This window comes from Pseudophryne corroboree, chromosome 1, assembly GCF_028390025.1.
Source record: "Pseudophryne corroboree isolate aPseCor3 chromosome 1, aPseCor3.hap2, whole genome shotgun sequence".
In the NCBI taxonomy this organism is placed as follows: Eukaryota; Metazoa; Chordata; class Amphibia; order Anura; family Myobatrachidae; genus Pseudophryne; species Pseudophryne corroboree.
Window position 1 is genome coordinate 862,355,403 of NC_086444.1, and position 72,089 is coordinate 862,427,491.

The 72,089-nt window shown below is 42.2% G+C and overlaps 1 protein-coding gene and 1 pseudogene across 1 annotated transcript; both read left to right on the forward strand.

The window, feature by feature from the left end:
• Positions 1 to 2,122: 2,122 nt before the first annotated feature.
• Positions 2,123 to 2,227, forward strand: LOC134960811 (U2 spliceosomal RNA; annotated as a pseudogene).
• Positions 2,228 to 10,286: 8,059 nt separating this feature from the next.
• Positions 10,287 to 44,899, forward strand: LPL (lipoprotein lipase). The gene is made up of 10 exons (XM_063919999.1): positions 10,287 to 10,541; positions 21,686 to 21,867; positions 25,880 to 26,059; positions 27,814 to 27,925; positions 29,579 to 29,821; positions 31,403 to 31,645; positions 32,093 to 32,213; positions 35,403 to 35,585; positions 38,836 to 38,943; positions 40,991 to 44,899. Coding segments are annotated over exons 1-10 (1,467 nt in total). The 5' UTR covers positions 10,287 to 10,447; the 3' UTR covers positions 40,992 to 44,899.
• Positions 44,900 to 72,089: the final 27,190 nt, after the last annotated feature.

Consider the following 72,089-nt stretch of genomic DNA (forward strand, 5'->3'; position numbering starts at 1 on the left):
TTGACTCGATGAACTGGCAACAGGGAGCCTGTGTGGCTGGCCTAAGTAGTGAGTACAGGTGCTGCTCACAGCTGTGGTAGCAGCTACTAATCAAGCTGCAGATACAGAGCAGAACTCTGAACACCAGAGCAGAGAGCGCCACCCCAGGCATGGAGGAGAAACTACATGGGATTGTGACACTTATATCACTCCTTTCAGCATTTTAACTATACCAAACACTTCTGTATCACTTTTTAATACATAGCTTTTGTTTCTGATTATTATCTTTATACATTAACAAAATGCAAAGAGAATGAACAGAGGAGAAATCTAAATCAAATCAATATTTGTCATGACCACCTTTTGCCTTCAAAACAGCATCAATTCTTGTTCTTGGTGCACTTGCATACAGGTTTTGAAGGAACTCAGCAGGGAGGCTGTTCCAAACATCTTGGCACTGGCGTATTATTAATGGGTGCAATGTGTGTGGGGAACACGGGCCCCTGAGGTCCAAGGGGCCCCACTCTGCATGCCCTGCACCCATTATTTGTAATACTTACCCCCGGAGTCCCATGGAGAATCAGCAGCGCTGCAGAAATCACTGGTAAAATGGCATGGTACCATTTTCCCAGTGTTTCATGCATGCACAGTAGGAAAATCACTGGGAAAATGGACGCCACACCATTTTCCCGAAGATCTACACATGTGCTCTATACTTTAGGACAGCACTAGTGTCTCCCCAGAGTCACAGCGCTGCCGCCGCCTAGAGAGGGAAGGGGGGCCCTGACGGAGCCTGCACACGGGCCTCCTCCTCTCTAGAGATGCCCTTGCATCTTGGAGAACTAATCACAGATCTTCTGTGAATGTAGGCTTGTTCAAATCCTTCTGTCTCTTCATGTAATCCCAGACAGACTTAATGTTGTTGCGATAAGGGCTCTGTGTGGGCCATATTATTACTTCCAGGACTCCTTGTTCTTCTTTACGCTGGAGATAATACTTAATGACATTGGCTGTATGTTCGGGGTCATTGTCCTGATGCAGAATACATTTGGAGCCAATCAGATGCCTCCTTGATGGTATTGCATGATGGATAAGTACCTGCCTGTATTTCTCAGCATTGAGGACACCATTAATCCTGACCAATTCCACAACTCCATTTGCTGAAATGCAGCTCCAAACTTGCAAGGAACCTACACCATGCTTCACTGTTGCCTGCAAACACTTATTATTGTACTGCTTTCTAGCCCTTAGTCGAACAAACTGCCTTCTGTTACAGACAAATATTTAAAATTGTGCTTCATTAGTCCAGAGCACAAGCTGCCATTTTTCTGCTCCCCATTTCCTGTTTTTGTGCATAGTTAACATACAGCCAATATTATTAAGAATTATCTTCAATGTAAAGAAAAAACAAGGAGTCCTGGAAGTGATGATATGGCCCCCACAGAGCCCTGATCTCAACATCGTTGAGTCTATCTGGGATTACATGAAGAGTAAAACATTTGAGCAAGCCTACATCCACATGAGATCTGTGATAAGTCCTCCAAGATGTCTGGAACAATCTCCCTGCCAAGTTCCTTCAAAAACTGTGTGCAAGTGTACCTAGAAGAATTGATGCTGTTCTGAAGGCAAATATTTATTTGATTTAGATTTCTCTTCTTTTCATTCACTTTGCATTTTGTTAGTTGATAGAAAAAAAAGAAACTATCAACACTTCTGTTTTTGAAAGCTTTCTTACTTCGCAGCATTTAGTGAGGAGATCAAGGTAGGGTGCCCTTTCCTGCGGTGGATGGGCACTTCCAAACACACAACAGCCAGGAAACAGCACACCAGTCCAGGGTTTTCATTCAATCTCGCTGTAGCTAGGTTTATTGTACAAATACAGAAAACATAAAACATCAAAACAAAGTCCTGGATCTAACTAACAAACAGGTTCCCTCTCTCAAAAGATGATAGAACCTAATGCTCTTACCACAAACATAGGCATATGCACAGTACTCACAGTCAGTAAATCACAGCATACTTGCCTACCTGACCCTCTCCATGAGGGAGAAAATGCTCTGTTCCTGGACTTTCCTGGTAATGTATGATTGCCATCACCTGTGGTGAAACACCTTTCTTATCAATGAACTAGCTCACCACAGTGATCGCTTCTCGGCCTTTTGGCTAAGATCAAGTGTAGTATCTGTTCTTATCAGTTCACGCTGACTGACAGTGCTACCTTGTTTCTTGGACCGACAATTGTCCTTCTCAGGGCTAAGCTGCACCCGGGCCGAGAAGCCAGAAAAATCGAAGCCGAGGAGAAGGAGAAGATCGCTTGAAGAGGGAGAAGATTTGCATCGCCCCCCAGCTACAGCAGAGGGTTAGACTTGTTTGCTCTGCCCTCTGGAGAAGATACCCCCCCCCTCCGCCAGCAAGACTGCGTGGAGAAAAGGGACTTCGCCGGAGAAGCTCTGCATCGCCCCCTAGCTGCACTGGAGGGTTAGACTTGCTGGCTCTGCCCTCTGAAGCGACCGACCGCCTCTCCTCCTCTCGACGACAGCGCTGATCCTCCGCCCCGCCTCCTACGCCAAGGGAACGTGAGTATGGCCACCGCTGCCCCAGCCGCCGCTGTTCCAGCCCCCGCTGCTCCAGCCCCAGCTGCTCCAGCCTCTGCCTCCACTCCGGCCACCCTCGCCAGGAAGAGCCAGGCGAAGACGGCGAAGAAAACCGCCAAAGGCCCCACCGGATCGGCCGCATCCAGCGCCACCACCCCGGCAGCGACACCACCAGTGGCACCCACCCAGGTGAGCTCCAAGGACAAACCGTCCCTGGAACACTGGATGAGGTACACCGTGGTGATGAAGCTGAAGGAGGTGGATGGACGGATGCCGGACATGACAGTGGAGACCTTTGGGAAGAAGATGATCCTGGACCAGGGCTTCTCGACCGCTGAAACCCTCAGCATCCAGAACTACCTGAAGGGGATCTTCTACATCACCTTCACCTCCCTTGCCATCTGCAAGAGGTACTGGGAGGCAGTGAAAGCGGCGAGACCCGAATCCCCTTTCTCCTGCTTTGTGGGCAATTGCCCTATTCAAAGAGAGGAAAGGCGGGTGACGGTTTCAATGCGGAACCCACATACGCCCATCAAGGACATCGTCACCTTTCTCAGCCGCTTCTGCACCGTCAAGAAAGACCACAGGTGATGGCAATCATACATTACCAGGAAAGTCCAGGAACAGAGCATTTTCTCCCTCATGGAGAGGGTCAGGTAGGCAAGTATGAATCACAGTGTCTCATAACAATCCTTCTGCCTGTTCCACCAAGTAGTGAGACACTGAGAAACAGAGCTGCCTTCAGAAATGATGGAGCCCGGGACTGACAAAAAGGCAGGAGCCCTCTGGTTGTGAGAGTGAAGGGGCGTAGAGGTGGGTGGAGGTGTGGATAATTTGTGTGGGGCATCAATTGGTGCATAAACCAGTTTAAAAACAATGTCAAACTTTGGGGGTGGGTGTTATTAGAACATGCCAATCATTCATATAATATATTAAACTACAAATACAGGAATCCAGGAAAGAAAATTCACACACACACATACAGAAAACCACAATCTATACTAAATACATGGAGAAAACCACATCAAGTGTAATATATATCAGAAACACGGGACAAACATACTGTATCTCCAGTTTATAACTTTTTGCCAGTCTCTTTTGTCCACAGCTGATATATAGTTCTGCTGTCCACTCCCTACACCATGTGCCACTGAACAAACATTTGCTTTTTAATATGATGCAGCTGACTGAGCACAGCAGACGCCTTACCTACTGTCCACAGTATGTTTTCTCACCTTTATATTTATTATACATTTATACTGTATGCAGTTATGTACTATCATACCTCCCAACATGACCCTCTCCAGGAGGGACAGAATGCTCTGCTCCTGGACTTCCCTCTTAATTTATGATTGCCATCACCTGTACTGAAACTCCTTTCTTATCCATGAACCTGTTCAGCACAGGTGCCAGCAATCATACATTAAAAGAAAAGTCCAGAAGTAGAGCATTGTGTCCCTCCTGGAGAGGGTCATGTTCGGAGGTATGCTGTATTTAGAAATTTCCACCACAATAATAGTCAATATTAATGTCACACAAGAAATTCCATTTATCTAGATATCCTGCACAAAGTGACACATTTATACAGTACCATACACACATAAGAAGCACTCCCATTCATTGCTGACTACATTAAGTCCATCAACAAGTTTTCCATGTAGAGGGAGGAGCTTTTGAGTTGAAGAAGAGTCAGACCAGCTCTCCCCATAGTGCCACTTGCATTAGAGCATATCATAATATCTAAGCCTACAGTGTGATGCAGGCCATGACAGCTATTCTTATATTGGAACAGAATAACACATGCTTTAATGGGATGCGGTTACGATCCCAGCGGTCAGCATACTGACGCCGGGATCCTGGCCGCCTTACTGCCGGCAGGGGGCTCATGGCTATTCCCACTTGTTAGTGTCCACGACACCCATATAGTGGGCATAGAACTTGTGGTGAGTGCAGCAAGCCACCGAGCCCGCAGCATGAATGATTGTGGTTCTCTGAACATCCTCAGCCTGCCCCAGCTCTGTCCCTTCTCTCCCTACCCTTGTAATACTTACCTGTCTTGGAGCACGGTCATTCTCTGCTAGAATGCCCTCTCAGTGCAATGAGTTATGTCACTGACACTCAAATGCCTGTGGGAGAACCTGGGAGGAGCTGCGTGCCGCAGCAGCTCCCTAGGACCATCTTTGTGGCCACAAGAAGCGTGGGGCTCTGAAGGATGCCTAATGAGACAGAGACAAAGGTATCCATCTTACAGAAAAGTACACAACTAACAATTGGTGCAGCTTCAGCGAAGGATCGACCCAGCAGTGGCGCACCCAGGGGGGGGGGTTCCGAGCTGCATAAGTATTATTAATGGCTGTCTAGCGTCCTCTGCAGCCTGCTGTCTTCCTGGTGGCACTTGTAAGTGCTTAATAAAAGTTTTCTTTCTTTTAATTATAGTACATATATATCCATGTGCATACATATAAACACACACACACATACTCACACACATGCACATGTGATATATATACATGTGTATATATACGTGTACTGTATGTATATATATATATATATATATATATATACATGTTTAATATGCTATGTATATATATGTGTATATATATATATATATATATACACAGTATATATATATATATATATATATATATACGGTATGTATATATCCATATATATATACACACACACACACACACACACTAGTTTTACGGACCCAGCATATACTGGGTCACCTCAGTCCCCACCCCCGTGATTGGCTCCACCCAGTTCTGGAAACCCCCCCATGCAAATCCTGCGTTTGCCACTGCCCAGGGGCAATTTCTTTGCACTCAGATAGTCCACGATCGGCACACCATTAAATTCACCAAAAATACCTGTACCAGCCTATGGCAGCTGCAGTGTCTCCATCTGAATATGGGCTCTGTGGAAGTGAGAATGCAGCCTGCTTCCCCTGACATTCTCATAACACACTTACATGGCGGATATTTTTTGCATTCACTTCAGAGCAGAAATGCCCATCGCTTGATTATACCATTTCTGATACCAGCGATCCAGCACGCAGTACCGCTATTGTGCATATAGTTAGAGTAATACATGCAATGTAGGGATTTTTAGAAAATATGCACATGCGCAGTAGCACCCACCTTTGACCTCTGACCTTGGGCCCTATTTTTCTACATTTTAGTACTGAATTCTCTCCTTGCAGTTTCTTGAGAATCATTCCCTCTCCTGGACTGCAACTGGAAACATGTCCTTATATCATGTCAGGGACATCAGAATACTGCTAACCCATCAGACTTCTGGCCACACTCTGGCAGCCATTTCAGCACTTTCCTCAGATTCTCCCTTTGCAGGTCACCAGCAGTCTCCCTCCCATATCTTTGTTACAGTTGCGGGTTTCACCAGCATTGGAGCATATCCCCTCACTCTGGCCATTACCACTGCTCTCCCTATCCCCTCACCAGCCAGCTGGACTCTCCTTGTCCAGTCAGTTACCTCAGACTTAGGTTGGCCATTGACCATCAATGGTTTAGCAACCATCACTGGTTTGAGGCTAATGGTAAGTGTTTCACCATCGACACCCATCCATCAATGGTAAAATATCTTTGACTGATTTTCCGCAATCATTTGTGATTACTGTGCATGTGCAAAACACAAATCATCGATGGCTCACAATTGATGGTTTCTGTCCAATGGTCACCACTACCTCCTATCAACTGTCACTCTTCTTTCCTCACTGCTATTTAAAGCTCCTTCTGGGATGCCATGGTAACCTCACCTCAAATCACCCTACACACAACCTCAAATCACCATACAACACCATACAGCTGCATCAACCTCACTAACATCAGCACAAATGGCAGTGGGAGGTTACACATACAGTAAGTCAAAATCAGAATAGTTGCATGAGGTTATGGGTGGGTGTCAGGGGATGGAGCTTGTGGCATAATAAACCCCAAGGGCTCCCACGTGCAGTGTGCCCCTTCCTCTGATCAGCGGTCCCGCATCTTACCTTGTGCCGGCAAACAAGTGCCAGAGTCTAGGCTTTCATTGTATGAGCCTGTCTGCACTGCACACCCTGCATCCATTATAAATATGCCTATTGTGAGTGAGTGTCTCATACATGGAGTTATGTGATGCTGAAAGGAAGCTTCTCAAAGGGCCACATCTCCAGAACTTTGGGGTCTGTATACACTACAGGAGCACACACTGTACTATTAGGCAGGGGTAAAGTCATAGTATTGTAAAAAAGAAAATCTGTACCTTAAATTTCTGGAGTTCAAGCATTGCATCATATAAGCAAACATTGTGTGAGCACCACTGCTGAATGCATGATGCAAACGATATAGTTACCATAGTAATCAGTGGCATAGTTCCTATGGGGCACCCATCTGGGGGGCACCTCTCTTGTCAGTCCTCCATGTGTATATTGGCCCTCATTCCGAGTTGATCGCTCGCAAGGCGAATTTAGCAGAGTTGCTCACGCTAAGCCTACGCCTACTGGGAGTGTATCTTAGCTTCTTAAAATTGCGACCGATGTATTCGCAATATTGCGATTACAAACTACTTAGCAGTTTCAGAGTAGCTTCAGACTTACTCGGCATCTGCGTTCAGTTCAGTGCTTGTCGTTCCTGGTTTGACGTCATAAACACACCCAGCGTTCGCCCAGACACTCCCCCGTTTCTCCGGCCACTCCTGCGTTTTTTCCGGAAACGGTAGCGTTTTTATCCACACGCCCCGAAAACGCTGTGTTTCCGCCCAGTAACACCCATTTCCTGTCAATCACACTACGTTCGCCAGAGCGAAGAAAAAGCCGTGAGTAAAAATACTGGCCCTCATTCCGAGTTGATCGCTCGCAAGGCGAATTTAGCAGAGTTGCTCACGCTAAGCCTACGCCTACTGGGAGTGTATCTTAGCTTCTTAAAATTGCGACCGATGTATTCGCAATATTGCGATTACAAACTACTTAGCAGTTTCAGAGTAGCTTCAGACTTACTCGGCATCTGCGTTCAGTTCAGTGCTTGTCGTTCCTGGTTTGACGTCATAAACACACCCAGCGTTCGCCCAGACACTCCCCCGTTTCTCCGGCCACTCCTGCGTTTTTTCCGGAAACGGTAGCGTTTTTATCCACACGCCCCGAAAACGCTGTGTTTCCGCCCAGTAACACCCATTTCCTGTCAATCACACTACGTTCGCCAGAGCGAAGAAAAAGCCGTGAGTAAAAATACTATCTTCATTGTAAAATTACTTGGCGCAGTCGCAGTGCGAATATTGCGCATGCGTACTAAGCGGAATTTCACTGCGATGCGAAGAAAATTACCGAGCGATCAACTCGGAATGAGGGCCACTATCTTCATTGTAAAATTACTTGGCGCAGTCGCAGTGCGAATATTGCGCATGCGTACTAAGCGGAATTTCACTGCGATGCGAAGAAAATTACCGAGCGATCAACTCGGAATGAGGGCCATTGTATGTTATTTTTGGGTGTTACATGTGAGTGTTCCAAATCTTGCTATTGTGCCTGCAAATTTCTAGTTGTGCTCCTGTGTGTTACATTTGTTGTACTGCAAATATTTCCTTTTCTGCCACACTAAACATAAAGCTACATTATTTTACAGTTACAATTTCAAAAATATCCTTTCGTCAGAGTGATCTTGACATTCTCTTAATTGCTCAAAAACTCATGAAAACAAGAAGAAATGTAGTAAAAATAGAACTATGATTGATAGCCCCAGCTAATGTATTAGTAATATGATGCCCCCAAAGAATGTGAAAGAAATTAATGTACTTAATCACTTTTTCACATTAACTTAAAGTCTGCAAGAGAAAACTTGAAGTCTATCTAACTGCAATTAAAATCTTAGATAATCCTGTATGACTTTATAGTGATGATTGATTGACATCCTAAAAAGTTATGGCACAGAATGTTTCATTAATGACAAGTTAAATTAAGCATGCTTGCAGCTGCCACATTGTGCCAATCACTTGGATCAAACTGTGTACAGGTTCTTTGTAGACTCCTCTGAAATCTGTTATTTTTTGTACTTTAACTAAAAAAAATAATGGTTTAACCTATAAATAATCATTTGATGATTGTCAGACAAAATGTCTGTCAGAATGACATTTCATTGACAGCCTGACACTGCAGATATTGTGGCCATACACAGGGACAGATGTTCTAGCCTTGGAGAGTGATTAAGTGGAGGGAGGTAAAGTACCAGCCAATTGGCTCCTAACTGTCATTTTAGTCTGTAACATGGCATCTTGGAGCTGATTGGCTGGTACTTTATCTCTATCCATTTTATCACTCTCCGAGGTTTAATACATCTCCACCAGTGTATGGCCACACACTATCTGATTTCCTCTACTGTGAAGGAACAGGGGAGATGTCGGTCAAGGCTGACTTGCAAATCATAAATTAAACAGTGGATCAGTACGATAATTATATAATGTAAGCTCAGCATTACACTGCCAACTAATGTACTTGTTTGTGGAGTAATTATGGTTGTAGTAACTACTGCATCATATGTACTGTAACTGCGATAAAGATGTTTCAGTTAAGTTATTCCTTAAGACTTATAACATGACCTTGTTTCAAACATTCCGTAGGTCACTACCAGTCATTTCTATGTTTAAACTATCTGAAACACATATTGTTCCATTCACAGCAAACACTAAAGACAGACAGTGGGGTAGATGTATTAACAATAAGAAGGCATAAAGAAGTGATAAACCAGTGATAAATGCAAGGTGATAAATACACCAGCCAATCAGCTCCCATATGTAAATTAACAGCTAGGAGCTGATTGGCTGGTGCATTATCACCTTGCACTTAACACTGCTTTATCACTGGTTTATCACTTCCTTATGCCTTCTACAGGTTAATACATCTACCCCAATGGACCTTATACAGTAAAGATTGCAAATTTCGCAATTTGTAATCCGGCTGATTATCGAACAAATGCTCAGCATTCGCATTGCGCATGCAGAAGTAAAATAGCGTCAGAAATTGCATACACATCGTGATCACAATGCAGCCACTGTTTGACTGCCATTTTCTGGGTGTGTCTGAAAAAACGCAGGCGTGCCCAGGTGTTTTTAAGGAGGGCCACTTCCAGCCTCTTGTGTCGCAAAAATTGTGGATGACCTTGCCTGGCGCAGATAGGAAAAATCTTCGATGTTCCGGGAATTGCATATGGTTTTGCGATCAACCCGCATATTACGACGTATTCGCAATTTCTGCAATGGGCGTTTATTCTCTATTTCTTGGGCGGCAACTACAGTATTTGATCGCAGCAACTGCTTTTTAGCAGAACTTGCAATCCTTACTGAATAAGGTCCAATATTTGAATACTGAAACTTTGTACTGATACTAATACATAAATGCAGTATCTGAAACAAGCAAAAAATAAATAAAAATACAATATATATATATATATACATATATATATATACATCTATATGTGTGTGTATATATATATATATATATATATATATATATATATATACATATATATATATATATATATATATATATACATATATATATATATATATATATATATATATATATAAAATCTTACTTAAAATATAAAGGTCTACAGCAGTCTTGCACGTCACTGTTACTTAAATCTATATTTGAAGTGCTGTCCCACCTCCTGGTGGGTTGGTAATGATGGCAGTGATTTGCATATCTCTCATAACATAAGGAGACTCCTGACTGCCAATAGCAATTCAGTCTCCGCCTGCATGTGGGAAACCTTTTCATTCTATGCTCTGTAGTTACTGAATCATCAATCAAACTTCTGTAGTTAGTAGAAAAAAATATCTTTCAGCGAATACGGGTTTTAATATTTCAATTTCAGGTTTTCAAAAACATGAGAAGTAGAGAAGTTATTGCACTGTTTGTATGGATGAACTGTCTGTTCACTTGCTGCAAAGTCATAGCAACTACTGAATCACCTACTACAAGTAAGTCTGACTTCTTATGACATTCTCATTGTGTTCTGTTTTGAGGATATTTTAAGTAACAGTTTGGCAGGAATTACAATAAAATCTGACATATCACATTTAAAAGTAACCTGTATTTTATTCATGTTCATATTATGTTAACTTACAGCTCCAAATCCTGTATACATTGATTTTGGTAAAAAGTGATTTATATTGCATCTTGTTTACAAAAGTACACGTGTAATGTCCTAATATTTGTAATGACAATGACAATGATAAGGTAGTGTCAACTGTTTTTGTAGACAACAGAATGAAAGAAAAGTCTTTTCATTCCCTCCTGTGTGGATTAAACATGAACAGAATGGAATGTGCTTGAATTCTTGGCACACATATGCCAGGATATGCATCCCTGTTACAATCTTTTTCATAGCCATGCAGGGAGGGGAAATCTGCATATTGCGCTGAACTTTCCTTTAGCTGCTAAGCAACATGACAGGTTTTCAGCCGCAGATACCAAAAATGGCTAGGGCAGCTTTGCCCTAAAACAATTTGAATGGCATGGCAATGCATGTATATATCCATATATATCTGTGAAAGCTCTTTGTCATTATGTGTTTCACAGTTTATTCATCATGAGAACAGCGCAGCCTGTGAGGTATCTAACATGTTGGTAGTGAAGGGGTTAAGCAGCATGTCTTTTGTTGGTAAAAAACACAAAAGCCACTTTGTAAACAGCAACAACAGACATGATTTGCACTTCATATTTATGTAATTCTCATTTCAGTTCTACAGTTAATTAATAGCTTGATAATTGCACTTGAGATATATCATTTAGGAATATTTCACAATTCTAATGTTACACAACTCAGTTGGATATACTGTATTATGAATGGGAAGGCTTGAAAAAAATCTCTCTTTAGTTTACAGTCAGTAAGTTATGTTGCCAAACTGGAGCTTAGAACCAGTCTGGTGTTACCTGATCTGTGTTCATAGAGATAACTGGTGTGACATGAGGAATAATGCACCCACTGCAATATTACATATTATACATATTCATATTATTACATTATTATTACAGATAATCGAAATGTCATCTTGTTTGTGACCTATAGATAAGCACTCAGATCGGGTATGGGTCATTAGGTCGACCACACTTAGGTCGACAGTCATTGGTCGACATGCATTAGGTCGACATGTACTAGGTCGACATGGAAAAAGGTCGACATGAGTTTTTTTTACTTTTTTTGGTGTCGTTTTCTTCGTAAAGTGTCGGGGAACCCCAATTAGTGCATCGTATCTCCTCGCATGCACTTTGGGCAAGGTGCCTCGCTCAGCTACCGCTGCGCTTAGCACAGGTTACCGTTCCCAATTGTAGTCCACGTGGATCGTAAAGTATGAAAAAGTAAAAAAAAGTGAAAAACGCTAGTCAACCTTTTTTCATGTCGACCTAGTACATGTCGACCTAGTGATCATGTCGACCTAATGACCGTATCCCCTCAGATCGTAGCATGATAGTTTCCATAAGGGCACTGCTACATTATAATATACCTGTAGTTTGTGGAAGGCAGTGCATTATCTCATAGATAGTCATGTGATCATTATAAAATAATAGCTCATTGTAAGCGCTTTGTTTTCATTTACAAACACACCGTAATGCATGTTGTGACATTCTACCCCTAACTGGCAAATGACACTGCTAATAGGTGAGGATATATCATTTCATTCTAACCAGACTTGCACAAAAGACACATTTTGAAACATTACTGTATTTTGCATATTTTGTGCGCTTATGATTAGTTGTTATTTTAACAGCGATAGAAATCAACACAAGAAACTGCAAATCTTTTTTTAAACCCTTCAGGCTTATTTCTATGCTAATCCGCTGTATTCGTCATGTTTAGGAAACAGAGTGGGGTTCTGGGAGGACTGGCTGTTTGAATGACTGGAAAAAAATGTGACCGATGGTTACCTTACTACAGCTCATTTTTTCAAAAGCTGTGAATCCAATACAAGGTCATTGTGACTCCACCTGGCTTCACACCCCCTTTTCTGAGCCGCTGATTGGCTCACTGAGAGCAGCATGAGTAGGCTAGTCCAAGAATCTCACATCTCACACTGTTCTTGGAAGCAATTGTCTTACTAGAAACTCTTACAAGCTGTTGTGCTTGAAGTGCTCTCTGTTCTACAGCTTGGAGACTGTTTATATTCATTGTTAGCCCTAACACTCGTGCTATTGCTTCAGTCCATATCTATATATTACTGGGTAAGGGAACAACGTCTGCTACTAGAACTATTGTAATTCTTTTTATAGTTTACGGTACTGGAGATTACATGTGCCAAAGTAATAAGGACAGTTAAACTGACACTTTTAATTGTCACGTATTTTGTGAATAAGCAGTTCATCCAGTTGTCTCTATTTATTAGCACAGAATGGCTTACATATAGGGTATGGTATAGAAGGTCTACAGTGTCTAGGTAGATAGTCATTAGGTCGACCCCATATGGTCGACAGGGTCAAAAGGTCGACAGAGACAAAAGGAGACAGGTAAAAGGTAGACAGTGAGTAAGGACCAACATGTATAAAAGGCTGTCAGGGTAAAAAGGTCGACATTACAATAGTCGACACAGTAATGGTCGACACAATTTTAAAAACTTTTTTGGGGTGTAATTTTTTACGTTTCATCATATGTGACCACAATTAGTGGAAACGTTTACCCATTGCGGACTTGCTTCGCTCGCCATGCTTTACTCGCCATGCTTCGGCAAGATGGCTCACTCCGCTACTGCTGCGCTCGCCACAGGCTACTGTTCCCAATCGTAGTCCACATGGGAAGTAAATCAAGCAAAAGTTGCGAAAACATGGTAAAAATACCCAAATATTGTGGTGACCATTTGTGTGTTGACCATTGTCATGTCGACAAAATCCAGCGCTGTAATGACTACTAGCCATCGCATCAAAACCATCTGATGGTATAACCATTCATAGTTATATTGTGTGCATGTGCAGAAGCATTCAGTGCATTGCCTATACACATTCACTGAGCTGCGGACACCACTTGTGGGTGTCCACAACTGCATAGAAGCTGTCAACCATCTAGCAACCACAAGCACTTCAATCGAATCAAGAACTTCGATGGTTGATAACTAACAGCTTCTGATGTCCAACCCTAATCACTTAGTAATCAGCTATAAACTTGACTTTCGCCATGTTCCAATTTTTTAAATGCCTGTGTTTTTCATTTTCATTTTCATTCACACTACTGAAATATATTGAAATGTTCAAACCATATAAATCTTGACTACCTGTGGCATTTTATTGAAGGATGCCTTTGATTAGTGTTAACCACAACCAAGCAAATAGAAGGTTAAGGGGCAAACTCAAATAGAGTGGTAATAAACTTAACTACGAAGCAGCATATTAACACCTCTAAAGCCGATGACAGCTTAACGACTGTTGAACTTTTTTTTACCTAGTTATGACTGTTAAGGCCTAGTAATCAGCTACTATATCATGATTTAATTGCATGGTTTCTATAATTACATGTTTTTATGGTCAAGGAATTTTTTGTGTGATACAAGACAAAAAAACCTTTGTCAATTCTCCCTTAAATATGCTCAGTTAGCATGTGGGGAAGTTTGCCAGTTCTTAGATAGTGTCAACAGTGCTTGATTAATGGAAAACTTTGTGGAAAGAGAGATTCATGAGAACGTTTGCCAAGTCAAATGGTAAGGGCAAGTTTATTTCATGGGGCCATTCAAACATTGCAGCTGTGATTCAAACATTGCCGCTATGTACAATTTGTAGTATTAAGATAAAGTAAAGAGAAATAGTAACACTCAGGCAGGAAAACAACAGACAGATACGGTTAGAGTAAGTCACACTCAGCATTGCAGTAATGTTGAATAAGACCCTCTTCATCTGTTCTGAGGGCACTAATTGTACTAACTTACTGTACTATTATTGTCAGTTCTCAGTAGGCTACAACCAAACACAGGTAGCTTTGGGAAACGTACCCCTATCATGAGCAGGTGATCCCCTGTTTATGAAAGTTGATGCAGTTAGTGGCTGTAGAATTATTGTTGTCTTGAATAATAGATCAAAGCACCTAACTACAGTGTCACAAAGTATAATGTGATATTGGGCCTAATTCAGAGTTGATCGTAGCAGCAAATTTGTTAGCAGTTAGGCGAAACCATGTGCACGGCAGGGGGGGGGGCAGATATAACATGTGCAGAGAGAGTTAGATTTGGGTGGGGCGTGTTCAAACTGAAATCGAAATTGCAGTGTAAAAATAAAGCAGTCAGTATTTACCCTGCACAGAAACAGAATAACCCACCCAAATCTAACTCTCTCTGCACGTTATATCTGCCCCCCAGCAGTACACATGGTTTTACCCAAATGCTAAAAAATTTGCTGCTGCGATCAACTCTGAATTTCCCTCATTGTACCCACCTATGACCTCACAGTCTTTCATTCATTGCCATATTAGCCAGGTAAAATTGAAGCTACACCTAATACACCTACTCTTAACACCTAAATAATGTCTAAGGCCTAATCACCTATAATGGATAATAATGTTTGTTATAATGGGGTGTAGTAGGGTATGCTGGTGGCCGGGCTCCCGGCAACCAGGATACCGGCACCGGAATCCCGACCGCCGGCATACTGACAGCTGGGCGAGCGAAAATTACCCCCTTCTGGGCTCGCTGCGCTCGCCATGCTGCGCTCGCCACACTGCGGGCATGGTGGTGCGCTACGTGCACCGCACTATCTATTCTCTCTCCAGGGGGGTCGCGGACCCCCAAGAGGGAGAAAAGATGTCGGTATGCCGGCGGTCGGGATTCTGGCGCCGGTATGCTGGTCGTCAGGATCCCGGCCGCCGGCAAACAGAAGACCACCCATTATAATGCATGCAGAAGTCATATATTAATTAAATCAATTCAAATTACTTAATTAATACTAATATTAAACCTGATTGTGAATATTGACTTTTATAAATAAATCACTATCAGACATACGTTGTAATTATGATAAGTGATGCTTCTATGTGTTAAGAAATAAAGCAATAAACAGTTGATACTGATGAAAACCTCACAATGAAGGGCTCCTTCGACATTTTATAGTAAAATACAACCCTTCTAGGATATGTTTAATGAAATCTCTTGTATTTAAATGTATGTTTGTATTGAGCACTGAGTGGAAGATGTATGAAAGTTTGGAGAGAGATAAAGTGGAGAGAGATAAAGTACCAACCAATCAACTCCTAAAGCATCGACAGTGACGGGACCTGGCGGGGTAGCCAGCTTCGACAAGTGCATACACACTTGCTGATGCCTGCAGCAACCGAGCAACGGCCATTCTTCATTTAGCAGCATGGTTCTTGCTAATGATGTTCCCTTCAGCCCTACATGTAGGGCTAACAAAGGATGTCGCTGAGGAACCGCGGGAGCACGTATTCTCATAGACATAGTGCGCACACGCTGAACAATATGAACATTTGACGTTCCCATCCATCGGAATTGGACAAATCATTCACAATATCATCTAGTGTGGACCCAGCTTTACTGTCATTTTTTTTAAACACATCCTGTAAATGACTGAAGCTGATTTTATCTCTCTCCATTTTATCTTGAAAGTTTTTATACATCTCCCCCATGAGTGTGATGTAGCCACAGTTGCCTCAACAGGGTCATCATTTTATTTTGAGCCTAAGGGTCATAAAGCATTGCATTGTGGGACACTCATCCTCTAATTGTAGCTTTCTCTACTCCTGCTCAGGGGATATGCTTTAGTCACTTAAGCTGAATCAGCATGAGGAATGTATAAGAGAGACCATGCACTCAATACATGCACTGCATGTGTGCTGCTGAATCAGCTCCTGTAAGTTCATGGGGTCAGAAGATAAGAATAGCAACATCCACAAGATGAAGAAATTCACTTTGACACACAATACACAAAATGCAAAAGTTCAAAGGATGATGAAATAGCTAGCTATGGGCCTTATTCAGCTTCAGTTGCAGTTTTGCTAAAATAGCAAAACTGCAACCGCTACCACTCGCATGCTGTGGCTCTCGCCCAGCACAGGGCAAGGCCGCCCAGCATGCTGATGGTGGACAGCGATGGGATTGGAATTGAATTACATCACTGATTAAGGTATAGCCTCCTGCCTCCGTAGCATGGCAGAGGCCGCATTTGATGTCACATGGCTTCCCCAAACCCGCCCTTATTTTTATCATCACGCCCCCACCATGCAGCGTTGCTACCCCCGCAATGCCACATCGCTACCCCCAAACGCCCCGCGAACACCCCTGCCTGTCAATGCAAATGCAGTGGCCAGCCTGCGCTTGTACAGAATGAGACCTGTGCGTGCGCACTGGGCTGAATATCATAACCAATGCGATGCAAGCCGAAAAGGGACCTATGTTCAGAAAATAACATCACACTAGATCACTCCATATTTCACATACACTGATGCTGTCATGCTTTATAACGCCTAACTACTGTAACTGTAATCTATTTCTGGGTGGAAATGTAAACAGGGAAGGTAAACCTATGTGCTATTAAGGCTTGGCTTTTCTACACATAACATAGAAATGGCTGTCCTCTTAATATTATAAATATGTTCATGAAAGTCAATACTATGAGACAGTACAAACTTAATGTGAGTATCTGAAATTTATATAAAAAATACCTACTATATAAAAAATGCAAACCTGCTGTATTTTATGGGTAATTCTAAAATACAGTGTGATAAATAGAAAAATAAAGAAATGAACAGGCCAAGTGAAAGCAAAGCGGGTGTTTTACTTTGTCATCTTTCAGCAGGCAAGTAAATGGAAGACTGAGAGTAAGCCTTTCACTTTTCCCACATCTATATTACCAGTTATCTACAAGATATAGATTGCTGTGTAAAGCATCTGCAACATATTGCTTTACTTTAGTTACATATTAACTGATTTGCAAGTGCACATGACTTCTGCTTATCAAACATTTTCTAGTGGGTAATGGTGCAACACAAGCTTTCTGTGAATACAATTTCCAAATTCAAAATAGAATTGATTAAATCATTGAGTAAAATCTAGATTACCTCTATAACATGTGCTGTTACTACTGTTGTTCCTTTTGTATGGTGCAAATACTAATCATTCAAAATGTTTTTGTATAATTAGTAAAATGGGCTGCAGTGAGTGATCATGGTGGTTATATGTATACCCAGAGGCGTAATTGTGGGAGGCAATGGAGTAGGCTGCCGCCGGGCTCCTGCTCTAAAGGGGGCCACCTCTGCTCCAGTTTCAGGTGTTCAGGGACACCATTCAATTAAGTTAATTGACAGCCGCCACTATTGCTTCCATGTCTGGCTTCCCTCCCCCACTAGTCTCTGCACCTTAGAAGTCACACCCTCTTTATTTTCGATGCACATTTTACAAGTGTCATGCTTAGGATTAGAACCCATGACCTATTACACTGGAAGCAGACACCTTACTGATGGAGCCATTTGCTCCTGTATGGGAAGCGTGAGAATTCTAACTATATGAAGTTACTGCATATAGCTCTATCGGTAAGGGGCCTGCTTCCAGTGTAATAGGTTGTGGGTTCTCGTCCTGGGTATGACACTTGCAAAATAATTGTCAGAGAAATAGCATTGTGAGTGACTGAGCAGATCTATGTAGTATGTGACTGCACAGTGCACACTACATAGATCTGCATAGAGGCAAGAGTTTTGAACTAACAATTCTAACTAGTAGCTACATATAGTTAGAATCTGCAGGCTTGCTCTGTAATGTGTCAGCCTTCAGTGTAACAGCCAGGTTATGGGTTCTAATCCTGGATATGACTGCTCAGAAAAGTGTGACTTAAAATAAATGACAATGAAAAAAAAAAAGTATATATATATATTTTTTTTTTTGTTTGTTTCAGAACACTCCATACACATTATATATATTTATCTATGCATGGGGGGGCCCAATGTTTATCTTGCCTCCGGGCAACTGGGACAAACTTACGCCACTGTGTATAATAATTGATCTGTGCTGGTTATGTAGCAATAGGGTGAATTCAATTTAACATTCTATTGTTTAGCGCTGAGAATAAGTGCCTGGAGCTATTCAATTAGCCACATCGCGCCCCACACTTGTTGTAAATCAGGAGAGGCAGGTTAATGCTCCTAAATAATGCCGTTTAGTCATGGTAAATGGCATTCTCTGATTTGAAGTGTCAGGTGTGATGCTGTTAACACTGGCAGTAAGTCCACAACTCACATCGTGGCACTGGCTTTGTCAGATTCTGCTTGCACTTTTGGAGGGTGTGGCTAATTGAATAGCGTGAATCAGCCAGTGAATGAACACTACCAATGAATAAATATTTATAGGTTTAAAGTATTAAAGCAAGATTGAATCTTCTCAAATAATCATAACAAGCATCTAATGTTATACTTTGAAGCCTTCTTATGTTAGTTAGACACTGATTTGATCCTGAACTCACAAAACTTGGTTGCAAATGGATTTCTGTTTCTGGTTTGAATGAGTCTGAACTGCTTTTCCCTCAAAATAATGAGGTAATGTACAATATACAGTACAGTGTTTATACCTCAATACATATGGGTAAAGGCTTTTAAAGGGTTCAGATTTGATACTCTGAGGTGTGGATTGTCTTGAATAAAGTAAGAGGGGGGGGGGGGGGGTGTTCATTTACTGGATGACATCATCAGATTTTTTTTCAGTAAATGAACAAATTGTTCTCTTATTGGGATTTTACAGATTATTGGGGGTAATTCTGAGTTGATCGCAGCAGGAACTTTGTTAGCAGTTGGGCAAAACCATGTGCACTGCAGGGGAGGCAGATATAACATGTGCAGAGAGAGTTAGATTTGGGTGTGGTGTGTTCAATCTGCAATCTAAATTGCAGTGTAAAAATAAAGCAGCCAGTATTTACCCTGCACAGAAACAATATAACCCACCCAAATCTAACTCTCTCTGCACATGTTATATCTGCCTCCCCTGCAGTGCACATGGTTTTGCCCAACTGCTATCAAAATTCCTGCTGCGATCAACTCAGAATTACCCCCTTTGTTGGTTGCTTCTAAAAATCAAAGTTAATTTAAATTAATTTAAACTAATTGGAATAAAAATAACTAAAAACACAATATTGAATGTAGCCAGTAAATGAACAACTTTTTCATTGTGTTCAATGACTGGTTGATATCTGTTCGTTTACTCGGTTGTATTTTCCCAGTTGTTTTAAATTGTAATATGCCTATTCCTTTTTTATAAACAGATGGATTTTGGGGAGTAATATTTGGCCCAAGTTTACAAGTAGTTTAGGTACATCAAAGAAGCAGTGTCTGCTGCTTTGGAAGCTGCTCGCCACCACTCTACAGAGCAGAGAGTGAACAGCCAATAGACAATATTATAAACTATGTGCTTCAAATGAGGTACAGCTCAATTCCTGGTGTTCGCCTGAAGACACCTTCAATGAATCTAAAAAAAGAATATTTTGAATAAAGAGCAACCCCTATTGAGGGTAGGTTTGGGGTTACCAATATAAATCCTTACACCTTACTTGTAGTCTGTCAATACAAAATAGTCGAGAAAAAGTTTTTTTTCTTAGTTACAGAGGTAGAACGCCAAAATAGACTCCTGCAATCTCCAAAAAATCACAAGCAGCCCATAAATTCCATGCCAGTCAGTCACTTGAATAAATCCAGCTATGCTGTATATTTTTGTTTTGTCTTGTCTCTCTTGTGGTCATTTTTCATACACCCATATATGCAGAGAGAGACAAAAAATTCCAATATAGTATAGCACTGTTTATTCAAGAAAAGTAATTAAAAACTAGAGGCTGTGCAGCGTACCAGATATAGCGGTGTTTATTGCACACCTATACACGTTCAACATGGAACCCACATACACTTTAGGATCTTAGACTTAGGAAAAATCAGGTCATTCCAATCTGATCATAGCTGTGCTAAATTTAGCACAGCTACAATCATCTTCCCTGACATGCGGGGGGACGCCCAGCACAGGGCTAGTCTGCCCTGCATGTCAGGCCGCCCCCCACCCCCCAACACAAGTACAAAAGCATCGCACAGCGGCGATGCTTCTGTACTTGTAAAGTAACTCCCAGCCAGCGCAGCTCCTGCAGCTGGCCAGGAGCTACTTGTCGCTGCCGGGATCGCAGCGGCTGCGTGTGATGTAATGCAGCCGCTGCGGCCCGCCACCCACACGGTCCGGCCATGCCTGCATTGGCCAGACCGCGCCCACAAAATGGCAGCCAATTGCCACCGTGTCGCCCCCTCTGCCCAGCAACTGCCTCTGCCTGTCAATCAGGCAGAGGCGATCGCTAGGCAATGACAGCCATCAGCTGTCAGCCAAGCGCCGGCGCACTGCGGCACCGGCGCATGCGCAGTTCTGACCTGAACGCTGTGCTGTGAAAAACTGCAGCAAGCGTACAGGTCAGAATGACCCCCAAAGTTTCTATACCTTGATTTCTGATGGTTCTTCATTAATGTGTTACTGGTAACAAATCTGATAAATTATTCTAAAGATTCATAATTTATTGTTCATATTAAAAATATCAGTTACAAAGGACTGCCTACATGGTTTAGTTCCTAACAGTGCAAGATACAGGTGGAGGAAGCTGGAATGTAAAAAGTATTATTATTATTATTATTATTATTAATAATAATAATAATACTAATATTTAATTTAATAATATTTTAATTTAATAATATTTTAATTTAAGAATAATAATTTAATAATTCAATAATAATTTTAGAATCATTTTATGAAAATGTAATAAAAATGATCAAACAATAAAAAAACATAGATTTTTGGGGGGTTACTTTGGGCCTCATTCATCTTCTTTACCAGTGCCATCACTGGAATACACCGAAACATGCAATGGATCATAAAGGATTAATGGAACATTATACTTGCCAAAAAAGCTTGTTGTATTATTAATTTGTATTTGTGGTGTACTTAGAGCAGTATCTGACACCTTACATGTAATAAAAATGTTGATTGCGGGAAGAAAGGCAGCTACTGCCATACACTGAGATTACTTACACCTTTTGCAGGATATCTTTAATACAGAGTAGATAACGAGTATACAGATAACCTCTATAATGATAAGTTTATCTCACCATATAACTTTTATTTCATTGCAGTAACTCCAACTGTTGATTGGAAGAAAACTGACTACAAGGACATTGAGAGTAAATTTTCTCTTCGGACGCCGGAAGAACCAAATGATGATACTTGTTTTCTCATCCCTGGTCAGGAGCAGACTGTCAGAGAATGTCATTTTAATCACACAAGCAAAACCTTTGTAATTATCCATGGCTGGACGGTAAGGACTATACATGGCACAGAATCTGGGTACAACAAAAATATTGCACCATTTGTCTGTATAGAAAATGCTTTGTTTGTATTTTAAACAATATGGAGCAAATAAATAACATGAGCATTGCATTTTCTCAACCGGAATAGACAGAACCATGTGTTCCGTATTACTAAATGGAACACATACCTTAAAACTGAACCAGAAGACCAATACACTTTTTTCCTTCTACTCGATAGTTAAAAGGTTAAGGAGTTAGTTTATCAAGCAGTGAAAAAAGTAGAGAAGTGGACCAGTGGGGTAGTTACCCATTGCAACCAATCAGCATCTACTTATCATTATTATAATATACTTGAGAAATGCTACCTCAAAGCTGATTGACTACTATGGGCTACTTCTCTACTGGTCCACTTATCTACTCTTTTCACTGCTTGAATCATCAATCCCATCTTTGTAAACCGAGGTCTCTGATATATAATACTGTATATTTGATATCAGTAAAGAAAATAAAATACTGAGGTGTCTATTCATGTACATTCTGAAAAGGATCCCGAAATATGGGGTTTATTCGTAAAGCAGAGAAAACCTCAGTGGTTTTCCCACTTTGGGAAAAACAGTTTTTTTTTCCTGTTTTGGGCTATTCATGAAGTGATACTGGGCATGTTCTCAAAATCATGAAACTGGGGGACATGATACAAAACCATGCCCACCTACAAGAGGCCATGACCCTACCCACAGAGGCCCTGCCCCCTTTTTGAGTGCATGCGGCAAAGTTCAAAAACGCATCCCAGTACTTATAAGTTGAGAGGAATGCTTAATGTAAACTAGTTTCACTTAAACTTTTTCAGTCTTTTCTGAAAACCATAAAAGTTTAAAAAAGTTAACTATAACCAAGTTATGAAAGTCTCTCAAGGGATTTGGCCAATAAGGCAACAGCCAAGTGTGCCAAAATAGAACACTTGTGAACTGTACAGTATGTTCATTGAGAGCCTGGGAAGAGAAATTGTCTGGAAAATGCAGGAGATTTGTTGGCTTTGAGCCTGGAATTTCTTATTGCAGCAAATGAACGATTTGTGCCAGAGTTGAGGATACAGGTTCTAACAATATAAGTAATGCAAAGTTATTCTATAAAAAGTGGCAAAATATGTGCAACAAAATTTAATAGGTAGGCACTAGGAATTTATAGGCATGCCGATTGTAAAGCTTCCACTGTGCAAACATACTCTTGGGGTTATTTACTAACATTTCTCAAAGCTAAAATGTGCATTTAATTCATAAAAAACAATCATCAGCAATTAAAAGTGAATGTCTGAATGATTGCTAAAGTTTGACTTGCCCATTTCAAATATGCTGGTAAATCCCCCTCACTGCTGCATTACATTCAAAACACAATATATACTGTGGATAGATAGATAGATAGATAGATAGATAGATAGATAGATAGATAGATAGATAGATAGATAGATAGAATGGTGGCACTCATAGACTTCACAGCATTGTAAAAACATGCTTTTTAATGCATCAACGTTTTGGGCTCATGCCCGTCGTCAGGATAGCAGATACAAATGACTTCAAACCAAACATTTAAATACCCCCACATACACCATAAGTGATTACCTGATTGAGGACATCTGGCCACGGCTTCTCCGGGCGTCAGGCTCCAAGCGGTTGTGCAACGGGAAATCGGTTCTGTCCAGCCAGGTGACGTTGATTACAGTCTTTTAAAAAACAATCTTCTTTGGACTCTTATTGCTTTCTGAATCAGGATTTCACACATAGAACGTTCAGGTATTTGTTAACTAGTTTAAGTATAAATATAAGAAATTTTAATAATCTCATACATTTTATTTGTTCAGCATTGTTACCTTCATTTGCAGCATCCAGAAATTATCTTTTACAGAAGCAGAACAAAATGCAGCAATGGGATATATTGTACAGTATCTCAGTGGATCCCAACCCCGGTCATCAAGGCACACTAACACTGCAGGTTTTAAGGATAGCCATGTTTGAGCACAGATGCTTAAATCAAAATAACTAAGCTACTAATTAAATCACTTGTGCTCAAGTATCACTAAACTTAAAACCTGGTCTATTAGCGTGCCTTGAGGAAAACACTCTTGTAGCTACAGTGCTGTATTAGTGCCATGAACAGCAGCTGTTTATTTCTGATAGAATACTTATGTTTTAGCTTTGTAGATGACATGAGACTGGCTCATTGCTATGCATTAGGAGAAATGTATGAATAGAAAGCACATTACCCTACATTACAAATTAGAGTACCTTATACATCATTTCTGACTTTCTGTCACCCAGCTCATGATTATGTTTATGCCCCCTAATTTAAAATTGTTAATGGAGCTGTTAATGGAAGCTGTAATGTAAGAATATCCGGGATGCCTTTGTTTCAATTCCATATTTGACAATCTTGTAATATCAAATAGAATGCATTACCCTGAGGTGGAACAGTACTGCCAATGCTTACCAAAGCATCCCTTTACATTTGTTCCTAGCTCATTTACATCAATTCAAATAACATACGACTCTCATGCCACCATTTATGGCATCATAACCAGTGCAAACATGCAAATAGGTTGTAATGAATACAAGGTTGAAAGAACCTCTAAACCCATACTTGCATACCTGACCCTCTCTAAGGTGGTCATTCCGAGTTGTTCGCTCACTGCTATTTTTAGCATAATTGCTAATAGGCTAAAATCCGTCAGTTCTGCGCATGCGTATGCACCGCAGGGCGCACGCGCTAAGCAATTTTACACAAAACTATGCTATTTTACTCACGGGCGAACTAAGCTTTTCAGTCGCTCTGTTGATCGGAGAATGACTGACAGGAAGTGGGTGTTTCTGTGTGGTAACTGAGCGCTTTCCGGGAGTGTGCTAAAAAACGCAGGCATGCCAGCAGAAAATGCAGGAGTGGCTGGAGAAACGGGGGAAAGGCTGGCCGAACGCAGGGTGTGTTTGTGACGTCAAACCAGGAACTAAACGGACTGAGGTGATCGCAATCTAGGCTTAGGTCTGGAGCTACTCAGTAACTGCAAGGAAATACTTAATAGCAGAATTGCTAATCTTTCGTTAGCAATTCTGCTATGCTAAGATACACTCCCAGAGGGCGGCGACTTTGCGTTTGTATTGCTGCTAAAAGTAGCTAGCGAGCGAACAACTCAGAATGACCACCTATGAGGGAGAAAATGCTCTGTTCCTGGACTTTCCTGGTAATGTATGATTGCCATCACCTGTGGTGAGCTAGTTAATTGATAAGAAAGGTGTTTCACCACAGGTGATGGCAATCATACATTACCAGGAAAGTCCAGGAACAGAGCATTTTCTCCCTCATGGAGAGGGTCAGGTAGGCAAGTATGTCTAAACCATCATTGAATATACAATAAAAGAAAATTGCATTAGCTGCCAAGCATTGCCCATCCATTAGTAAATAGTCCCAATTAGTTGCAATTAAAGGTTTAATTGATGATATCAGTCACACCCATTACATAATTTAGTTGCATGAATGCTTCTTTCATAAATGTCATACAATAAATACAAGTTTTTAATTAGGTAAATTACATGACTGTCATTTCTGTGAAATTTAAATTGGATTTCTAATGATTCAGGTGAACCTGCAACAGAAAATGTACAGTACTAAAGCCACATTACAATATCCTCAGTGTTCCCCAAACCATACAGCTTACAGTTACTCTAGGTACTGTTCCAGGCTACTTAGTTTTATTTAATGGATAATGCAATTATTTTTCAGATTGATTTCCAAATAGTGGCTTTTGCTGGGGAGTCAGTAAAGAAGATATTTATGCCTCAATGACACACAATTGTTACCCATACATTTATGCATTTAATATTCCCCATATGTAACTGCACAAAATACTTTTATTTTCTAGTTATTAAAACTGCTGACTCCAAATATGTTTTCCTACATACCTTTGCTTTGGTTATGTGACTGTATAGTCTTTGAATATTCTTGCTGATATTATGTTATGTTTTCTTTTATTTGTAGGTAACTGGCATGTATGAGAGCTGGATTTGGAAGCTTGTGGATGCTCTATTCAGGAGGGAGCCAGATTCAAATGTTGTGGTGGTGGATTGGCTGACGCGAGCACAGCAACACTACCCAGTGTCAGCGGCTTATACTCAACTGGTGGGACAGGATGTTGCAAGTTTCATTGATTGGATGGAAGTAAGTACAGTCTGGAAGAGCCGGAAGTAGCACAAGAAACAGCGAGGGATAGATAGAATGGGAACACGGGAATGAGAAAGAGAGGTCGACAGAGCTAGAGAGCAAGGGTAAGGGACATTGCGGGTCATTCAGAGTTGATCGCTAGCTGCTGTTGTTCGCAGTGCAGCGATCAGGCTAAAAAATTGCATTTCTGCGCATGCGTATGGCCCGCAATGCGCACGCGCGATGTACGGGTACAAAGCCCATTGTGGTTGTGCACAGGTTCTAGCAAAGTTTTCAGTCGCACTGACGGCCGCAAGAAGATTGACAGGAAGGGGGCATTTCTGGGTGTCAACTGACCATTTTCAGGGAGTGTTTGCAAAAATGCAGGCGTGTCTGAAAAAACGCAGGCGTAGCTGGGCGTTCGCTGGATGGGTGTATAACGTCAAATCCAGACACAAATAGGCTGAAGTGATCACAAGCGCTGAGAAGGTTCAGAGCTACTCAGAAACTGAACAAACTGTTTTTGCAGATCTCGGCTGCACATGCATTCGCACTTCTGCTGAGCTAAAATACACTCCCCAGTGGGTGGCGGCATAGCATTTGCACGGCTGCTAAAACTAGCCAGCGAGCGATCAACTCAGAATGACCCCCATAGAGATAACCCAGAGATATACAGGAAGAGAAAGGGTAAGAGAGAACAATACAACAGGAGGCCTACTGGACAAGAGAGAATAAGAGAGAGAGGAAATAGATAATTTTAGTAAATTAGATAAAAATAAACTTTCATTCATTTATTAATTTGTTATTACAGAATGCTATGTTGGTTCTCACATACATACTTGGCATACAAATAATAATAATTACATTTTGAACATTTCAATAATATTTCAATAGTAAAAAGTTGTTAAAATTTAAATTAAGTATCATTACAAATTTGTTATTCAGAAATAAAGTTTATTGAGTTCTAACAATATTAAAGACATTACAGTGCTGGACAGTTTACAATAACCATATAAACACAAGCAATATCACAAAATACCAAGTATTAATATGACATAGTAAATATGGATAATCACAAAAACAGAAGAACAAAGGTGTGTGTGGGGGGGGGGGGGGGGGGGGCACATGAGGAAGACAAGGATCAGGAAAGAAAAAAGTGGGGAGGGTGTAAATAATGATCAGGAGTTAGAGTATCTAGTGGGAATTGTCACCTCGGCTTAATCTGTGAAAAAGTCAGTATAATTTCAGGTATCCGGTCTCTAGGTCGACAAGGCTTAGGTTCACAGTGTCTAGGTCGACCACTATTGGTCGACAGTAACTAGGTTGACAGGGTTTCTAGGTTGACAGGGTTTCTATGTCGACATGTGCTAGGTCAACAGGTCAAAAGGTCGACATGAGTTTTTAACATTTTTCCTCTTTGAACTTTTTAATACTTTACGATCCACGTGAACTACGATTGGGAATGGTAACCTGCCCGAGCTCGCGAGCCATACGGGGGGACACGGTGCACTAATTGGGGTTCCCAGCCACTATACGGCAAAAACGACAACAAAGAAAAGTTTATAGAACTCATGTTGATCTTTTTACCTGTGGACCTAGACCCTGTTGACCTAGAATCCCTGTCGACCTAGTTACTTTCGACCAATAGTGGTTGACCTAGACACTGTCGACCTAAGTGTGGTCGACCTTCAATACCACACCCATAATTTCATTATTACTTTTACATAGAAAGCATTTTAAGTATACTAAATCAAACATCTCTTTCTTAATAGGAAAAGTTAAATTACCCAGTGGACAACATTCACATATTGGGATACAGTCTGGGTGCTCATGCAGCAGGAGTTGCTGGAAATCTGACTAACAACAAAGTGAACAGGATAACAGGTGAGGCGTGGAGAAATGTGCAGGACATCAAGCTGTTCTAGAAGATACTGTAAAATGCAAGGCCTTTTTACATATGCAGGCATTTCTCTTTGGGAAACAGCAAACGCATGATTCGTTGCTCTGTGATGGTGAGGGGCATCCATTTAGCTGCAGTAATTTGCCGTGCCTAATTGGTTCACCGGGGGCTATCCAATTAGCCCTGATAAACCAGAGTTTATCCCCGATGCCGACACTTATCGGGATTATGCTCGCGTGCCTCATGCACGTGAAGTATAATCCGCAATAAGTGCCCCCAGCAAAAATACTGTACATAGGTCCTGCAAAAAGTAGAATCTATGTATTTTTGCACAAAAAAATTGTGTTTTTTGTGGGACTTAATTGGATAGGGGTGATAAAACTAACACAAAAATACCAATTTTTCAAGGCTGCGGCACTATCACGGGTAATTGTATACCCCCTGGCATCTTTCATAGTTACCAAATACAGTATTTATTATAGAAAATGCTATTTTATTTATTTTTTCTTTTCCTGTCTAATTAATATTTCTTTTTGCATTTTAGTCTGCACAAATAAACAAATAAAGGTTTTGTGTAGAGGGGACATGAGCATACTGCAGAGGTTCCCAAAAACAGTCCTCAAGGCACCCTAACGGTTCAGGTTTTAAAGATATCCATGCCTGAGCACAGATGGTTAAATCAAATTGACCGAGGTACTAATTATTAGTCAGCTGAGGCCAAGCATGGATAAATTTAAAACCTGGACCATTAGGGTGCCTTGTTGTCCGCATTTGGGAACCTCTGGCATATTGTGTGTATGATTTCTAAATAGGGCATTCTCAGTTATAAATATGGCCTTGCAAATAACACAAACATATACTGTATCATTGAAAGTGGTCATTAATGTATATTTCATGAAGCTATAAGACACAGACAATTGTACCATTAGTGATTTAATAGCACAAGGACCGAAGCTGTGATGAAATGTGCCCAGGAACACATTATGCTGCAATCATTTCTGGAAACCACACATGTAGTAATAGCCAATAAGCTATTACAAACCTTGAATACATTCATTGCAAAGCCAAAAAAAACAGCAAACTATCTAGCACTGACACATACAGATGTGTCCTCATATAATTGGCTTCAGTCGCTTCAGTCCCGTGTAACTCTGCTGCTCCAAGTGTCTTTCTCGCTAAAAATGTGCTTATTATTCCCATAAATAAAACAACTGAAAGTGACCAAACCTCATTGCTAGATTACACTAATCAATGTGATTGTGATGTGCGACATTTGTGTGCGACTGACTCTTAATTTGCGGAAAAGGGCTCTAATGCGTGCGACCGCGGCTTTATTTCCTGCCAAATTAAGTTGTGATTAATATGTGACCTTGTATGTGTATAAAACCAATTCCTGTGCAGATAATTTCCCTGCCCAGCTTCTGTAGTACACTGTGAATGGCTCGTGCTGTATGGCGTAACGATGCTAGGTGCACAAGGACACATCTATACATAGGCAGACTTATTATTTGTTTTACTTCACCACACATTACGTTTGTAACCAAATGTTCTATTCATGTATCTGTTGCTATCTTCAAGGGAATGTGGCCACTTTAAGATTTCCAATGCTCTCTAACTTACAATGTTATTCTATGCAGGTTTGGATCCAGCTGGGCCCAGATTTGAATTTGCAGAAACCTCTGTTACTCTGTCTCCTGATGATGCAGATTTCGTGGATGTGGTGCATACTTACAGTGTGGGCACCCCTGACCGCAGCATAGGCATACAAAGGCCTGTTGGACATATTGACATTTATCCCAATGGTGGGAACTTTCAGCCAGGCTGCAATATTGGAGACACTATACGGCTTATGGCAGAAAAAGGACTTCGTGGATTCATAGGTAAATGAGTACAAAAATATTTCACTTCAGAATCTTGAGCACTGACTGGGACAGTGGATAGCCAGAAGAGACATCTGCTTTGTGTGCAAATTGGGGAGTTACAAGCTCAGCACTGAACACAATCAGTGGAGTTTATGAATGTGTGTGTAAAGCTGATGCAGGGCCGTAACTATGGCTGTGCTAATGCTGCCATCACCCAGGAACATGGTGACGACATCGAGGAGCAAATGCAGGATTTCTGAAGGGAGGTTCCATATGTTTGATTTTAGAGCGATTGTCGCCAGCCCATGAAGGATGCATAATTATAATGCAACAAGCTATAGTCTACCCCAAACAATGTGCACTTTATACAGTACTTTAGACATATACAGGCTCAATTATCAATGTAAGCCACTACCCAGATTCTCTCTCTGATATGATGATTGAGCACTCAGATCCACAGACACACACAGCAGATTTGGTAAGGAAATATGCTGCCACTGTGCATATGCAGCAGCTCCATTCCACCCTTTACACAGCATGTAGTGGCAGCTAGCCAAGCTGTGGGAGATGGGATACCAGGCAACTGGAAACCCCTGTGCATTTGTCTATGGCATCATTGGTGCTATTTGAAATGCAGGATGCATGAAACAGCATCCTGCAGCTTGTAGTACTGCTACAAATAATGCTCTATGCAGGACTGTACTTTCTGGTGCTGGTGGCTCAGTTCTTTCTGCGTAACATCATAATGTGTCATTTGTTGGCGGCAGGGCTAGCATTGAGCTGATTCAGAGGGTCGCCCTGCTCTGGCACTGAGCTGATTGAGACTGAGTAGTATACAAGTTTGTATAGAGTATGCTCCGTGATTTCACTCTGCGCATGCTCAAAATGCAAATACCCGTATTTGCGCCTAGGCATACTTGTGTAATTCTGGCACTTACAGCATATCTACTTGCACCTGGAGAAGACAGATATAGTGTGGGTGAGGGAGTAGAGCATTCTAATATAGGTCAAGTTCAATAAGGCCGTGTTTACAAAACTGTTGACCAAAGAAACAGTTTTAGGCGGGGTATCATATCCTATAGCATGTGCAAATACACGCTTTGTAAAGCATGAGCATATGTGGAAATACACTCTTTGGGCCGGATTCAAATGCTGTTTCCCCCCTCCTGGCAGCGATTCTAATGTTAATGCCACCGGCAGTATTCTAATGTTAATGCCAATGGGCGCGACAAGTTAATTTCAGCTCGCTACCCCCTGAGGTAGCGAGCTGAAATGCATGTAAAGAGACCCATTTGGGCACCCAAATGGGTCTCTTCACAATCGTGCCCATTAGTGTAGCCAGATTTAGGTGCTTTGCGTGCCTAAACCCGACTGTACTGGTCGCGTTCAGCGTGATAAGGGAGCCATTTGAATATCGCCGCTCTATCTCCCATCACTTCTGATGGGAGATAGGGGACACGTGAACATTTGAATTGCCCTCTTTATCTGGGCACTTTTTTCAAGGTACTGTATATACTGTATTCCCGTTTAATCAAAAATACTGCACCAATCCCTATTGTTTACAATATGTAATTATGTTATTTTCTCTTATATTTCAAGACATGGACCAGATTGTGAAATGCTCTCATGAACGTTCCATTCACCTCTTCATTGATTCTCTTCTTCATGAAGAAAAGCCAAGCATGGCCTATCGCTGCAATTCAAAGGAGGCCTTTGATAGAGGACTTTGTCTAAGCTGTCGGAAAAATCGTTGCAATACCTTAGGTTACAAAGTCAATAAGATACGGGGAAAAAGGAGTGTAAAGATGTACTTGAAAACTGGTGCTCAGATGCCTTTTAAAGGTATAATTCAATGTATTAAGTTTATAAGAATAATTCCTTTGAAATTAAAATATAGTAGTAATAATGATGATGATGATGATGATGATGATGATGATGATAATAATAATAATTTAGTTGCACATTGCAAATTTTACAGTTCACATGGAAGTTGTAAAAAGAGCAACTGTACTCAAACAAACAAAAAAGTATTTGGACTTTGATCATGAATTGAGTGTAAAAGAAAAAAAATACACAAAAATATAATAGGACATAGTATACGAAATAGTACACTAATACATAAATTACTAATATGCACACCCTCAAACAATAATGACAAATACATTAATCAGCAGTATTGGACACATATTTATAGACTAACTAAATTTAAAGGAGTATATATTCTCTTCTGTAAAAAAAACCCCAAATTGTACGCCAAATCTGATGTATTCTTTTTGTTTGAATGTTTAGTTTTCCACTATCAAGTAAAAGTGCATTTCTTTGCAAAGAAGAACCTGACTGTAATCAACCAACCATTCCTAGTCTCCTTGTATGGAACAAATGGGGAAAGTGAAAACCGACCACTTACACTGTAAGTATACTGTACTGTGTAATTAAAATGTTGTATAGATATAAATGGTATGTACAGGAATTGCTTGATAGTCTAGTTTATATCACACTGGATACATTTTTAAGTATGATAATGCAATACAACAAACTAAAGGTATGCAGTGGCACGCCGACGCTTGGAATGCCGGCAGTCAGAATACTGGTGCCGGAATCCCGACACCCATCAGAATCCTTATGCCAGAATCCTGACAGTCAGCATCCCAAACATAATTATGCAATGGAGGGTTACAGTTAGGCGGCACGGGGAAGGGGGGGGGGGGAGGATTAGGGTTAGGCACTAAGGGGAGGATTAGAGTCATGCTATGGGAAGGAAAGGTTAGAATTAGGTAATGTGGAGGGATGTTAGGCTTAGGTTGCAAGAAGAGGAAGTTGCTCGGAAACCCCCCTCTTCTTGGCAAGTGACTCAAATTATGACAACAATAGCAATGGTATACAGTAGGAATACTAGAGCTGCCGCCACATTATGCAGTTTAAGGGACAGAGCAGAGCTGCTGCACATGCCCTTTGGTAGCAGCTCCTTCTATCAAGTTTGCTATGTCCTCAATTACTGCACTGGATCAGAGCGTAGCTGCCAGGAAGAACACAAAGGAGCCTTACCATGAGGTGGGAGAATGTGTGCTTAGAAAGTGCAGTACTGGTTATATTATGTTTGTGTATATATTTATTATAGTAAGTTTAACCTTTTCCTGACCACTTATTTATATAATTTAAATATATTTGGTACAGCCTATACTAGTGCCATCACTGGCCTATACTATAGAATATCTGGAGTGTTAAATATTAATACTGTATTCCATACAGTATCCAGTGTATTAAAAGACCGATGTGTACATTAATGTGGTATCCGTTCAGATGGTCAACAATGTTAAGGTCGACACTCATTAGGTCGACCGCTATTGATCGACATTGACATGGTCGACATGGACAAATGGGTGACACATGCAAGTGTCGACATGGGTCAACATGCAAGTGTCGACATGAGTTTTTCACATCTTTTTTCTTTTATGGAACTTTTTCATACTTTACGATCCACGTGGACTACAATTTGGAACGGTAACCTGTGCCGAGCACAGCGAGGTACCTTGCCCAAAGCATGGCAAGCAAAGAGAGCCATGCGATGGGACACGGTGCACTAGTTGGGGTTCCCCGTCACTTTACGCAGAAAACGACACAAAAAAGTAAAAACACTCATTTCGACCTTTTCATGTGTCGACCTTTCATGTGTCGACCACTTTCATGTGTCGACCATTTGACCATGCTGACAATGTCAATGTCGACCAATAACGGTCGACCTAATGAGTGTTGACCATAACATTGTCGACCATTTATACCGGAACCCATTACTGACTGTACAGGGTAGTAGTTCTTCTACAGCTCCCATAGACTGCAGCACTTGCTCCAATGTTCCGCAAAGTGGGAGATTGTGGATTGCATTTGGAAACCCCCCTCCAATTTGCCACTAGAGGGTTAGGGGAAAGGATTAGAATACTTACCCACCAGGTGTCGTTCATATGACCGCTGTCATGGAAGCGCCTTTATCCCATACTCAACCCAACTAAAATGAGATTCTTGCAGCAGAATAAAACATTATACCAGTTCTTTTATTTAAAGATGATAAAGAATGTTTGTAGTCATAACAAAATCCTTCTTGGAAAATATTGGGAAGAATACTGAGAACTGTCTCAAATAAAACATGAACTTTAATTTTTAACAGGTGCGTGTAAAAGATCTTGCTTGAAAACAAGACATGTGAACCAAAAACTGTATTTCCCACTGAAATGTGTTCATAGTTCTGATTTAGAGTTAGTAATAAATCAGATAAAGGGTGTAGGTTTGCTTGCAGAGAAAACACTGGCTGCTTTTCAATGTAGCACACAAATACTGGGCAACTTTCATTTAATATTGTGAATTAGAGTTGAACAAGGATGTTCCCCCTCCTAACTCTAAATCTGTCAACACATAAATCTGTCCACACCTACCCCTAATGGGACTCACAGATCATGGCTTGTAAAATATGATTAAAGGACCACACAGTTGCGTGCATTTGTACAATGATGGATAAGCTGCACAAAACATAAAGCGATTTTACGTGAATGTGTAATTTTGTACACATCTCTAGCATTTGCACTTGGTGTACCTCAGAAATAACAAGTGTGTATGCTTTCACCCCACCGCAGAGTAAAGATAGCATAGAGATGTGGCGTAGAAGTGTTAGTAGTAAATGCCAAAACTCCATTGCCCTATTTGTGCAAATGATTATTGTAATGATGTGTTATATATACAAGAGGGAATTGTGTTATTCCAGTTATTAATAATTGTGACTTGTTGCACATAAAATTTAATTAAATACAAACACAAATGTAAAACAGTAATCACCTGTTTCTTTCCCCTATAAAAAATCCAATTGGGATTTTATTTCATGCAGTAGACCAAATAGAAATGTCAATGCATTAATGTGAATATACAGATGTAAGTTCATATAATAAAAGTGTTTAGTACACAATTAGCCAGTCAGTAGCAGCTAAACAGTGCTGCTTATGGTAAATCATCATCATCATCATCATCATCATCATCATCATTTAATATTGTTGCACCAGCCCCTCAGCACCTACTAGAGACACTCCTCCTGATAAGTATGTCTGTGCCTTCATAGTTTTGTGAATACATTATTACTGTATTCTATCTATGCTTACATTCACCTTCTTATGCTGTTCCACCATTTCAGACATACAGTATGTGTCCAGACATAAGACGTAATTCGGAAGTCTTGATCTATAAAATGTTCATAGAGTGATTTGCTTAGGCCCAGATTTATCAAGCCTTGGAGAGTAATAAATTGCACGGTGCTAAAGTACCAACCAATCAGCTCCTAACTATCATTTTTCAAACACAGCCTGTAACATGGCAGCTTGGAGCTGATTGGTTGGTACTTTATCATTGTGCTATTTATCACTCTCCAAGGCTTGATAAATCTGGGCCTTAATGTTTTGATTGATACATAACCTTGGTTTTTTAACTATTTTATCTAAATATACATTGATGGGATGTAAAAAGTTTATAGAGCTTCACAGTCTGCTCAGTAGTTCGGTATATTCAGCCAAGAATGCAATAGGCATTAGGAATACTAACCAAATTTGTTTGAATCTTTTAGAGCTGAAATGTCGACCAATAAGACCTACTCCTACTTAATTTATACTGAACTAAATGTAGGAGAACTGCTAATGCTGAAGATTAAATGGGAGAAGGACTCTTACTTCAACTGGTCAGATTGGTTCACAACATATGCATTTGATGTTCAAAAAATCAGGATAAAATCAGGAGAGCTACAGAAAAAGTAAGTAACAGTTATTTGGAATATGCCACATACACAAAATACTTATGCATTATAAATAGCTATGTTTTCTTTCATGTAGTTTTGTAGAGTTGATATGAAAACGTGCGTAAAATTAGAGAGATGTATGCTACCATAACTTTGTAGCACCAATAGAATAAACTTACCACTAGCCCTGTGCAGGGATGGACTTGGGTTCCAAAATGGCCTGGGCCTTTGGCACGTGTGCATGTCATGTTGGCACGCGTACAAGATACAAGGGGGCATGCCGTGAGTCAGGGGGGCATGGACTTGCAACGCGACACGAGTCAGGGGGGCCCTTCTGGCATATACCAGAAGTGCCATATCATCGGCCCTTCTGGCATATGCTAAAAGAGCCAGATGGGCAGTCCGACCCTGGCCCTGTGTGTTGTACATAGCTTTCATGAATAATTATCTGCTGAAACAACTTTGAATTTAGATTTTTGAACAGAACAAACAGCAACCCCTCACCAATGGTTTACTAGAATACAAGCCAATACATATACTGTTTTATTTTTCAATAGAGAGGGGCACCATGACATGGGAAGAGAGGGGGGTGTTCTTTTGCGCTCACTCCAGAAAAAGTGGGTGTGGTATCTCAACAAGGGGTGTGGTTTCACCGGGAATGCCGTATCCATATGTGATGCCTTGTAGCAGCAGAGGGAGACAGGAGATAGCAGGTGATATGGAGAGTGAGTGATGTAGGGGAACAGAAGATGGTAAGGCAGTGGGTGATGGTGAGAGATACTGGGAGACAGAGAGGCTGTCAGTGACAGGGAAAGTAAGAGGGTGACAGGGAGGCAGTGGATGAACCCAGGGAGAGGCAGAGGGTGACAGGGAGAGGGAGACAGGGGAGGCAGTAAGTGACGAAAAGGGTGATAGGAGATAGAGGGTGATGGGGAGATAGTGATGCAGGGTAGAGGTAGATGGTGAGGCAGTGGGTGACGGGGAGAGATAGTGGGAGACAGAGAGGCAGTGGGTGACAGGGAGGCAGTGGATGATGCCAGGGAGAGGCAGAGAGTGACAGGGAGAAGGTGACAGGGAGAGGCAATGGGTGACAGGGAGACGGTGATAATGAGAAGCAGTGGATGATATACAAGGGGGCACTGGGATGGATGGAAAGGGGGTAGTGAGGTGGTAGTGGAAGGGAGGATACTAGGCTGGAAAAGGGGGGACACTATGAATGGATGGACTGCGGGGGTTCTTGCTGAGGGGCAGTTAGATGGAGGGAGTGGGTTGGTGGGGGAGAGAAGGGGGGAGACACTGGGCTGGCAGGGTGGTAGACACTGGAATTCAGGAGTCAGTGAGATACTGGGGAACACTGGGCTGGATGGGTGGACAGTTTGTGAATGGGGCACTGGGTAGGATGTGAAGGGGCAATGAGATAGGGATAGCAGGGGAGAACACTTGGCTGAATGATGGGGTATCACTGTGACTGAATTGGCTAGGTGGTTCTAGGTGGGAGGGCAGTGATATGTGATCAGTTGGTTGGTTGGGCAGGGAAGGAGGGAGCCACTAGGATGGGTGAGTCATTAATGATGGGGAACACTGGACTGGAGGAAGGGCGCACTGACCTGATGCTGTTCAAATTTTGGCCTTGCCCTGAACATTGGCTGCAGCCACACACTCATACAGAAGCCTATTGAGCAGTGCTGCAGCTTTATCCCTTGGATGGCTTCCTTTCCCTGGTGGTGCTGTACAGTGCTGTGGTATGGGGTGCTGCTGTGCATTGCTTTTCTAGCGGGAGGACAAGAGTGCAACAAGAAAGAGGGTCACAGTTCAATCAGTAACAAGCTCAGCCTACGATTCAGAATGCAAAAGGGGTGGAGCTGGGCTGATCATGTATAGCTGCCAAGGGGAGGGCTGACAGGCTGACTGACAGCCAGCAGCCACATCCTTACTTGCTGGATGCTAGCATGTTGCTGCACAAAAAACATATCCTAAACAACAAGGGGGTCACATACCTTGACGCCTCCCCACCTCCCCCAAATCCACCACTAGCACCACTTGTTTTGCAAGTCAGGTCCAGGACACATTATAGCTCTGGGCTAATGGCTACAGCTGCCTTACTGTAATTTGCAACTGGATAGCAGATGACACATTTGTGCAGACCCATTCTGTGTTCATGAGTAGCAGTGCTTGCCTATCATAGTTTATCATACTGTATGTAAATGTTCATCTGAAATAATCTACAAAGATATATTCAAGTTTCAACATGACAATGAAACTAGATGAATCTCTTCATAAATGATAATCCATGCCAATAATTACTACGGGGTGATTCAAAAATAGCAGTACACCCTTTTGTTTCAAAAACTGTGCAGGAAATGGGAAAACTGAATACTCCAGTAAGGTATGGGTGAGGTGAGCTATCTTTTAGGGTAGGTACTGAACATGGGCGCCATCTTGAAATCGGCCATATTGAATCTAAGTCAGTTTTTTCAAATGGATCGGGTGACCTGTCAGACAACATGAGAATTTAATGAAAATTGTATTGCTGCAAACAGATTTGAAATAACAGTTATGGTTCAAAAGTTACAACAGTTTTTTTGTTAGAATTACAGGCTGAACTGTTCTCCATAAAGGACAGTCATTTAATGTGTGGGCGTTGTGCTGCATTGTGGGCTCTTCACGAAGGATGCCAAAACCATTGTTGAGGTTGTCTTGTCAGTAGCACTTTTTGGATGACCACTGCCTATGACTTGTCAGCCACAGTCCCAGTTTCTCGGAATTTGTAAATTAGGCACCTGACAGTGTTATGTGAAACTGGAGGTCTTTCTGGGTGCCGGTTGTTAAAATCTGCAACTATGACACGTAAATGACATTTGAAAAAACTGACTATGATTCAAGATGTCCGATTTCAAGATGGCGCCCATGTTCAGTACATACACTAACAGATAGCCCACCTCACACATACCTTACTGGAGTATTCAGTTTTCCCATTTCCTGCAAAGTTTTTGAAACAAAAGTGTGTACTGTGACTTTTGAATCACCATGTATATTAAAAATTCACACAAAGCTGAACATAATACTATCAGGGCAGCATTTCTCACTGATGAAGCTCAGAATTTTAACATAAACAAAAAGATACAAAGCAAAACACAGAACATAAGAGCAGCATAGTCTAAATTTGTGGATATCTGGAAACTTACTTTTATTATTATGAGGCTGTCTTTTTGCATTTGTATAGGTACAGTAAATCAAGTTAATATGTGTGTATATTTTTTTTCAGGCTAGTATTTTGTCCCCAGAATGGGAAACATGCCACTATCACGCGAGGAAAACCATCAGTGGTATTTGTTAGATGTAATGAACACTCCGTCTTGAAGAAACAAGACTGGTATGAACAAACTAACTTATTACTGTCATAAATAAAATATTACAAAATGATCTGCTAACATAAGTGCAGTAAATAATAACAACAACACAATCATTGTTTATCTAGAACATATGTCTAATTGGCAAAAAGAGTAAGTTGGTAGTGAGCATCTATTCTACATCTTTGCATTGCCCCACTCCGGGATGTAAACAGTAATTCCACTTCAGAAATGATGCTGCCTAATTACAATTACTATACAAGGTACTATAGCTTTCTAGAAGAAAATTGCTAAAGAGTGTAAATATTGAAAAACTGGTTGGCAGAAATTTTTTTTTTACAAAGTATAAAGGCTGGTATCCAACTGCACAGCAAAAACGCACTAAAATCCTGTAGTGCGATAATATATCGGGCTATCCAATTTAAGCCTGTTTTTGCCATGTGGTAAATTGCCCATTTTCAGGCGATAACACAGGCGATAAGTTCCTAGACCCATGCAATTTTGCGAGATAAATGGGTCTCTGAGGGCTGCTTATCAGTGATTCTGCTTTGCATGCCTGAGCAACGCGAACCCTAAACCTTGATTTGTATCTGTGGTCAGGCTCTAATTGGATAGCCCAGGGGAAATACATTAACCATGAAAATTTGCTGTGGTTATTTGGACATCCCCTTATGCAGGCAATATTTTGAGACCTATGATGAGTTTTTATACATTTAAATTGGGCAACATTATTTTGTTTATTTTGCCTTCTAATGCTGGGACCAACATTTTACCTGACAGGCTGTAACCAATCAGATATCATGGGGACCGTGAGGTATCTCACAGTGTATATCCAACCCCCCTTGGGAGGAGACAAGTTACCATTCCTGTCATGAGAAGGAATGGTTGAAATATCCGTCTGTCAGCATGGCAATACATACAGCCAACTTGCATCAAATCGACATGCTGGGCAATTTGGCATGTCTGATTAGTATTTTTAGATCGACCAAGCAAAAACACAGTACAATTATCTAGGCAGTCTGCCAATATAAGGTGGATTGCCCAGATACTTGTATAATTGTATGCATTAAGGAAATACCAACAGGCTGGGCAAGCCCAACGTTGTTGCTTTTTTTTTTTTTTGCAAAAAATTGAGAAGAAATATTGATTATATATGGAAGGCATCTTAAATATATATACTGTAACTGTAATGAAAATAAGTGTGCACTAAATGCAGTATCCATAAGTCTGCTAAGACATGTAAATACAAAATATGTCAGTACTAATGTAAGCCTATAACAGGCATATCTATTGAAGTTACCCATAACTGTCATGTCATTAGGCCCCGTCCTCAACAAATGCCTGTGATTCATCGGTCCATGGGTAGGGGGTGGGGCTAAATTATGCAAATACCATCTTTTAGCCCCACCCCCTCCACACTGCAGCTGCTCTTGTAGTTTTTTTCTTCTTCATCCCTTCCAAGGCATGCGGGGGAACTACCCCAAAAAATCGTGAGTCTTCCATAGCTTCTGGGAGGGTAGGCAAGTATGCTCCCATAGTAATATATAGTAACGAGTAGAGAACTGTACCACTTTCTATTTCCTTTAAAGCCCAAATCATTTTCAGAAAAACAATGTATATTCAAAAAAACATTCATCAACTGGCAAAGTCACAAAGCTATGTGACAATGGCTCAAACCGGCAACCTCTGTAACTCAATTTCTAAACTGCACTATTGACAGCAATACTCTGTAGCCTGTATATATATATCAAATAAGAAACATAGAAACAGTACAATACATATCTAATATTACTGGCTGTTTGCTGTCGTCATATATACTAAACTTTTTGAGAGACATAAACATAGTTTACATTTATACTTTTCACTCACATGAATAGATGCTACTTACCTTGTCTAATGTAATTTACAATATAGCGTAAATATGATTCACTTGACTTTCAGTGCATTATGTTTGACAATCTGACAATATACAACTATTTCACTTATGTAATATCCTGTATGATTTATCAACTTAGACATGTAATCACCTATTCATGTGTCATAATAACTTTAATATGATTTCCTTTACAGATGTGAAAAATATTCTGCACTTCAAAGCACAAATTGTATCATTTGCCGTTACTGAAGCTCTGAAGAACAAATACATCTCTGTTACTCAAGCCATAATATTCTGGCCTTAAATTAAGTCTGAACAAAGTACATATCATATTAGAATATTAGAAATTGGTAAATAGACAAGACATAGCAGACTGTTCCTTTGTAGTGCAATATCTGGGGAAAAGAAGAAGAGGCAAAGTCAGACTATGATCCATATAGCACCCATTCCTGAATAGGAGCTGTAGAATTATGCATATTTATTTTGGTTAAAAAAAAATGGTTACAAACAAAATGTAGTAATAAATAATATAAGTTCTGACCATACTGTATGTGCACTAGAACTAAAACTAAACATGGAAACTTGAAAGCCATATATGTATTTAAGAAAGTATATCTGTGTGATGCATTATACCATCTGGCTATGAAATCAGCATCTCTCATTTTAAACTGAAACCAATGTTCCTTTCTGCCACAAATTAGGTTTTTATAACTGTTCTATACAGTATTTTCCATGAGAACATGCGTCTTAGTCGCAAACAGATGCGACAAGCCGCTTCATGAAACGGATTATTTCATATGTGACACTTATATATCTCTGTGAGTCTGAATCCGTATATGAAATGCTACAATGCAGCAGCCGTAGCTTTTTTTCACGCCAAGTTCTGTTGTGCTTCGTATACAGACTCAGATGTACATAGAGGTTAGGTGTATGAGGAGTCATCTGTATTAAGATGTTGAAATATTTATGATGGAAAATATTTTTTCCCCAAAAGATGACTCCCATGAATGTAGGACATAAGCATATTTTGGATAGAAAATAGTTTTTCAATAACCATTACTGTTTTGATCTGTAGAACATGCAGGTTTTTTTTAAGACTGTAGCTTATTACATTGCTAATTAGCTCAGTATTGTTACATATTTATTGTAAGTCTACTAGTTAACACCGAGAACATTTAATCAAACTATAAATATATAGTTGCCTATGTATCAAGCTTTTTTTCCATAAAATTATGTAGAAACTAAAGTTTATGCATAATTGTGTGGTTTGTATGTTTGTGTGGTTTGTACATTGTATGTACTAATAGCATAATGCAGGAGATTATTATCAATGGAGACTATGAGCTGACCCCTACTGCATGTACTAAACCCTGAAAAGCAAAGCTTTTCAGAGGTTGGCCACGTAAGTTTACACCTTCTTCAGATGGTGTAAACTTATTTTAGCCTATGGAGGCATGATAGCAGGAGAGAGATCTTTCGGTCTCCCTCTCACAGACACAGTCCAGCACCATGTCAGATTACCCTGGAGGAGTTTTTTGCAAATGTGAAAAACTCCTCTAAAAATGCCAGGGAAGTAACTCATAGAGACAGCAGTTGTTACTACCACTGTCTTTGCAGGTTTCCCATTGTATATAGTGGGGATATTTTCATTAAAATAAAAATATCCACCACGAAACAGAGTGTTTATAATCTTGACAGTGTCACATTATTAATACACTAGTTACTGACGGAACAACATAACAGTAACGTCAGCGCCAGCAGCTGTGCGCGCCCGAACAGAGCAACACGTCATTTGCTCTTCTGGCCCCATCTAGTGGCCGCTGGTGGGCACAAAATTCCCCCTATAGGGGTGAGTAGCAGCTTTAGCCTTTTATTATATAGGATATGCCCCTTAATGTTAATTGACATATTTTAATTAAATATATACTTTAACATCAATAATTGTTGCAGTAAGAAAAAATCCTTTATCATTTATTATATCCCCTAATAAATCCTTAATAAATGTGTATTATATTGATTTACACCAGGTTATTTTAAATCAGAAAATGATTTACATTTTAGAAGTTAATAATTGATTTCAGTCATAACAAATAATTTGTGCATGTATGAAAAAAAATGAATGAAAAATTAAAACTGCTTGAAAAAACAACAATGTATTGCCAATTGAATCTTAATGTGGGGAGGATTTATATAACGTCATATATATTATAAAGACACAGTAGAGTTTAATTGAAAAGACTGATCTGTACTGACTGGTCCTGTATTGAATTTATGAGCAACTGGGCTTATTGGAAATACTGTACAACTATAGAGTAGCAGCCTGTTTAAATATGAATGTGTTATACTTTTGGGGAATGAGAGAACAATGACTCTTCTTACATAGTTAGCTAAGAAGGGTACATTCCTGTTACATATTTAGTGTTCTGTAATAAAATGCAAACGATTACTCATGTATTTGTCAGTGTTATAAGATGAATTTTTCATAAACATTTTATTAATTAGACTTACCACTCCTAATAATACAATACAGTAATCATTTCAGAAGCTTGTTTTTAATTTAAAATTATTTAATACAATGCACATTATTATATTTAATATACAAAACATTTTCAAATAATATTAGAAAATGGAAATGTTGTATTACAATTTCATGTTTCAGAAATGTTGTATACAGGACTATTATATTGAGAATTTCTTAATATCTCCAAATCAAATTGTACCTTTATGCATGTTTTCTGCAGTCACAGAGATTGCTAAGAAACAGTTGTAGCAATGTTTTAACTTTAAACAAAATCTTAAATGATAGGATTAGGGCCTAATTCAGACTGGATCGCTGCAGCGGCAGCAATCGCAGTCTTAATCCCTATGTGGAGTGCGCTCACCCCCCCTCCCCCCCCCGGGTGCCGGTGAGATGATAAAAGTATCTCAGGGCTGCGATCGCCTCTGCCTGACTGATAGGCAGAGGCGGTCGTGGGGTGGGAGGGGATGTGCCAACGGCGTTAGAACGCCGTTGGCGGGGCGTGGTCTGGACAATGGAGGCGTGTTTAAAATTTAAGCAAAGCTTAGTGTATGTATTTTAACAGAATATTCTGATCAATATTTCAATATGACCTATTACCTTACATGCAGTACAGTGGAAGCCAGAATTAAGTATGCTAAGTGAATAAAACTGAGAATGCATTCTACAGTATCAATTCACTAGTAACCAGGGCATCACTAAAGCCATTCATGAATAATGTACATACAGCAGTCTGACTAATTTTTATGATGTACTTGGTCCTAGTTTAGTGAATGAATTTACTAGGACCAAGTACATCATAAAAATTAGACTGCTGTATGTACATTATTCATGAATGGCTTTAGGAACATATATTTTTACAGCTGCACTTAAAAAATAAATAAAAATAAAGTGATAATAAAATGTACATTTCTTACAAGCTAGAATCCACACTAGTTAAATCTCAAAGATTCAAACTGTGTTTTTGACACAGCAAACTGAAGAGAAACATTAAAATACTACCTAGTCACACCCAAATATTAAAGGTGTGGTATAGTAGAGATTACCACTGCATTTCCTATAAGCTGCTCACAACATCTTAAATACAAATTCCATATGTTAAATATGAAGAATACTAAATACCTTATGACATGTCCTACGAACCACTCTAGTATGCTCCCCCCCCCCTTCTCCCCCCCCCCCCCCCGCCTTATATATACAGTGGTCATGAAGGCTGTCTTATTCCCATCAACCTGACTCGGGAGAACATTTCCAGACCATCTGATACATTGGGGTTTTCTCATCACTCCTGGGGTTGCCTTTTTTTCATAGAAGTGTACTGGTCATCAATAACAAGTTGTCCTCAAGAGCAAGGGCAGCCCATCCTGATGTGGCAGATATTGGTGACACTGCAACATACTGTAGTATCATATGATTATCTAACAGTAGGTGCCACTCACTCTAATATAGGCTGCAGAATGAAGCTTGGCTATAAGGCCTTTACCAGATGTAACACCAGTGTTGTAAAGTTTGTACCTGGTTGGAAGCAGGACAGAAAAACTAAACATATTTGTGTTATCTTATTAAAATATTTTTTTCTATATGCAATATTTGATATTCTTGTAGCTTTTCTCCTCATTGGGTTTCACTAGGGAGGGTGTTGAGAACTCAGTTTGGTTAGTTTGTTTGGCGTACTGTAATATGGGGCTTCAGGTTTTATATGACCACTGTAAGAGATCATGGGCTATTGCCAAATGATAAGAAAATTGTGCTCACCGAAAACCTATGTACCAATCCCAAATTACATTGGTCAAATGCATCCATAGGCATACTAGTTGTAAAAACATTTTGGTCCCATGCCTTCAAAGGATAGCCTTTGAGCATATACAAAATACCATAATGTATTCCCCATTTCAACAATATAGTTAGGGTGAAATTCCTGGAAATACACATATTTTTGATATAAAGTTAACTTTAGAAAATGAGTAATTTTCATATATATATATATATATATATATATATATATATGATATATATAATTTAATTTGTACAGTAGCATTCACAATAGCGTAGATACTGTAGTGTAATAATCTTCATAAATTAAAGGCTTAGTGAACTTACTTTGTGGAGTCATGATCTAATTTGTTACAATGTGTCAATAATTTAATGTCCAAACATTTGCAGTGGGATGTAATGGAGACCGAGCTCGCCGGAAGTGTGGGATGCCGGGCGATCTTGGATGTTTTTTTAAAGGGACAATCAATTACAAGGCAAAACCATGCCTTGGGATTGTCCCTTTAAAAAAACGTCCGAGACCTGCTGGCATGCTGCACCTCCAGTGATCTCGGACTCCATTACATCCCACTGTTGATATCTACATTTTCAGTAAACAAAATAACCTCTTTCTGTGATCAAATATATATAAAGTCAAAATAGATTTTGAAAGTTCTATATATGGTTGTATCAAAATAAAAATGTAACTGTTTCAAAAAGCCTAAAATAAAAGTAACAATATGGGACTATACCATATTTTACACCACTTTTAAAGATTGTTACATAAGGAACATATTACAAATACACTATTTATTCACTTTATACTGTATGTATGAACGTAAATTATATTTTGTAAGAATGTTAGAGTTTTACTACATTTTTTACTCTAAATGTAAATATTGTGTCTTTTGAAATATTGTTAATACTATAAATCATTTATTTTTTAACACGTATGTTTCAAGTAAAAATAAAGAATATATTAGTGCAAAAAAATCAGACATTTCTCTTTATTTTATAAGATCTATATTATAAATGGTGCAATATATTATTATTATTATTATTATTATTAATAATAATAATAATAATAATAATAATAAAAAGCAGGTTGTTCATTAATCAATTAATTACCCTTTACTGTGCCTCTTAAATTTTATATCATATTGTAATTTGAAAAATTAAGATTATATATGTGCAGTATTGTAGATCACAACCGTGCTACTATTAATCCGCTTTCTCTCAATTTTGCAACTGCCAGTAGCAAATAATCAGATTCTACTGTACCTATCATTTTAGTTCATAAATGCTTCCTTGAAGCTGATTGGCTGCTACAGTATATACAACTTCTCCACATGCCCTCCTCTCCACTCTTTAGAAGGCTTGATATACAGTATCTCCCCCTAAGGTATCGACTTGATTTTTAAATAAATTATTGAATCTAACATCACCACCTACTCGGTAGTGAAATACACATTCTAACTATTCTTGTAATAAACAACCCTTTTCAATGTTGGTAAACATGCCCAGACACAGAGGGTATCCCCTTGCCACCTCTACAGTCGAGGCTAAATATACTTAAGTACTGACCATGGAACAGGATCTCTTTTACTGCATGATCACTAGTTAATGATAATCTACTGTATGTCAGTCTTTGGAGAAATGGTTATGCTCAATAATCACAGTGTCATGGCTAACCGCAGGTGTGAATGAATACTGTGCCTTATCTTACTGACATTTCGTTTTGGTCCACCTTTCAAGTTTTTCTATTGACCTTTTCCTTGCCTTTTCTGTACATAGTGTTTTATCCCATGTTCAGAGTATAACAGATCTGTGTTGTGTTTCACCCAGAGGTGAAATGAGCGACCTGCTAGATTGTACCTGCATGCAGGCCAATCTAGCACCGGAGATAGCAACGTGCATGACCATGCGTCGCTGTCGCCGGCACCCCTACATATGGAGCGATATTCAGCTAATTTCTAAGCAATCTAGTCAGATTGCTTAGAAATCAGCTGACCATCGCTCCGTGTGTACCCCCTTTAACAGACAAAGTCATCGGAAGGTGGAAACATCTTATAATTTTCAGTACATTCTACTATACTGTATACTCATATACTGTACATGTATTGTGAAGGGTGCCTTTTTAGCATTGCACACACTGGTATACACGTCTGTTAGCTAGAGATGTGCGTTTTGGTTCTCTAGAAATCCAAACCTACACGAATTTTGCGGGTCCAAACCGAACCAAAACCCGGTCTGGATCTCTCGAGGAGATCTAATGAGTCCTGGTTCGGATCTTCCTGTGGGTTGCAATTAGAATTTTAAATCTGAATTTTTGGGTTTTGGATTGCCAAAATTACATAATTTTAGCTATTTTTATCCATTGTCAAAAAATCCAAAACCCAATATTCTGATTTTTAAATCCAAATTCCAAACCAAAACACTTGAGGGTGGTTTTGCAAAAGCAAAACACAATGATGAAATTAGAACCAAAGCACGATGCGCCGTACACATCCGGGCAGAAGAGAGACTGACTGAGCCCAGGTACTTTTCAGGGAGTGTGGCCTAATCACAGGAGGTGTGGCCATGCAACCCTAGAAAAAAATACAGAAAAAATAGTACTTTAAGCACCTCCCTAGCCACACTACAGCCCAGCACACAGCAGCATATGTTGGGCTGAGGAGAAGAGCTGCAGCTGCTGCTGTCAGGTAAGGAAGGGGGAACCTGGGCCCGGGTAACTAGTACTCTCTGCCTCCCCTCTCTGTGCCACTGTACACATCTCTAGTATTAGTTCAATTCTGATAGTCACTTGAGTTAGACAGATGAAAAATGACCACATTGTCAGGCGGGATGTAGTTATGATCCCAGCAGTCGGGATCCCGGCGGTCAGCATACCGTTGCCGGGATCCCAGCCGCCAGAATGCCAACAGGGGGCCCAGGACTATTCCACTCGTAAGTGTCCACGACACCCGTAGAGTGGGAACAAAACCTGTGGCGAGTGCAGCGAGCCACCAAGCCCGCAAGGGGCTTTGTTGAACTCACCCTCCCCCCGCTGGCATTTTGGCAGCCGGGATCCTGACATAGGTATGCTGACCGCTGGGATCCTGACCGCCGGTCACCTGATACTACCCCTGTCAGGCAACAGGTTCTGTTGAAACATTGATAATAATTAGCTGAAATACAGTATAAATAGCGAGTGGTTACTTAAGGCCCTTACACACTGGGCGATTTTGAGCTGAAAGCAGCTCACTTTTGGTGTGTTGAGCTGCTTTCAGCTCAAAACCGCCCAGTGTGTATGCCCCGGCGATGAGCGGGGAGCGCTGATGCGCGCCCCCGCTTCATTGCCGGCAGCCGCCGTTCATTTACTGGTATTACCAGTAGATGAACGCCGGGGTGAGCGGCTTTTCATAGTATCCTGCTATGGAAAGACGCTCACCCCTAGCTGACATCGCTGGGCTGAGGGGAAAATCACTCAGTGTGTATGCACTCAGCGATTTTCAGCCCAGCGATGTCAGCGATCATCGCTGTGCATACACGCTGGGTAAAAACGCCCAGTGTGTATGCACCTTTAGACATCAACATTTCTTGTTTTTGAAAGGTTCTTAACAAAAGTAATATACTCACAATGCTAATTTGCCGCAAACTCAGATTTCTGATACGTCCAAGCTAACTGTCTGTATAAGTGGATATGGATTTGTTAACTGTTTAACCTTATTTGGAGCCCAAAGCAAATATTAGATTGATTTTATGGCATTAGCAAACCTTAGGTCCCATGGGTGTCGTAGTTTTAAATTTCAAAGTTTGTGACCCTTAGTTATGACAGACATGCCCTGATTACAGAAAACAGGACATTGCCCTCTGCTTTAAATACACGTTTGCCAGAAAAAGCTGTTGTAACACTGAACAATATTTGGCCTTTATTTGGTTCCTAAAACAATTCATAAGTTTCAATTAGGCATTGAACACAATTCTAGTCTTGATTCCCTTTATTTAAGTGGAAATTCATAAAGCACACAAATAACCACACAAGCAACAATTTGCCCATTGTAGCCAGAGGTTAAAGTGAGCCGACGGTGCGGACCTGCATTCCATTTCACCTAACCCAGAATGAGAGCACGGAGCTGCATGGGGATGCCGGGCGCCCACTGAGGTTATGTTACCAGCGGGTGCCAGCACCTTCCCCTCAGGGGCAGCAGGCTTCCGGCTGTGTGCAGCTGTGTGCAGCTGTGTGGCACTATGGGAGAGATGTCATGGTGTCTCTCCCATAGATCTGAGAAGCGGGTGGCCAGGCGGAGGTCAGCGTTCCGGAAGCAGGAGCGGGGCTGGTGAGTATTGTGTTTTGTTGTTGTTGTTTTTTTGTGTGTGTAGGCGGCACTACTAGGGGGCATCTCTACAGGGGGCATCTCTACTGGGGTCATCTGTGCTGGGGCAGCTCTACTGGGGGCATCTCTACAGGGGGCATCTCTACTGGGGGCATCTCTACAGGTGGCATCTCTACTGGGTGCATCTGTACTGAGGGCATCTCTACAGGGGGCATCTCTACTGGGGGCATAACTACAGGGAGCATCTCTCCTAGGGGCATAACTACAGGGGGCATATCTACCGGGGGCATATCTACTTGAGGCATCTCTACTGTGGGCATCTCTACTTGGGCCATATCTACTAAGGGCATCTCTACTGGGGCATAGCTACATGTGTCATAACAACTGGGGGCATAACCACAGGGGGAATATCTACTGGGGGCCATATCTGTGGGGGCATAACTACTGGGGGCATCTCTACTGGGCACATCTCTACTGGGGGCATAACTACAGAGGGCATATCTACTGGGGGCATAACTATGGGGGCATTATTACTGGGGCAATAATACATGGGGCATTACCACTGGGGGCATATCTACTGGGGTACTACTAATGAGGGCATTGTATAGGGGGAACTTCATAAGGGGCATCACTCCTGGGGACATAAGGGGCACTACTACTGAGGGCACTGTATAAGGGGCACCAATACTATGGACTCTACATAACGGGCACTACAACTGTGGGCACTACCGCTACAGTGGGCATTACATAAGGGGCACTACTACTGAGAGCTTTGTATAAGGGGCACTACTGCTGTGGGCATTATGCATATTTGGGGATGCTACTACTGTTGGCTTTGTGTATAAGGGGCACTACTGTGTGTCATAACATGAATAAGGGACACTACTATGTGGTGTAATGTGAATAAGATTGTGCTACTCTGCAGCGTAATTTGAATTGGGGATACTATTGGGTGACCATGGCCCTTTCTATTTCAGACCACGCCCATTTTTTTTGCACGAGCAGGCTTTTGCGGGGATGAGTTCCACCACCTCTCTAGGACCATGAGATGTTGTGAGAAGCAGTGATCTGTCCATTTGTGGACTTTTTTTGTGGGCAGGACTGCATATGTAAAACACTGCCTTGATGTGTAATGCACAAAGTGGAAGCCACAGACAGACTGTTAAACTGGTGCCCTAATGGCCAATTCTGCTACTTGGTTTGAGTGCCAGGTAAAAGGATCATTGCATTGGTAGATCCTGTAGGTGTTGACACTGGTGTCAGAGGTATGTGATGGAGGTCAGTCCACATGATAGATAGCCTGTGTGTCTTCAGAGGCACTCAGGTTCTGCGTGGTGACCCGATGTGCAACAATGTTAGTGGTGATTCTGCAATCATGCGGCACTGTAAGCAAAAAATGCAATTGCAGTGGGCATCCTTTTGCATGGGTAGACTCTGCCCATATAAGCATATAATTGCAATTGCATATGGCAAATCACGTCAAGAGGAGTAGAAAGAGCAACCACACCTGAATAACCCCCCCAGTGGCTGCAGTTGCAGTGTCAATACCAGGCTTGTATTGTTGTTATAGATAGGTCCACTAAAGTTAAATAAGTAGGTAGTGAATGGGGAGTCCTGGTGCACACACCTCATACCTGTTTGGTCTTACTCCTCTCCTTGGTCTAGGATGTTCCCTGGACCCAGAACTTTCTCCTTCTCTCCTTTCTCCTTCTCTGGAGCCGCCACTGAACATGATGCTTCCTTGTATTCCTATTTATCTGTTTGTCCATATTGTCATTTTTTTTGTCTCCTCCATGGCGGCGGCCATTTTGTTGAGGACATTTCTATTCAAGTATCCTCATTCACAGCTGCAAAGGCAGTCCCCTCTCTGTCCAGGCGTTGTACTGCAGTCCCGTCAGTCCGCCCCTAATGGCGGCCCTGCTCATAATACTAATGTTCTTGTTTTTTTTGTTTTGTTTTGGTGGTAGAACACTGTTTGCCCTTGTAAAGTTTAGTTTCATTTTATTATATGTGGTAATCTGTTGCATGGGGAAAAGGGTGGTAGCCTCAGGCTTTTATGCCCAATGCTATTCAATTTTTCTTTGGTGTAAATTTGCTGCTAGCACACATTATCCCATAGATTCTGGGAAAAAGTACTTGGAGCTATGGGTTACAGTGCTCACTGCTCTTGGCTACCACGATAAGGATTTCTGTTAGACTGTTCCTCAGGCTGTAAGTTTATCAATTGCTGTCGCGGGCTGAAATTGAATAGCCTCAAAGTTATGATCTATGTACTCGGAACCCGAGAGATAGGGTGGCAATAGATGAGCTCCGAATACAGAAACGTGATGCTGCGGTACAAACTGAGATTCGCAGCTACCCCTAACAGAAAACCCTGACTCCATTGTCCTTCCCTAGTGGTTGATTAACGCCTGCGAGACTATGGTTTCTTGTGGCCATGGCAGCCGTGTTTGAACGGGCGATTAGGTCTGCCCGAACTCCGATGCCCCCCAGTCTTAATAGGTGACAAGGCGTTAACCAAGACAGAGAGAGAACAAGGGGAAAACTAACTAAGACAGACAGGACTACGAAGGGGGAAACTACAGAAAATAATAACTAATTTCTGTGCGGCGCGGCCACCAAGAAAAACCGTAACCAAAGTAACGCTGCCCATATGCCGAATACGAATCCGTCGTAGTTCGGCAAGGACAACAGTGGCGGAACCTCCGCAGAAAACACAATGACAAGAGAATTAGGATAATACAGCTTCAGCCATAAGGTGCGGCAGAGCCGCTACTCACGACACCGGGAAAGGTGCACGTAGAAGCAAACAGGACCCCGAGACTGAAGATTCAGGATCACAAGACTGGAAGGCAGGAACCGATTCCCAGGACCGGGCTCCGGAAAACGGGATGCAGGATGCAGGAACGAACTGGCTGAAAGCAGGAACACTCCAGAGGCAGGGTACAGGCTCCACAGGAAGCTATCACCGGTGGGGATGCACTGCCCTGACTCCAATAAAAAGGCCCTGCAGACCAATGAGAGGAGACACAGCAGCCCAGCCCCCCGGACCCTGATCATCGCACCTGTCTCTGGGCGAGCAGTGTACAGCGTCCCGGCTGCTTAGCAACAGCCGGGATCGCAGTGCAGGGCGGCCGCCTGGCGTCCCTGGTTGCCAAGCAACCAGCCGGGGATGGAGAGCCAGGGGCGGAAGTGACACGCCGCCCCCCCTCTGCCTAGCAACGGCCGGGAGCCGGCGCGATGCACTGCCGCCCCTGACACTCAATAGGCAAATTACCATGTCTAATTGAATCCGGCCCTATAATTGCACACTATAATGTATGAAAACCATAAATAAATAAAGTGTTTAAAAAATAAATGCAACCTTGTCAAGCACTTTTCATGTAACTGTACATTCCTCTATAGACCAGGTCAATTTCTCATAGCAACTGTAAAACACTGACAACTCCAAACACAAATTTTTGTGATTCATTATTGTTCCAATAATTAAACAAACAGTATAACAGCACTAAAATAGATGTAATTCACATAATAACCCATGGAGCATTACTTGGGTAACCAACCAGGTCAATTTTGCTTTGTAAATGATTGCAGCTTTAAAAATACGGGCATTCTCGGCTGGAGTCCAGCACCCCCGGCAAGTCGGACCCTATTAAATTTACACCATAGTATGAAATGTATGAACAATTACATTTTTGATGTATTTCTAATTACATTCAAAGTTTCCTTTTGGATTATCTCCAGCGCGTTACCTCCAAGTTTCATATAGTGTATACAGCATGATCTTTTAACTTTCCACTACATAGTTAAATATATTGTGCAGCGCTATAGCTGTACCTTATCATCAGGTATTATTGCTATAAATGTGTCGGTAAGTAGACACAATTTTTTCAATGCCTATCTATAGAAATATAATAAACAGGTTTCTGCTCACCCAGTCTGTATCTTCTGTCAAGGGCAGTCATAGGCTTCCAGATAAGAATAATGGGGGTCATTCCGAGTTGATTGCTCGCTAGCAGTTTTTAGCAGCCGTGCAAACGCTATGCCGCCGCCCACTGGGAGTGTATTTTAGCTTAGCAGAAGTGCGAACAAAGGGATCGCAGAGCAGCTACAACATTTTTTTGTGTTGTTCCAGAGTAGCTCCAAACCTACTCAGCGCTTGCGATCACTTCAGACTGGTCAGTTCCTGTTTTGACGTCACAAACCCGCCCAGTGTTCACCCAGCCAAGCTTGCATTTTTCCTGGCACGCCTGCGTTTTTCCGAACACTCCCTGGAAACGGTCAGTTGACACCCAGAAACGCCCACTTCATGTCAATCACACTGCGGCCACCAGTGTGACTGAAATGCTTCGCTAGACCCTGTGCAAAACTACATCATTCGTTGTGCTCGTACGATGCACGTGCACATTGCGCCGCATGCGCAGAACTGCCGTTTTTTAGCCTGATCGCTGCATTGCGAACAAATGCAGCTACTCAGAATGACCACAAATGTGTATGTCTCCAGAGCTGAATGATCCTGTGGTGGGATGAAGAAGCTTATCTTTTTCTTTCACCCATTAGCGTCAATGCAAACTCAAAGAACCTGATAGTGTTCAAACAAAATGGCTAAATGTTTGACAACAAAGTGAGTTTTTAATTAACAGTTCCTAAAAGAGATTTTGTCATCAACATAATTCAACGTGAAAACGTCTGGAAAGAAGTAAGGGACAAAATACATGTTGTACCTTTAATTGTAACTACCAAATGAAATACTGTAAGTTGGTTTTATCGATAAAAGTGAGCAATTTGAATTGGATTCTGGATGATGGCAGGAGCCAGTATAAGGATTTGCAGAGTGTTGTGGTTGCGGCAGATATGAAGCAGCAAGTGAGGAAGAACAATCTTTGATTTCAAGAACGTATCTACAGTACCATAGGTGCAGGCAGTCCAGCTGCTATGGTGCCCAGAGATGGGAGGGGTAAAAGTTACATGTGTTATATACATTTTTTGCCATTGGGTGGTACGTAAGGGTCCTTTCAAACTTTTTCTTTGGGGCCTGCAATATATCTAGGTATGCCCCTGGACCTGCTCATTGTAGTGTGGTATAAAATGAACTAGAGGGCATTTTAATGTTATATACATATGAACCGGGGCACTGTAATGAGGCACAATATGAACGGGGAGCACTATATCATAATGTGAATTGGGGGTACTGTGCGGCATAATGTGTACTGGCAGCTCTGAAATGTGACATACTGTAGAGTGAACTTGAGAATTACTGTGATTCATAAAAAAACTAGGGCACTACTATGGTGCATAACATTAAATAAGGCTATACTATGGGTCAGAAAATGAACTAGGGCCCTATTATAGGGCATAAAAGTAACAACTGCTGCAGAGAAGTGTCTGTCTAGAAGCATTGGGACAGGGGCCCTTTGACCCACAAAGTTCTGGCTACACCCCTGTTTGATGTAGCACTTAAAATGGATTTAGGTGATAATGGATGATGGATTACTACTGCTTGTAATAATACATTACTGAAAAGAAACAAAAGATCAAAAATACACATTCATCATTACCTTGCCTGTTTACTGTGTAGCTATTGAGAACTTATAAGGTCCTGATGTAGCAGGAATAGTGATGGGTGAATTGATAATCACCAAGAATCAACAAATGTAACATGTCTATACTGTAGCTTCATGAAGGAGTTTACAGCATCAGTGGCACCAATACTTGCTACTATTCTAATCCTTACCTTAACTTCCGTTCTGTGGGGGTCATTCCGAGTTGATCGTACGTAGCAACTTTTTACTGCCTGTGTGATCAACTAGACTATGGGGGAGGTTTTTTTTTGGATAGCTAGACTGCGAACGCTTGTACAGCCGTGCTATGCAAAAACATTTTGTGCAGTTTCTGAGTAGCTTTCAACTTACTCACCCGCTGCGATGTCTTCAGCCTGTCCGGTCCCAGAATTGACGTCAGGCACCCGCCCTGAAAACGCCTGGACATGCCTGTGTTGGACTCACCACTCCCAGAAAACGGTAAGTTGACGCCCCGGAATGCCTACCTCCTGTCAATCTTCTTGCAGTTGCGGTAGCGATCGATTTCTTCGTTCTTCTTGCCAGCCACCGCGCATGCGCAGAACCGACCCATTCGCACAGCTGCGAAAAACAGCAGCATGCGAATGGGTAGGAATAACCCCCTGTGTTCTGAAAAATAGCAGAATTAGTGAGTGCCAGGCCCATGTGCAATAATATGCTCTGCGTCTCACCCCTCCCCCACCCACACAAAAGAAAAACAAATGTAATTTCTCTTGCATTTATTGCGCTACATGCAACACATATGGGGGTCAATCCAATAACCTGCATAGTTGGCAATGCTGAAACGCCATCAACGGCACCGCATCTTATGCCCCTCGCGGCCCGCTCTCGGCTCTAATCTCAATGAGCAGTTTTGTGCAAGTTCAAGCTGCTGTAAAGTGTGGCTGTTGCATTGCTAACTCGCACCCACAAAGACATCGTGAGTAGTTGGATTGACCCCAGAGTGTAATAAATGTAATACAAATTAAATTTGTAAGCTATATCCTCATTTTGTATTTTTTCTCAGATATGTGCTTGCATCTCTCCAGTGCCATCCCCCATGCTTCTCACTAGCTCCATCCCACTGCATCTTTATAGCACCATCCCGCCAACATCATTCAACCTGCGTCTCTGCAGTGCCATCCCCCTGTTTCTCGCCAGCACCATTCCCCAGCGTCTCATTTTCATTCAACCTGCATCTCTAAAGCACCATTCCCCCGGCTTCTCAACAGCACCGTATAACTGCATTTATACTAGTGATGAGCGGGTTCGGTTCCTCGGAAACCGAACCCCCCCGAACTTCACCCATTTTACACGGGTCCGAGGCATACTCGGATTCTCCCGTATGGCTCGGTTAACCCGAGCGCGCCCGAACGTCATCATCCCGCTGTCGGATTCTCGCGAGATTCGGATTCTATATAAGCAGCCGCTCGTCGCCGCCATTTTCACTCGTGCATTAGAAATGTTAGGGAGACGACGTGGCTGGCATCCTCTCCGTTTATTGTTGAACTTGATTGTGCTTTATTGCTTAATTGTGGGGAGGACTGGGGAGCAGCTGTATAATATAGGAGGAGTACAGTGCAGAGTTTTGCTGATCAGTGACCACCAGTTTTATCCGTTCTCTGCCTGAAAAACGCTCCAAATCTGTGCTCAGTGTGCTGCATATATCTGTGCTCACACTGCTTAATTGTGGGGACTGGGGAGCAGCTGTATTATATAGCAGGAGTACAGTGCAGAGTTTTGCTGACAGTGACCACCAGTATACGTTGTCTGCCTGAAAAACACTCCATATCTGTGCTCAGTGTGCTGCTTTATTGTGGGGACTGGGGACCACCAGTATAATATTATATAGGAGGAGTACAGTGCAGAGTTTTGCTGACCAGTGACCACCAGTATACGTTGTCTGCCTGAAAAACACTCCATATCTGTGCTGCATTGTAGACAGTATATAGTAGGAGTACAGTGCATAATTTTGCTGACCACCAGTATATAATATATAGGAGTACGGTACAGAAGGCCACTGCTGTACCTACCTCTGTGTCGTCAAGTATACTATCCATCCATACCTGTGGTGCATTTCAGTTTTGCACAGTTTGCTGACCACCAGTATATAATATATAGCATTACGGTACAGTAGGCCACTGCTGTACCTACCTCTGTGTCGTCAAGTATACTATACATCCATACCTGTGGTGCATTTCATTTTTGCACAGTTTGCTGACCACCAGTATATAATATATAGCAATACGGTACAGTAGGCCACTGCTGTACCTACCTCTGTGTCGTCAAGTATACTATCCATCCATACCTGTAGTGCATTTCAGTTTTGCACAGTTTGCTGACCACCAGTATATAATATATAGCAGTACGGTACAGTAGGCCACTGCTCTACCTACCTCTGTGTCGTCAAGTATACTATCCATCCATACCTGTGGTGCATTTCAGTTTTGCACAGTTTGCTGACCACCAGTATATAATATATAGCAGTACGGTACAGTAGGCCACTGCTGTACCTACCTCTGTGTCGTCAAGTATACTATCCATCCATACCTGTGGTGCATTTCAGTTTTGCACAGTTTGCTGACCACCAGTATATAATATATAGCAGTACGGTACAGTAGGCCACTGCTGTACCTACCTCTGTGTCGTCAAGTATACTATCCATCCATACCTGTGGTGCATTTCATTTTTGCACAGTTTGCTGGCCACCAGTATATAATATATAGCATTACGGTACAGTAGGCCACTGCTGTACCTACCTCTGTGTCGTCAAGTATACTATCCATCCATACCTGTGGTGCATTTCATTTTTGCACAGTTTGCTGACCACCAGTATATAATATATAGCAGTACGGTACTGTAGGCCATGCTGTACCTACCTCTGTGTCGTCAAGTATACTATCCATCCATACCTGTGGTGCATTTCAGTTGTGCGCAGTATATATAGCAGTAGGCCATTGCTATTGATACTGGCATATAATTCCACACATTAAAAAATGGAGAACAAAAATGTGGAGGTTAAAAAAGGGAAAGATCAAGATCTACTTCCACCTCCTGCTGAAGCTGCTGCCACTAGTCATGGCTGAGACGATGAAATGCCATCAACGTTATCTGCCAAGGCCGATGCCCAATGTCATAGTAGAGAGCATGTAAAATCCAAAAAACAAAAGTTCAGTAAAATGACCCAAAAATCAAAATTTAAAGCGTCTGAGGAGAAGCGTAAACTTGCCAATATGCCATTTACGACACGGAGTGGCAAGGAACGGCTGAGGCCCTGGCCTATGTTCATGGCTAGTGGTTCAGATTCACATGAGGATGGAAGCACTCATCCTCTCGCTAGAAAAATGAAAAGACTTAAGCTGGCAAAAGCACAGCAAAGAACTGTGCGTTCTTCTAAATCACAAATCCCCAAGGAGAGTCCAATTGTGTCGGTTGCGATGCCTGACCTTCCCAACACTGGACGGGAAGAGCTTGCGCCTTCCACCATTTGCACGCCCCCTGCAAGTGCTGGAAGGAGCACCCGCAGTCCAGTTCCTGATAGTCAAATTGAAGATGTCACTGTTGAAGTACACCAGGATGAGGATATGGGTGTTGCTGGCGCTGGGGAGGAAATTGACAAGGAGGATTCTGATGGTGAGGTGGTTTGTTTAAGTCAGGCACCCGGGGAGACACTTGTTCTCCGTGGGACTAGATGGGCCAGGTGTTTGTGTCGGCCACTTGGGTCGCTTAGCTTAGTCACACAGCTACCTCATTGCGCCTCTTTTTTTCTTTGCATCATGTGCTGTTTGGGGACAATTTTTTTAATCTGCCATCCTGTCTGACACTGCAGTGCCACTCCTAGATGGGCCAGGTGTTTGTGTCGGCCACTTGTGTCGCTTAGCTTAGTCACACAGCTACCTCATTGCGCCTCTTTTTTTCTTTGCATCATGTGCTGTTTGGGGACAATTTTTTAATCTGCCATCCTGTCTGACACTGCAGTGCCACTCCTAGATGGGCCAGGTGTTTGTGTCGGCCACTTGGGTCGCTTAGCTTAGTCACACAGCTACCTCATTGCGCCTCTTTTTTTCTTTGCATCATGTGCTGTTTGGGGACTATTTTTTTGAAGTGCCATCCTGTCTGACACTGCAGTGCCACTCCTAGATGGGCCAGGTGTTTGTGTCGGCCACTTGGGTCGCTTAGCTTAGTCACACAGCGACCTTGGTGCGCCCCTTTATTTCTTTGCATCATGTGCTGTTTGGGGACTATTCTTTTGAAGTGCCATCCTGCCTGACACTGCAGTGCCACTCCTAGATGGGCCAGGTGTTTGTGTCGGCCACTTGGGTCGCTTAGCTTAGTCACACAGCGACCTTGGTGCGCCCCTTTATTTCTTTGCATCATGTGCTGTTTGGGGACTATTCTTTTGAAGTGCCATCCTGCCTGACACTGCAGTGCCACTCCTAGATGGGCCAGGTGTTTGTGTCGGCCACTTGTGTCGCTTAGATTAGCCATCCAGCGACCTCAGTGCAAATTTGAGGACTAAAAATAATATTGTGAGGTGTGAGGTGTTCAGAATAGACTGAAAATGAGTGTAAATTATGGTTATTGAGGTTAATAATACTATGGGATCAAAATGACCCCCAAATTCTATGATTTAAGCTGTTTTTGAGGGTTTTTTGTTAATAAAAAACCGAATCCAAAACACACCCGAATCCGACAAAAAATTTTCAGGGAGGTTTTGCCAAAACGCGTCCGAATCCAAAACACGGCCGCGGAACCGAATCCAAAACCAAAACACAAAACCCAAAAAATGTCCGGTGCACATCACTAATTTATACAGCATCATCTTCTGCTTCTCTACAGCACCATCCTGCTATGTATCTTCAGCACCATCCCCTACATATCTTACCAGTTCAACCCCACTGTTTCTTTCCAGCGCCATTCACCCTGCGTTTCGCCATTATCACACTGTTTCTCTCAAGCACTATTCCCTGGTTTCTCACCTGCATCATTTTCCCTGCCTATGTCACTCCAGGTCTTCCCACTATGTCTCACCCACCAAACTCCAATATTACCCACCAGTCTCCACTATTATATTACTAGATGTTATTGGCCACAGCTCTGACATCAGTGCTGCAGCCGCAGATACAGTCCTTCATTCCAGTCGCCACAATTGTATATTAGTATCTCATCGGCGAGGTTACTCAGAGCAGTAATGAGACAGCTGAGCTGCATCCATTTCCAGTCACATGAGAAGGGCAGGTACTGCCCATATTATCTTTTGGGCAGTGAACGGCAGGTGCTTTGTGACTCCACTGTAAGGAGCAGTCTATTGATTGGCAGTCAGTGGATATGGGCACTTTAACCCCTGGGTCTCACAGAAGAATAGCTGGAGAATGAGGGCAGGAGGCACGTGCCCCCCTCCTCTCCTCTGGCCAGAGCGCCTCCTCCTTCTACATTATGGTACACGTCCGACCATGCTGAGCTAATCAGTCAGTATGAGTCAGTACTGCTCTGATGATGCTGCCGGCTGCTGGCCCCTTCACTGCAGCAGGCCCTGGTGCAATGCACTGTCTGCATAGTCGGCAGTTCAGCCCTTGGTTCCGAGTTTACAGCAGTATTGTCTGATTAGCCTATTTTGTAGTATGTAGATTTGATGTAGTATCTGATTCTGAGTCATAAGCACTGCTGGTGTTGGATATTTCTTTTGTGAATGAATTTGTATCACACTGTGCATTCACCCGGATAGCGTGAACACAAAATCAAAGTTGTGATTGAAGCTCACATAAGACACATGGGGCTTATGTAATAGCCTGGGAGCTACATTATTAAAGGAGCAATCATTTACAAGGCAAAACCAGGGTGGTTTTGGCTTGAAAATAATTGCAGCTTTAAAAATACAGGCAGACTTGCCGGAATTCCTGCACAGCCTGCCACTCACAAGCTATTACATTAGCCATATGTGTTGAAAATGTAGTGGGCGTTCTTGGGTGGTAACAGGCTGGTGGCTGTGCACATTGCATTGAGATGGTCCATCTTATGAGCATTTTATGGAGTGTAGCAAGCAAGTCACTGAAAGGGGTTGCATTCACAGATGCCCAATCGCTCACATAGGAGGCCATACTCAGATGGAAAACCGGCACCTGCCATAGGGGTTGGTGGGAGATTTGATTTGAGAACAATATGTAAGTTTCTAGCAGTGGTGAAAACAAATAGGTATGCAACCCATTTGGAATTCCCCCTGTCAGTCCAGTATAATTAGCAGCTCTGCCCAAAGGCTGTCTAATTCTCAGCATCAGAGCAGGACTCACTGCCTACCCATGCAGGCTCTGCCTCCCCAAACATATGAAATCATGAGAGGTGCAGGGATGACAGCAGGAGAAAAGTGGGAGTTGCCCAGGTAGTACTGGTGGCTCTAAGCAGTCAGCAGATTGCTTGGATGCTCCAGGCAGCACAGAAGCAGGGCTACTGGCTGCATGGTGCTGTTGCAGGCACCCTGCCACCTAATGCAGGAATTGTGGAGGTCAAGCCCGTGGGCTTGACATGCATGAGAACATAGAAATTAGATGAATAACAAATTATGTATATATGCAAAAGGCATTACACTCCCTTTCTAGTATCACTGATACCATAATTAAACTATAAGATGATAACAGTAAGAACAGTTCAGATACTGGTCTGAGAAACAACTTAGTGTCTCCTTGCTTAAAGATCTTGACATGGCCTTAGGCACCTTCCCATCTTTGCTTGGGAAAGTTTTGGTGAGAAGACTAAAAGGCGACTAATTACGTTGTGATTGTCTATCTCTGATGAGCACAATGTCATCAGGTTTTATGTTAGGTTTGGCAACTTGCCACTTGTTTCTTGGCTACAAAGTAGAGATATACAGTACTGTCTTTTCCACCAATCCAAGGAGGTGTTTGCAAGGATTTAAATTTGTCTACATTTACTTTTGAACACATCTTAGATGTTGAACTCTTCAGAAGGATCATAGATAGTTCCATTCTTCTGAGTAAGAAGAATGGCAGGGGTAAGCAGAAGTGGATTTCTGGGTAATTAGAAACTGAAGTCAAGAGTCTGCCATTGACAATAGCTGAGTCTTCAGCCATGAGTAAGTAAGCCTTGCAGTTCCTACATGTAGAAAGTTGGAATCAAGGATTCTGCAAATTTGAAGCTTGTGTTACTTATACCCAGAAATATCTGAAAATCCAAGCCTTTACCCGGCATTTGAGTGCCGGGTAGACAAGAAATTACCAGGTCAAGAATTTCAACCCAGTAATTTATGGATCAACATTGGTATTTCGTCTGTTTGAAAGGATCAACCCGGGTCAAAAATTCCTGGGTCTCTGACCCCGGTAAATTCCTGGGTTGAAGTCGTAGGAATTTCAACCCGGGTTGACCCTTCTACACAGAAAAAGGTTAATTGGCAAATAACCAGGTAGAACTGCTTCACCCAGTAATTTGACTTTCTGTATGAAAAGGGTATTACTCATCTCTTTGCTCCAATAATCCAGAACACAGAAAATTGTCCTTGTTGTTTGACTTCATTATGAAAGTGTTGCACAATTAAAGAAGTAATATGGTGACTTTCAGGTATGATTAATGGATTTTTCTCATTGGATCCTAAGTTTACTTCTTGAAGACAACTTCCTATTCTCAGTACACCATTTTCACAAACTAATGGGTCTAGCTTTTTCAGGACGCTGTCTCTGGGAATAGGATTGCCAGTGGTAATTCAGCAAATCTCTTTAGCATAGGTTTGGTGCTGCACAACATGGATATTGAGGTTCTAAGATTGTTGTGTTTCTTTTAGTGATGTGCACCGGAAATTTTTCAAGTTTTGTGTTTTGGTTTTGGATTCGGTTCCGCGGCCGTGTTTTGGATTCGGACGCGTTTTGGCAAAACCTCCCTGAAATTTTTTTGTCAGATTCGGGTGTGTTTTGGATTCGGGTTTTTTTTACAAAAAACCCTCAAAAACAGCTTAAATCATAGAATTTGGGGGTCATTTTGATCCCATAGTATTATTAACCTCAATAACCATAATTTACACTCATTTCCACTCTATTCTGAACACCTCACACCTCACAATATTATTTTTAGTCCTAAAATTTGCACCGAGGTCGCTGGATTACTATGCTAAGCGACACAAGTGGCCGACACAAACACCTGGCCCATATAGGAGTGGCACTGCAGTGTCAGACAGGATGGCAGATTAAAAAAATTGTCCACAAACAGCACATGATGCAAAGAAAAAAAGAGGCGCAATGAGGTAGCTGTGTGACTAAGCTAAGCGACCCAAGTGGCCGACACAAACACCTGGCCCATCTAGGAGTGGCACTGCAGTGTCAGACAGGATGGCACTTCAAAAAAATAGTCCCCAAACAGCACATGATGCAAAGAAAAAAAGAGGCGCAATGAGGTAGCTGTGTGACTAAGCTAAGTGGCCTTCTGTACCGTACTGCTATATATTATATACTTGTGGTCAGCAAACTGTGCAAAACTGAAATGCACCACAGGTATGGATGGATAGTATACTTGACGACACAGAGGTAGGTAGAGCAGTGGCCTACTGTACCGTACTGCTATATATTATATACTGGTGGTCAGCAAACTGTGCAAAACTGAAATGCACCACAGGTATGGATGGATAGTATACTTGACGACACAGAAATAGGTAGAGCAGTGGCCTACTGTAACATACTGCTATATATTATATACTGATGGTCAGCAAACTGTGCAAAACTGAAATGCACCACAGGTATGGATGGATAGTATACTTGACGACACAGAGGTAGGTACAGCAGTGGCCTACTGTACCGTACTGCTATATATTATATACTGGTGGTCAGCAAACTGTGCAAAACTGAAATGCACCACAGGTATGGATGGATAGTATACTTGACGACACAGAGGTAGGTAGAGCAGTGGCCTTCTGTACCATACTGCTATATATTATATACTGGTGGTCAGCAAACTGTGCAATACTGTAATGCACCACAGGTATGGATGGATAGTATACTTGACGACACAGAGGTAGGTAGAGCAGTGGCCTACTGTACCGTACTGCTATATATTATATGCTGGTGGTCAGCAAACTGTGTAAAACTGAAATGCACCACAGGTATGGATGGATAGTATACTTGACAACACAGAGGTAGGTAGAGCAGTGGCCTTCTGTACCGTACTGCTATATATTATATACTGGTGGTCAGCAAACTGTGCAAAACTGAAATGCACCACAGGTATGGATGGATAGTATACTTGATGACACAAAGGTAGGCAGAGCAGTGGCCTACTGTACCGTACGGCTATATATTATATACTGGTGGTCAGCAAACTGTGCAATACTGAAATGCACCACAGGTATGGATGGATAGTATACTTGACGACACAGAGGTAGGTAGAGCAGTGGCCTTCTGTACCGTAATGCTATATATTATATACTGGTGGTCAGCAAACTGTGTAAAACTGAAATGCACCACAGGTATGGATGGATAGTATACTTGACGACACAGAGGTAGGTAGAGCAGTGGCCTACTGTACCGTACTGCTATATATTATATACTGGTGGTCAGCAAACTGTGCAAAACTGAAATGCACCACAGGTATGGATGGATAGTATACTTGACGACACAGAGGTAGGTAGAGCAGTGGCCTACTGTACCGTACTGCTATATATTATATACTGGTGGTCAGCAAACTGTGCAAAACTGAAATGCACCACAGGTATGGATGGGATAATATACTTGATGACACAGAGGTAGAGCAGTGGACTACTGTACCGTACTGCTATATATATAGTTATACTGGTGGTCAGCAAAACTCTGCACTGTCCTGCTACTATATAATACTGCTGGTCCACAGTCCCCACAATAAAGCAATTAGCACAAGGAGCACAGATATTTGCAGCACACTGAGCACAGATATGGAGCGTTTTTCAGGCAGAGAACGTAGATATTTGCACTTGCAGCACACTGAGCACAGATATTTGCAGCACACTGAGCACAGATATTTGCAGCACACTGAGCACAGATATTTGCAGCCCACTGAACATAGAAACTGAGAGGACGCCAGCCACGTCCTCTCATGATCATCACCAATGCACGAGTGAAAAATGGCGGCGACGCGCGGCTCCTTATATAGAATAATAATCTCGCGAGAATCCGACCGCGGGATGATGGCGTTCGGGCGCGCTCGGGTTAACCGAGCAAGGCGGAAGGATCCGAGTTGCTCGGATCCGTGCAAAAAAAGGTGAAGTTCGGGCGGGTTCGGATCCTGAGGATCCGAACCCGCTCATCACTAGTTTCTTTTGCTGTGTAAGTATTTTAACAGTGATGCCACACTTCACATGTATTCATATTTACAGATGTGGCACATTCAAATGAGCAGGCTATGTGCGTTAGGCAGGTCTAACACAGGATTTTCAAGGTGAGAATCTGTGAAGCTCAAGTTGACAATCTGAGATTGTGGCATGAATTGTAGTCACTTGTGGATGGATTTCAACATCTGAATCTGCATGTACAGTAGTAGCTCAATTGTGTCACTTTCAAAATTGTTCCAATTTGCTCTGTACAAGAATTCAGGCCCTCTGAGCCATGAAGTGTCTTTAAGGAGAATGGCTGAGACAGCTCTTGCTGCGTGGTATGCAAAATTGTGAACAACAGATACATAGGTGGTCATTCCGAGTTGTTCGCTCGTTGCCGATTTTCGCTATATTGCGATTAGTCGCTTACTGCGCATGCGCAAGGTTCGCAGAGCGCATGCGCTTAGTTATTTTACTCAAAAGTTAGGTATTTTACTCACGGCATAACAAGGATTTTTCATCGTTCTGGTGATCGTACTGTGATTGGCAGGAAGTGGCTTTTTCTGGGCGGAAACTGGCCGTTTTCTGGGCGTGTGCGAAAAAACGCTGGCGTTTCTGGGAAAAACGCAGGAGTGTCTGAAGAAACAGGGGAGTGTCTGGGCGAACGCTGGGTGTGTTTGTGACGTCAAATCAGGAACGAAACTGACTGAACTGATCGCAATGGCTGAGTAAGTCTGGAGCTACTCAGAAACTGCTAAGAAATTTCTATTCGCAATTCTGCGGATCTTTCGTTTGCAATTCTGCTATGCTAAGATACACTCCCAGAGGGCGGCGGCTTAGCGTGTGCAATGCTGCTAAAAGCAGCTAGCGAGCGAACAACTCGGAATGAGGGCCATAGTGCCACCAATTTAGATAGATCTCTTGACCAATAGCACCCGACTGCTGACATACACATGGAATCATCTGATCTCACTGCCTCACCTGCCATAGACTTTTTACTCCAGAATGTTGACTATAAAATGAGTAGAATAATACAAAGAAGATATTTAAAACATATTCTTTCTAGAGATGAGCGGGTTCGGATTTACTCGGTTCTTAATGCCAGAATTATCGCAAGTTCTTTTTTTCCGGATTTTTCTTATTGGCTAACCAAAACACGTGACGTCCGTGAGCCAATTTGGAGATTCGGGTAAATCCGAGTAAAACCGAACCCGCTCATCTCTAATTCTTTTTTTTTTCATATACTTTAAACAGGCAAAACTCTGGCGCAAACATTAATATGTCAGGAAAGGCTCTGCCTCACGTGCCTCACCCCACCGCACGACACTTTAGCAGATGCTGTTTTCTCTTAAGAAGATTTTGAAACTCTCTATGGACTTCACTCTGAAGGCTCTGTATTTCAAGAGAGGATGTGGTTTGCGATTCAGAAGATACTGCCTGGCAGGATGTTTATCTCTGGTCTCTTGGCGGACAGAGCTGGCAGGCCTGGGGAAGAAATCTGGAGAATGCACATTAGTCCTGTGAAATTCGACTGACATGTTACAAAGGTTAAGGGGGATATCCAATTTACCGGGGCTAATTGTCCCACCGGGGGCTAGCTAATTAGCCCCAATAAGCCACGGCACGTGCCAGCTTATTGGGGATTTTGTTTCACCTGCCTCTGGCAGGCGAAGCAGAATCCCCGGAAACAGCCCCGTTTTTGGCCGAAAACGGGGCTGTTTCACACGGAAACACACAGGTTTCCTTGAACCTGTGTGTTTTCGGGAGAAGGTTTTTTTTTTTATAGGCGATCCATCAAAAATTGGTGAAACATCAGAAAAAAGTCAGAAAAATGGCTGTTTTTCGGACCTGATGTATTACCGGGGATAATTGGATATCCCCCTAAGTAGCATAGGGGTAGCACCTGTCAGGATAAAGGCAAAACTAAGATAATTCCAGGTCTGAGCTTGCTGGTGTACAAAGTCCACAAAAACAGAGAATGGGGGAAATTACGCCCTGTTCTGCTGTTTACATTTGGAGCCATGTTTGACCCACTGTTCCTGCAGGTTGTAAGTTCGCTTAGCACTATAGGGTTAATGCCAAGGATGGCAAGTCCTAGTAAGTCTCAATCATACATTGCTACTTTAATAAGTCACGTAATTCTCGAAATCTCTCATAGCCCTTGTTAGGCAGTCTAAGGAAATCATCAATTCTTTTGAACAGTGTGATTTTAATTATGGGGTTAATTCAGGTTGGATCGCACATCGCGATCCTTACTGAATTAGCTCCTCTATCTGGTGAGCCATAGCATTCGTTAAGTCTATCATGGATCATATAAGGCCATTCTGAGCGTGGTTTATATAGATCCCTCTTATCCCTTTAGCATGTTTGTCAGACTTATTACTAAGCCATTTAATTAAGAGTTCTATCTATTCACTATATGAATGGTTTAAGCTAGAGATGAGCGCCGGAAATTTTTCGGGTTTTGTGTTTTGGTTTTGGGTTCGGTTCCGCGGCCGTGTTTTGGGTTCGACCGCGTTTTGGCAAAACCTCACCGAATTTTTTTTGTCGGATTCGGGTGTGTTTTGGATTCGGGTGTTTTTTTAAAAAAACCCTAAAAAACAGCTTAAATCATAGAATTTGGGGGTAATTTTGATCCCAAAGTATTATTAACCTCAAAAAACATAATTTACACTCATTTTCAGCCTATTCTGAACACATCACACCTCACAATATTATTTTTAGTCCTAAAATTTGCACCGAGGTCGCTGTGTGAGTAAGATAAGCGACCCTAGTGGCCGACACAAACACCGGGCCCATCTAGGAGTGGCACTGCAGTGTCACGCAGGATGGCCCTTCCAAAAAACCCTCCCCAAACAGCACATGACGCAAAGAAAAAAAGAGGCGCAATGAGGTAGCTGACTGTGTGAGTAAGATTAGCGACCCTAGTGGCCGACACAAACACCGGGCACATCTAGGAGTGGCACTGCAGTGTCACGCAGGATGTCCCTTCCAAAAAACCCTCCCCAAACAGCACATGACGCAAAGAAAAAAAGAGGCGCAATGAGGTAGCTGTGTGAGTAAGATTAGCGACCCTAGTGGCCGACACAAACACCGGGCCCATCTAGGAGTGGCACTGCAGTGTCACGCAGGATGTCCCTTCCAAAAAACCCTCCCCAATCAGCACATGATGCAAAGAAAAAGAAAAGAAAAAAGAGGTGCAAGATGGAATTATCCTTGGGCCCTCCCACCCACCCTTATGTTGTATAAACAAAACAGGACATGCACACTTTAACCAACCCATCATTTCAGTGACAGGGTCTGCCACACGACTGTGACTGATATGACGGGTTGGTTTGGACCCCCCCCAAAAAAGAAGCAATTAATCTCTCCTTGCACAAACTGGCTCTACAGAGGCAAGATGTCCACCTCATCTTCACCCTCCGATATATCACCGTGTACATCCCCCTCCTCACAGATTATCAATTCGTCCCCACTGGAATCCACCATCTCAGCTCCCTGTGTACTTTGTGGAGGCAATTGCTGCTGGTCAATGTCTCCGCGGAGGAATTGATTATAATTCATTTTAATGAACATCATCTTCTCCACATTTTCTGGATGTAACCTCGTACGCCGATTGCTGACAAGGTGAGCGGCGGCACTAAACACTCTTTCGGAGTACACACTTGTGGGAGGGCAACTTAGGTAGAATAAAGCCAGTTTGTGCAAGGGCCTCCAAATTGCCTCTTTTTCCTGCCAGTATAAGTACGGACTGTGTGACGTGCCTACTTGGATGCGGTCACTCATATAATCCTCCACCATTCTATCAATGTTGAGAGAATCATATGCAGTGACAGTAGACGACATGTCCGTAATCGTTGTCAGGTCCTTCAGTCCGGACCAGATGTCAGCATCAGCAGTCGCTCCAGACTGCCCTGCATCACCGCCAGCGGGTGGGCTCGGAATTCTGAGCCTTTTCCTCGCACCCCCAGTTGCGGGAGAATGTGAAGGAGGAGATGTTGACAGGTCGCGTTCCGCTTGACTTGACAATTTTGTCACCAGCAGGTCTTTCAACCCCAGCAGACCTGTGTCTGCCGGAAAGAGAGATCCAAGGTAGGCTTTAAATCTAGGATCGAGCACGGTGGCCAAAATGTAGTGCTCTGATTTCAACAGATTGACCACCCGTGAATCCTTGTTAAGCGAATTAAGGGCTGCATCCACAAGTCCCACATGCCTAGCGGAATCGCTCCGTGTTAGCTCCTTCTTCAATGCCTCCAGCTTCTTCTGCAAAAGCCTGATGAGGGGAATGACCTGACTCAGGCTGGCAGTGTCTGAACTGACTTCACGTGTGGCAAGTTCAAAGGGCATCAGAACCTTGCACAACGTTGAAATCATTCTCCACTGCACTTGAGACAGGTGCATTCCATCTCCTATATCGTGCTCAATTGTATAGGCTTGAATGGCCTTTTGCTGCTCCTCCAACCTCTGAAGCATATAGAGGGTTGAATTCCACCTCGTTACCACTTCTTGCTTCAGATGATGGCAGGGCAGGTTCAGTAGTTTTTGGTGGTGCTCCAGTCTTCTGTACGTGGTGCCTGTACGCCGAAAGTGTCCCGCAATTTTTCTGGCCACCGACAGCATCTCTTGCACGCCCCTGTCGTTTTTTAAAAAATTCTGCACCACCAAATTCAAGGTATGTGCAAAACATGGGACGTGCTGGAATTTGCCCATATTTAATGCACACACAATATTGCTGGCGTTGTCCGATGCCACAAATCCACAGGAGAGTCCAATTGGGGTAAGCCATTCCGCGATGATCTTCCTCAGTTGCCGTAAGAGGTTTTCAGCTGTGTGCGTATTCTGGAAAGCGGTGATACAAAGCGTAGCCTGCCTAGGAAAGAGTTGGCGTTTGCGAGATGCTGCTACTGGTGCCGCCGCTGCTGTTCTTGCGGCGGGAGTCCATACATCTACCCAGTGGGCTGTCACAGTCATATAGTCCTGACCCTGCCCTGCTCCACTTGTCCACATGTCCGTGGTTAAGTGGACATTGGGTACAACTGCATTTTTTAGGAGACTGGTGAGTCTTTTTCTGACGTCCGTGTACATTCTCGGTATCGCCTGCCTAGAGAAGTGGAACCTAGATGGTATTTGGTAACGGGGGCACACTGCCTCAATAAATTGTCTAGTTCCCTGTGAACTAACGGCGGATACCGGACGCACGTCTAACACCAACATAGTTGTCAAGGACTCAGTTATCCGCTTTGCAGTAGGATGACTGCTGTGATATTTCATCTTCCTCGCAAAGGACTGTTGAACAGTCAATTGCTTACTGGAAGTAGTACAAGTGGGCTTACGACTTCCCCTCTGGGATGACCATCGACTCCCAGCGGCAACAACAGCAGCGCCAGCAGCAGTAGGCGTTACACGCAAGGATGCATCGGAGGAATCCCAGGCAGGAGAGGACTCGTCAGACTTGCCAGTGACATGGCCTGCAGGACTATTGGCATTCCTGGGGAAGGAGGAAATTGACACTGAGGGAGTTGGTGGGGTGGTTTGCGTGAGCTTGGTTACAAGAGGAAGGGATTTACTGGTCAGTGGACTGCTTCCGCTGTCACCCAAAGTTTTTGAACTTGTCACTGACTTATTATGAATGCGCTGCAGGTGACGTATAAGGGAGGATGTTCCGAGGTGGTTAACGTCCTTACCCCTACTTATTACAGCTTGACAAAGGGAACACACGGCTTGACACCTGTTGTCCGCATTTCTGGTGAAATACCTCCACACCGAAGAGCTGATTTTTTTGGTATTTTCACCTGGCATGTCAACGGCCATATTCCTCCCACGGACAACAGGTGTCTCCCCGGGTGCCTGACTTAAACAAACCACCTCACCATCAGAATCCTCCTGGTCAATTTCCTCCCCAGCGCCAGCAACACCCATATCCTCCTCATCCTGGTGTACTTCAACACTGACATCTTCAATCTGACTATCAGGAACTGGACTGCGGGTGCTCCTTCCAGCACTTGCAGGGGGCATGCAAATAGTGGAAGGCGCATGCTCTTCACGTCCAGTGTTGGGAAGGTCAGGCATCGCAAACGACACAATTGGACTCTCCTTGTGGATTTGGGATTTCAAAGAACGCACAGTTCTTTGCGGTGCTTTTGCCTGCTTGAGTCTTTTCAGTTTTCTAGCGAGAGGCTGAGTGCTTCCATCCTCATGTGAAGCTGAACCACTAGCCATGAACATAGGCCAGGGCCTCAGCCGTTCCTTGCCACTCCGTGTGGTAAATGGCATATTGGCAAGTTTACGCTTCTCCTCCGACAATTTTATTTTAGGTTTTGGAGTCCTTTTTTTTCTGATATTTGGTGTTTTGGATTTGACATGCTCTGTACTATGACATTGGGCATCGGCCTTGGCAGACGACGTTGCTGGCATTTCATCGTCTCGGCCATGACTAGTGGCAGCAGCTTCAGCACGAGGTGGAAGTGGATCTTGATCTTTCCCTAATTTTGGAACCTCAACTTTTTTGTTCTCCATATTTTATAGGCAGAACTAAAAGGCACCTCAGGTAAACAATGGAGATGGATGGATTGGATACTAGTATACAATTATGGACGGACTGCCACGGTTAGGTGGTATAAAAAAACCACGGTTAGGTGGTATATATTATAATAATAATACAATTATGGATGGACGGACTGCCTGCCGACTGCCGACACAGAGGTAGCCACAGCCGTGAACTACCGCACTGTACACTGGTTGATAAAGAGATAGTAGTATACTCGTAACAACTAGTATGACACTATGACGACGGTATAAAGAATGAAAAAAAAACCACGGTTAGGTGGTATATATTATAATAATAATACAATTATGGATGGACGGACTGCC

Bases quoted from the DNA above. Each gene is read 5' to 3' on its own strand.
- LPL (XM_063919999.1), top strand. From the start codon at position 10,448: ATGAGAAGTAGAGAAGTTATTGCACTGTTTGTATGGATGAACTGTCTG. The intron at 10,542-21,685 runs GTAAGTCTGACT...ATTTCATTGCAG, and splicing joins TACTGAATCACCTACTACAA to TAACTCCAACTGTTGATTGG. The intron at 21,868-25,879 runs GTAAGGACTATA...TTTTATTTGTAG, and splicing joins TAATTATCCATGGCTGGACG to GTAACTGGCATGTATGAGAG.